At 50.0% G+C, this 70,597-nt stretch overlaps 1 protein-coding gene, 1 long non-coding RNA gene and 1 pseudogene across 2 annotated transcripts; all 3 read left to right on the top strand.

The window, feature by feature from the left end:
* Window positions 1-17,077: 17,077 nt before the first annotated feature.
* Window positions 17,078-43,886, top strand: RIPK4 (receptor interacting serine/threonine kinase 4). The gene is made up of 8 exons (XM_081574172.1): window positions 17,078-17,352; window positions 26,740-27,031; window positions 31,859-32,007; window positions 34,301-34,350; window positions 36,635-36,793; window positions 37,595-37,701; window positions 39,375-39,636; window positions 41,343-43,886. The coding sequence occupies exons 1-8, from the start codon at window positions 17,171-17,173 to the stop codon at window positions 42,500-42,502; spliced, it is 2,361 nt and encodes a 786-aa protein (XP_081430298.1). The 5' UTR covers window positions 17,078-17,170; the 3' UTR covers window positions 42,503-43,886.
* Window positions 43,887-49,262: 5,376 nt separating this feature from the next.
* LOC145539117 (uncharacterized) lies at window positions 49,263-55,351 on the top strand. Its single transcript, XR_014077583.1, has 3 exons — window positions 49,263-50,546; window positions 52,371-52,703; window positions 54,722-55,351. It is a non-coding gene; the product is annotated as an uncharacterized LOC145539117 (long non-coding RNA).
* A 12,390-nt stretch (window positions 55,352-67,741) lies between these two features.
* Window positions 67,742-67,932, top strand: LOC145534615 (translation machinery-associated protein 7 pseudogene; annotated as a pseudogene).
* The last annotated feature ends 2,665 nt before the right edge of the window (window positions 67,933-70,597 follow it).

The raw sequence follows: 70,597 nt of genomic DNA, 5'->3' as shown, positions 1-70,597 counted from the left end.
TAGAGCATATATTTATCAATATCACTATGGAGCCAGGTTAGAATGTGTAGTTAGAGTGCTTTGTTGTTGTTTAGTCATAAGTCACATCTGACTCTTTCCGACCCCATGGACAGTCGCCTACCAGGCTCCTCTGTCCATGGGATTTCCCAGGCAAGAATACTGGATGGGTTGCCATTCCCTTCTCCAGGGGATCTGCCTGACTCAGGAATTGAACCCTCATCTCCTGAATTGGCAGATGAGTTCTTCACCGCTGAGCCACCTGGGAAGCCTAGTTCAGTTCAGTCATTCAGTCGTGTCCTACTCTTTGTGACCCCATGGATTGCAGCATGCCAGGCTTCCCTGCCCATCACCAACTCCCAGAGCTTGCTCAAACTCATGTCCATTGAGTCAGTGATGCCATCCAACCATCTCATCCTCTGTTGTCCCCTTCTCCTTCTGTCTTCAATCTTTCCCAGCATCAGAGTCTTTTCCAATGAGTCAGTTCTCCACATCAGGTGGCCAAAGGATTGTGGCTTCAGCTTCAAAATCAGTCCATCCAATGAATATTCAGGACTGATTTCCTTCAGGATTGACTAGTTTGATCTCCTTGCAGACCAAGGGACTCTCAAGAGTCTTCTCCAACACCAAGTTCAAAAGCATCAATTCTTTGGTGCTCAGCTTTCTTTATGGTCCAACTCTTATATCTGTACATGATTACTGGAAAAACCACAGCTTTGACTAGATGGACCCTTTGCTGGCAAAGTAATGTCTCTGCTTTTTAATATACTGTCTAGGTTGGTCATAGCCTTTCTTCTAAGGAGCATGCGTCTTTTAAGTTCATGGCTGCACTCACAATCTGCAGTGATTTTGGAGCCCCCCAAAACAGTCTGTCACTGTTTCCATTGATTCCCCATCTATTTGCCATGGAGTGATGGGATTGGATGCTGTGATCTTTGTTTTTTGAATGTTGAGTTTTAAGGCAGTTTTTTCATTTTCATCAAGAGGCTCTTTAGTTCCTCTTCGCTTACTGCCATAAGGGTGGTATCATTTGCATATCTGAGGTTATTGATATTTCTCCCAGCAATCTTGATTCCAGCTTGGGCTTCATCCAGCCCGGCATTTTGCTGGATGTACTCTGCATAAGTTAAATAAGCAGGGTGACAATATACAGCCTTGATCTCCTTTCCCAATTTGGAACCAGTCCATCGTTCCATGTCTAGTTCTAACTGTTGCTTCTTGACCTGCATACAGATTTCTCAGGAGGCAGGTATGGTGGTCAGGTATTCCCACCTCTTTCAGAATTTTCCAGTTTGTTGTGATCCACACAGTCAAAGGATTTGGCTTCAATAAAGCAGAAGTAGATGTTTTTCTGGAACTTTCTTGCTTTTTCAATGATCCAGCAGATGTTGGCAATTTGATCTCTGGTTCCTCTGCCTTTTCTAAATCCAGTTTGAACATCTGGAAGTTCACGGTTCATGTACTGTTGAAGCCTGGCTAGGAGAATTTTGAGCATTACTTTGCTACTGTGTGAGATGAGTGCAATTGTGTGGTAGTTTGAACATTCTTTGACATTGCGTTTCTTTGGGATTGAAATGAAAACTGACATTTTCCAGTGCTGTGGCCACTGCTGAGTTTTCCAAATTTGCTGGCATATTGAATGTAGCACTTTCACAGCATTATCTTTTAGGATTTGAAATAGCTTGGCTGGAATTCCATCACCTCCATTAGCTTTATTCATGTTTTTTTATAATGCACAGATCATTTAATGGAGATTTCTAAATTTACATTAAAAAAGACATGGTGTTTTTTAATTATGTACTAGTCTATTCTGAAACGGATAAAAAAATCAAGTTTGGGAATTTGATTAATTAGAATCTACCCAAGCTGAGGAAGGAAAAATGGAGATGAATCCCTAGAGAATGTGACAAATTCATCTTAAAAAAAACAAACAAATGGAAGTTTCATATTCTGAATTTCCTTGTAATGAGTTTTTTTCTGGTGATTTTCATTTTTGGGCACCTGGCCATGATTTGATGCTGAGCATCTAGCATAGAAAAATGTATGGTTTCCATAGCAATTACAATTTCTTTCAATCCCTACCTCTGACCAAGACCATCTGCAATCTCTTAAAATGTGTGGAACTCTTCATTCTCTCTGTAGCTTTGAGTTGCCAGGGGAGAGCCCCTGGCAACTAACAGGACCTATCCTGTCCAGCCTTCCTTTATCAATGTGAAGAAGGGAACAGGAAGCCAGCATGGGGTGGTGGGGGAAAGGAGGGAGGTACAGAGCCCACTCCTGATTATTGTTGAAGAGACTGTCTTGGAAATGCTGGTCCACTGGGGCTGTAGGTTAAAGTATTTTAAACCACTGCTGTAAAACATGCCACAGTGCCCTACAAATAGTTGGGGTTTGTTGGATACAGAACATATATTTAGTCAAGACAGTTGACATTTTTTTAAACATCTTTGCTACCAAATTACCTTTAATAAGTAAGGCAAACATGGCGGGTGCTTGCAAAGCCTTTTGCTTTGTTTTGCAAATCAAAGAATTAAGGTGTTGACTCACATAAAGTGGATTGTTTTAACTTTCCTACTGATTTCTTTTTCATTAGCTACTCAAGCTAACTGTTGTGCGCTGTGGTTTGTGTCGATGTCTCATCTCTGAGACAAATGACTCTTGAATTCTGGTTTCTGTGATAATAAGACAGAATCAAGGAGAAGACAATTGGACAAAAGTAACTGAGAGCTTCCCAGGTGGCGCAGTGGTAAAGAACCTGCCTGCCAATACAGGTTAGACGAAAGAGATGCCAGTTCGATCCCTGGGTAGGGAAGATCCCCTGGAGGAAATCAGGGCAACCCACTCCGGTATTCTTGCCTGGAGAATCCCATGGACAGAAGAGCCTGGTGGGCTACAGTCCATGGAATCACACAGAGTTGGACACAACTGAAGCAACTTAGCACCCATGTACATACTCAGGGAACATGGGTAGCAAGCCAGGAAAACATACACATGGGAGGTGTTATCTGCTCAATTATAACACAAATTCTTCTTACCAGCTTGAAGAAAAGTAAATGGGATAGTTTCTTTTTTTCAATTCAGTAAGACTTTATTGAATGAAGGAAAGAATGATCTTCAGCACTTCAAGTTTCAGATATGATGGAAAGGTTTAAAAGTGTTTCTGATTTCTATTGTGCAATCTTAAAGTAGGAAAATGATCATATGAATCTGAATTAATAAAATATCAAGTTTTTGCTTAACATCTAACATCGATATGGAACAAAACCAACAGAAGAGAGAAAGGCAAAGGGTTATATAATTTAATATTTTCTCCATTAACATTCACAATGATGATTTATTTTAGATGCCATACTTTTTTTGATTTAATTTTTATTTTATATTGGAGTATAGTTGACTTACAACGTGGTGTTAGTTTCAGGTGTACCGCACAGTGATTCAGTTACACATAAGAAGTGGGCCTTCTTTCTGAGATTCATTTCCCTTATAGATTAGTAAAGAATATTGAGTTTAGTTTTCTGTGCTATACAGTAGGTCCTTGTTGATGATCTATCTTATATATTGTTGTTGTTGTCATTTACTTGCTAAGTTGTGTCTGACTCTTTTGGGACCCATGGACTGTAGCCCATGGGGTTCCTCTGTCCATGGGACTTCCCAGGCAAGAATACTGAAGTGGTTTGCTATTTCCTTCTCCAGGGGATCTTTTTGACCCAGGGATCAAACCCGCATCTCATGTGTGTCTCCTGCATTGGCAGGCAGATTCTTTACCACTGAGCCACCTCGGAAGTGCCTATCATATATTGTAGTATGTATATGTTAATGCCAGACACCTTAAAAAATGAGTATTTTTTAATGTAATACACTCAAAATTATCTCCAAGGAGAGCTTACAGACACCTTCGGCATGAAAGGCAGGGACCTGTCCTTGAACCCTAAACCTAGAGTGTACCAGGGTTCTCAGGGAATTGTAGCCAATCTTGCCGTCTCCTCTGGGCACCAGCCTGTCAGTATTTACCGAGTTAAGGTGCTCCTGGCTCCCATCCATGCACCCACCTCTTTGCCTTCTGCATGCTATTGACTTGTACATGGAGACTAGCTGGGTGCGGAAAAAACAATTTCCGCAGAAAGTGAAAGTACTTAAAAATGGATCCTAAAATGAAAAAATCTATTTGCAATGTGTAATTAATAACATAGTCACTTAATTTAAATGTTAATTTTAAATAATTAGTTAAGACTAACTTGGTTGTTGCTGTTGTTCAGTCACTAAGTTGTGTCCAACTCTTTGTGACCCCATGGACTGCAGCACGCCAGTCTTCCCTGTTCCTCACTATCTCCCAGAGTTCGCTCAGATTCATGTCCATTGAGTCCTGGAAGCTCTCTGTGTTCTTTCTCGGATAACCTTTCAATCCCTCTGTTTCTCTCTCCTGTTTTGGAATTCCTGTGAGTTAGACATTGGACCGCTTCTGCTGACCTACTCTGCTTTCTCCTTCAACCTCTTATCTCTGCCTTTTATTGAAATATCTAGAAGATTTCCTTGTCTTTTAAAAATGTTTTTAATTTCTAAGAGTTCTTTCTGGTTCCCTAGTCGTCTTTCTCCTTACCAGCCCCATCTTCTAACTTCATGAGTGCAAACATCTTGTTCCCCTAAGGTTACATGCAAGTCCCCTGTTTTAAGCCACCCTGCTCCCCGCCTCGGACTTCACACAGTTGTCTCGGAACCGTTTTTTCTGAGTTCCCTTTTTTAAATTGTTTATTGCTTTCACATTGGAGGCTTTTCTCAAATCTTTGCCAGTCTGGAAGGTTCTTTGGGTGTGAGCTGGGTCACTTCCCTTAGTCCCTTCCCAGGGGCCCCCAAGTGCTGTGTGTAGAATGTGGGGTCATCTGTGTCATGGGAGTGGGTGTGAGGGCATGTCTGGGTGACAGTGTCCTGGGGAGGGGGGTTCAGGTTCACACACACAAACACACATGTGCACATAGGGGAAAGACGAGTGCTCTAGACCTTAGGAAGGAATGCAGTTTAAGGATAAACTTTTATAAGAGTTAACTAATTTTGTCATATACTCTGTAGTCACACATTTGATGTTTTCTGTTTCCCACTAGACAGAACTTGTATCTCAGACACATTCTTAAATAATTAATATTGACTTTTCTCTTTGCAAATCAAAAAGGAGCATTTAAATCAGGCAGCATTTCTTTAATCTTTAAATCACAAATGAAATGACTTGTCGTAAAGCAGAGGTGAGTCTGAGAATCATTTAAGGCATTAATGACCTTCATCTGAGTTCACTCCAGCTTTACAACTGCACGTACCGCCCTAGGTAAGCATGTGGGAAAGTTACGTGACCCGCCTTCTCGGATCAGCAGCAGAATTTCACCCCAGTCCCCTCCCAGAAATTTGGATCCAAAAGGGAGTCAGTTACTGAAAGTATGAAAACCCTGATTTCTGCAGAATGATTATTTTACTGGTTGCATGTAACCTACTGTTTGATAGCTTTCAAATGCTATGTTATTCTAGAAAGTGAATGTTTTGCTGACTTTTACAGTTAATAGTGAAAAATTAAAAATTATGATAATCTCATCACTGATCATGGATAGAAGTAACCGATCAGGTGGAGAGGGTTTTGGCATTTTGAAACTGTAAGCAAACTCTGAATAATCTCTTTCACCTTTTATTCTCAGGATGGCCTGAAGTTTCACTGCAGTAACAGTGCCTCTCATTTTGGTAGTAATGGGAGTCTTATGTTTATATAAACATAGATAACACAAGGAGCAGAGAAGGAGGGCCCTTTTCTATTTGAAGGAACGATTCCCCCAATACACTACTTTATGATGGCTAACCAGCCTGATTTAGAGTGTGTTTCCATTATCCATTTTGATTAATTTTGCTGATGACTCTGTTAATATTCCTTTTAAGTTCAGAGCTCCTTAACTTCCACCCTCTCAAAACAAAAACCTCCACATCACAGGTATTGACAAATCTGAATATCTCATTTGCTTTATCCTTTGACACATACAAGTCTCAGAATAATAATACCAGAATAATATCAATAACAAGCTGATAAATACTTGACAGATTATGATAGATAGCTGAGAGCTGATAGGCAGTTGATAAATCTTGATGGGTAGATGATAAATAATTAAGGCATAGTTGATTGACTGGAGAAGGAAATGGCAACCCACTCTAATATTCTTGCCTGGGAAATCCCATGGACAGAGGAGCCTGCTGGGCTACAGTCCATGGGGTCGCAAAGAGTGGGACATGACTTAAAGACTAAACAACAACAACAACATAGCTGATTGAAATGCTTATGAGTATATGATATGATTCTATGATTTATGCTGAAGCTGAAATACTTTGGTCACTTGATGGGAAATGCTGACACACCGCAAAAAACCCTGATACTGGGGAAGACTGAGGGCAAGAGGAAAAGGGGACAACAGATGACAAGATGGTGGGATGACATCACCGACTCAGTGGACACGAATTGGAGCAAACTCAGGGAGATAGTGAAAGACAGAGAAGCCTGGCATGCTGCAGTTCATGGGGTCACAAAGAGTTGGACACAACTTAGCGACTGAACAAAAAATATGATCAATATATTGATTATGATGATAGATAGGTATTGTGATGATAGCTGACTGCCTTCCTGTTCCACACCTGTCCTAGAAAAACCATGATATACATCTTGGGCTTCATTAGTTCCTTCCCCTTGTTCTGTTTACAGATCTCTGTGATCATCCCAAGGCCACCTCTCAGAACTGACTTCCTACCTCTTCCCCACTGCCTGCTGCTCCTCCACAGGGATAAGTAAGCATTCAGTTCAGTTCAGTTGCTCAGTCGTGTCCGACTCTTTGCGGCCCCATGGACTGCAGCACGCCAGGCTCCCTGTCCATCACCAACTCCTGGAGTTTACTCAAACTCATGTCCATCGAGTCAGTGATGCCACCCAGCCATTTCATCCTCTGTCGCCCCCTTCTCCCACCTTCAATCTTTCCCAGCATCAGAGTCTTTTCCAATGAGTCAGTTATTTGCATCGGGTGACCAAAGTATTGGAGTTTCAGCTTCAGCACTAGTCCTTCCAATGAATATTCAGAACTGATTTCCTTTTGGATGGACTTGTTGGATCTCCTTGCAGTTCAGGGAGTCTCAAGAGTCTTCTCCAACACCACAGTTCAAAAGCATCAATTCTTTGGTGCTCAGCTTTCTTTATAGTCCAACTCTCACATCCATACATGACCACTGGAAAAACTGTAGCTTTCACTAGATAGACCTTTGTTGACAAAGTAATGTCTCTGCTTTTTAACATGCTCTCTAGTTTGGTCATAACTTTCCTTCCAAGGAGTAAGCGTCTTTTAATTTCATGGCTGCAGTCACCATCTGCAGTGAGCCCAAAAAGATAAAGTCTGTCACTGTTTCCACTGTTTCCCCATCTATTTGCCATAGTGATGGGACCAGATCTTAGTTTTCTGAATGTTGAGTTTTAAGCCAACTTTTTCACTCTCCTCTTTCACTTTCATCAAGAGGCTCCTTAGTTCTTCACTTTCTGCCATAAGGATGGTGTCATCTGCATACCTGAGGTTATTGATATTTCTCCCAGCAATCCTGACTCCAGCTTGTGCTTCCTCCAGCCCAGCATTTCTCATGATGTGCTATGCATATAAGTTAAATGAGCAGGGTGACAATAGACAGCCTTGAGGTACTCCTTTTCCTATTTGGAACCAGTCTGTTGTTCCATGTCCAGTTCTAACTGTTGCTTCCTGACCTGCATACAGGTTTCTCAGGAGGCACGTCAGGTGGTCTGATATTCCCATCTTTTTCAGAACTTTCCACAGTTTATTGTGATCCACACAGTCAAAGGCTTTGGCATAGTCAATAAAGCAGAAGTAGATGTTTTTCTGGAACTCTCTTGCTTTTTCGATGATCCATCGGATGTTGGCAATATGATCTCTGGTTCCTCTGCCTTTTCTAAAACCATCTTGAACATCTGGAAGTTCATGGTTCACATACTGTTGAAGCCTGGCTTGGAGAATTTTGAGCATTACTTTACTAGCATGTGAGATGAGTGCAATTGTGCAGTAGTTTGAGCCTTCTTTGGCATTGCTTTTCTTTGGGATTGGAATGAAAACTGAACTTTTCCAGTCCTGTGGCCACTGAAGAGTTTTCCAGATTTGCTGGCATATCGAGTGCAGCACTTTCACAGCATCATCTTTGAGGATTTGAAATAGCTCAACTGGAATTCCATCACCTCCACTAGCTTTGTTCGTAGTGATGCTTACTAAGGCCCATTGTACTTCACATTCCAGGATGTCTGGCTCTAGGTCAGTGATCACACCATTGTGATTATCTGGGTTGTGAAGATCTTTTTTGTACAGTTCTTCTGTGTATTCTTGCCACCTCTTCTTAATATCTTCTGCTTCTGTTAGGTCCATACCACTTCTGTCCTTTATTGAGTCCATCCTTGTATGAAATGTTCCCTTGGTATCCCTAATTTTCTTGATGAGATCTCTAGTCTTTCCCATTCTATTGCTTTCCTCTATTTCTTTGCACTGATCACTGAGGAAGGCTTTCTTATTTCTCCTTGCCATTCTTTGCAACTCTGTATTCAAACGGGTATATTTTCCCTTTTCTCCTTTGCTTTTGGATTCTCTTCTTTTCACAGCTATTTGTAAGGCCTCCTCAGACAGCCATTTTGCTTTTTTGCATTTCTTTTTCTTGAGGATCGTCTTGATCCCTATTTCCTGTACAATGTCATGAACCTCCATCCACAGTTCATCAGGCACTGTGTCTATCAGATCCAGTCCCTTAAATCTATTTCTTACTTCCACTGTATAATCATAAGGGATTTGATTTAGGTCATACCTGAATGGTCTAGTGGTTTTCTCTACTTTCTTCCATTTAAGTCTGAATTTGGCAATAAGGAGTTCACAATCTGAGCCACAGTCAGCTCCCGGTCTTGTTTTTGCTGACTGTATAGAGCTTCTTCATCTTTGGCTGCAAAGAATATAATCAATCTGATTTTGGTGTTGACCATCTGGCAATGTCCGCGTGTAGAGTCTTCTCTTGTGTTGCTGGAAGAGGATGTTTGCTATGACCAGTGCATGTTAGTCCCTCGGTTGTGTCTGACTCTTTGTGACCCCAAGGACTATGGCCTGCCAGGCTCCTCTGTCCATGTGATTTTCCAAGCAAGAGTACTAGAGTGGGTTGCCATTCCCTTCTCTAGGGATTCAGTCCCTCCCAACCCAGGGATTGAACCCAGGTCCCCTACATTGCAGGCAGATTCTTTACTGTCTGAGCCACCAGGGAAGCCCAAGAATACTGGAGTGGGTAGCCTCTCCCTTCTCCTGGGGATCTTCCTGACCCAGGGATTGAACCCAGGTCCCCTGCATTGCAGACAGATCCTTTACTGTTTGAGCCTCCAGGGAAGCCCCATACAAGGGGATGAGTGACAGTAATTCACCCAGTGCCCAACAGTGAGGACTTAGGTTGCTTCCAATGTTTTGCTTTTGCAAATTGTATCATATTTTAACAGAAACCTATTTTCAATGGGAAGGCACACCAGATGGAATTAACAGCAGTGGTTTTCAGTGCATCACTGAAAGCCCTTGAAAGCAGCCCAAACTGAAAGAAAAAAAGACAATCAGAGCCCACACTCTTGCTGACACCGTCCTGGGGACACGTCTATTGAATTAGTCCTGAGGGGTCGGAAGCCACAGTTCCACCTTCCTCCTACAGAGGGAGAAACTCTGTCACCTGCTGGAGGTGGCAAGGCAGGCCCGGACACCACGCGGCAGCCCGAAGGCCCGCTGCAGCCCAGGCTGAGAGATCCAGAGGGCCAAAGCCCGGCCGCGGCCACCCGTGCCCACAGCGGCGCGCGGCACACAGCCGCGCACCGCGAGGATGTCTCAAGTGGCCGCCGCTGCAGTTCCCGCGATCGGCCCACAGGTGGCAGACGTCCACTTTGCGGGACGCTTCCTGCAGAACTTGGCGAAGCCACCTGGGCGTGTGTGAGAAGCAGGACTCAAGAATTCCTTTCCACACAGACATCTTGGAGAGGAAAGCCTTGACTGGTGAGGTCTGATCTGGAGCAGCGATAGGAGAGACCCCGGTGCAACGCAAACGCAGGACCCGGGCCCTGAGGCGGAGGGAGTAGGCGTGTGTGTGTGTGTGTGTGTGTGTGTGTGTGTGTGTGTGTGTGTGTGTGTGTGTGTGTGTGTGTGTGTGTGTGTGTGTGTGTGTGTGTGTGTGTGTGTGGTGGGGGCAGGGGTGGGGGGTGGTGAGGCAGGAGGCGTCCTCCTGGCTAGGATTGTTTGTGTACAAGTTTGTTCCAATTCCTATCTTCAGTTCTTTTGGGGTATATACCTAGGAGTGAAGTTGCTAGATTATATGGTTTTCCCATAAATACTTTTTAAGTTGTTTGATGCTAACTTAATATACGAAACTTCTGGGCATTTCTTTGGGGCTCACTGAGATATTAAGAAGTTTGGGGGCCTCTGACTTAGGGAGCTGTATCATCCAGGCACTAGAGGCTTGGAGGCCAGGTAAGCAGGACTCACTCCTGAGTAATTGAACTCATTAAGGGCAAGTGTCAGCAGAGAGATGACAAAGTCTCCAGCATCCCCCATGGCTCTGAGGGTATGCCGTCCAGGTAGAGTGGGTCAGCACTTTCGTGGACAGGAAGGCCTCAGTGAGGTGGTAATACTGAACAGAAAGAGGTGAAGGCAGGTGAGGCCCACTGAGGATTAGGGCTGGAGCAGCCTAGAACCCAGAGCCCCACCTGCCAATGGGCCGAGGGGAAAAGGCCAGTGGCCATGACAGAGAGGGGGTGGTGGTCAGTGATGAACCCACACAAGTGAGTGGGGTGGCATTAGACATGGGCCTCTGCCAGGGAAGGGGGAGGGGCTTCCCTGTCCCCATGCGGCCCAGAGTGGAGGAGCCAGGTATTAATCAGCAGCCCCCCCAATAAACACAGTGATACACCCAGCCACATGCCCCATGAGCTTGTAACAGAAGCATGTGACCGAGTCTGGGACTTGGGGAAAACAGAGAGATGTGCTGAGTGGGAGTGAAGCAGGCATCAGCTGAACTTTCCAGACAGACAGGACAGCTTGTGCAAAGGCCCTGGGGAGACTGGGTCCGAGGACCTGGGAGAGGCAGGGTGGGGAAGGGGCCACCAAGGACAAGAGCAGGGGAGCTAGAGGATGAAGCTAGAAGGGCAGGCTCATTTCCATCCTCAATCAGTGAGATTGGGGTTGTGGGTTTTTTTTTTTTTAAAGATTTCTTTTGATGTGGACTATTTTAAAAGTCTTTGTTGAATTTGTTACAATATTGCTTCTGTTGCTTTTTATGTTTTGGAGTTTTGACTGCAAGGCATGTGGGACCTTAGTCCCCAACCAAGGGTCAAACCTGCACCCCCTGGGTTGGAAGGCTTGGTTTTAACCACTGGCTGCCAGGGAAGTCCTGGATTTGTGTTTTCAAAACATCAGCTACAGTGTGAAGATTGGGAAGGGGCTGTAATGACCCTGCTGGGAAATGACCAAATAGCTCAGGGGCTGGTATGGGAGGAGTTCTCTTGGGAGATTCTCAGGAGGGAAGAGCTACTGTCAGTGATCAGACTACGCTGATATTTCTTCGAGGGACAGGTTCAGATTGAAATCTACATGCTAATTGTCTAAACTGGTGAAGATGATAAATCAAGCTACCAAAATACTAAATAAAATGTATCCTGGAGATTCCCTGAATAGGTTAAGAATCTGCCTTGCAATGCGGGAGATGTGGGTTTGATCCCTGGTCCGGGAAGATCCCACGTGCCTCGGGACGACTAAGCGCATGTGCCACAACTACTGAGCCTGTGCTTTAGAGCCTGGGAGCCGCAACTACTGAGCCCATGTGCCACAACTACTGAAGCCCTTATGCCCTAGAGCTGTGCTCCACAATAAGAAAAGCCACCACAATAAGAAAAGCCACCGCAATAAGAAAAGCCACCGCAATAAGAAAAGCCACTGCAATAAGAAGCCTGTGCACCACAACTAGAGAGTAACCCTTACTTGTTGCAACTAGAGAAAAGCCTGCACAGCAGTGAAGACCTGGTACAGCCAAAAATAAAAAAAATAATTTTTTAAAAAATGTATTCTGTCCTTCTGCTTTGAAAAACCCACCTTCACAAGGCCCTGGAGAGGCCAAGTTCAGCTGGCAAATCTCAGCAGTGGGGTCATCCTCTGAAAGACAGACCCATGCAGGGGCTGATGGGTGGGCATGGGGACATTTGGGCTGGGAATTCTGGGAATTGATGTCAATGGGTGAGCCTCTCCTGGCCCTGGGCAGGCCCAAGGAGGGCAGACAGGAGCCCTTTGGAGCAGCTCTGTGGTCCATGTGTAGGGTGGGTCTGTTGGCGATGGACTGGATCTTGTAGGATGGAGGGTGCATGAGATTCTCACACACTTCTTTGTTCCTGGCCTTCAGAACACAAGGCATTTTATTCACAGAGATGGGTGGAAAAACCAGTCTGAGGGTGAAAATTATAGGCTCATCTCAAATGTGTTGAGGTGGCTTAAAGACATTTCAGTGTGGGTGCCATGCTGGATTTGGGGGTCTGAGCCTCAGAGGAGAGGTCTGGCCTGAAGTTATACATACAGGAGTCTTTGTTGAGTAGATGGAAACTGAGGCCTGGATGACTAGGGACAAAGAGAGGACTATCCAGTGAGGGAGAAGAGGGCCTGGATGGGGCTTGACAGAGCCCACCACTTAAATACCAGTGGGCTGAGCACTATCACAAGTGTAATTCAACAAGCAAGTGCTTAATGTTGCACTCCACCTGAGGGCCAACTAGGGTGTTGACCCTGACCTCACAGGAAGACCCGAGGGAGGACACATACGGGACCTCTAGGGTCAGAGGAGGTGGTCTCTGAAAAGAGAGTTTGGGTAAAAAGAACACAGTAGGTTGAGAAAAGCTAGAAATTGGGAGTCAGTTCCCCCTCCTTCCTTTCTACCCCAACCCCTGGGGCGGCTGTGGAAATCCTTGCCAGGAATCTGGCTCCTGGTGCCCTGTTCTTCCAAATCACTTTTTTCAGAATTCAGGAAGGCAGTATCGCCGGCAGCGAACAAGGTATTTGCAAATAGCTTTCAAATCATGCAGGGAATTCTCAAAAGTGGCCACGCAGGTTGCTGTAGGAGTTGCAGTTCCCTGTGAACAAGAACACCTTCCTAGGGAGGAGCCTGCAGGGCAGAGAAGGGGCAGGGCTGGGAGGAGCCTCCTGGAGGATGGAGGAGAGGGTGGGGAGGATGAAGGGGCAGGGCTGGGAGGAGCCCGGGGGGCAGGGGCAGGGAGGATGTGGGGAAGGGGAGAGGGAAGATGGGGCAGAGGAGGTGGGGGAAAAAGGAGGAGGGGAGGGGTAAGGGGAAGGCCTGGGAGGAGCCCCTGGAAGGGCGGGGAGGATGAGGACGTGGGGAGAGGGAGGGGGAGGGGCAGGGGAAGGGCAGGGATGGGGTGTGGAGGATGCCGCGGCGTGGCCGGGGCTCCACTTCCCTCCCCCTGTGGGCTGGTCCAGCGGGAGGATGTTAGCAGCTCTGGCTTCCTTCTGGGCCCGGGGACCACGGTGAGCCCCAGCTTGGCCCCAGGACCTAAGTAAGCCATTCGCCTGGGAAGGCTGTGTCAGGGGGCGCGCTGCTCCGGGGACCCTAAGGAGGACAAAGAGAGATGTAAGTTCTCGGAGCCGACACACAGCTGAGAAGTAACAAACAACCGACACAGTTTATTCATGCCATAATCTGCCATGCGCACTCCCTGGAGACCGTCGTCAACCTGAGGCAGGGACCCACAAACTCATCCACAGTAGCGGCGCTGGGACCCTGCCCTGGGAGAATCTTCGCAGCTGCTTGTCCTTTGCCTGCAGGGTCGGCCTGTCCCCACAATGGGACAGAGGCAGTTCCCAGCCCCAGGCTGGCCCGCAGGGTCAGCATGCCGTGCTAAATGGCCACGTGGAGAAGGGACATCTCCTAGCTGCCCGGCACAACCTGAGGGGCCACCTATTGAGAAGCACTGGCCGAGGACCCGAGGAGGAGGAAGCAGACTTAGGAATTCTTAGCGAGAAGGACCAGCAGCATCCCTGTGGGCTTCCTCCTCACTGCCCCTCCCCTGCTCACCCGTGCTCGGGCTCCCAGGCGGGTCAGCTGTCTATTATCTGAGCATCAAGCCCTCGGGGCTCTGCTCACAAAAAACTTCCTGCCTGGAGCCCCTGCTGTGTGCCTGGAGCAGTGCCCTCGTGGGGCGCCCACCCTCTGGGCTGACTGATTCCCTACCGCATCCGGCACCCAGGCACTGCGAAGACACGGTCACAGGGACCCTCACGATCACCACTTGCCAAGTGCAAGATGCAAGGCTTGCACTGTTATCCACCTAATATTTTTCTTTAAATCAATCCACTTCTACTTTTTCCTAAAATGTATTAAAAGTGAAAGTTGATGCTTTGATTAAAAGTTTCCAGTGATATAAAAAGTATTGATGCTGGCTGGAGTGAGTTCAATCATTTCCTTGAATATGAATGCTTATAAAATACAGATAAGGTTTCTCTGTTTACTAAGAAATTTTGCTACAGCTCATTAAGATGGAAAATTCACTCCAGTATGCATTTCTTATGTAATATTCTAATAAGGTTTATTGTATTTTAAAGCTAACATTAAAAGTTTTGCATTTCAATTGTGTATGCTTAACTCATACAGGGGCTTCCCTGTGGCTCGGATGGTAAAGAATCTGCCTGCAATGTGAGAGAGCAGGGTTCAATCCCTGGGTCAGGAAGATCCCCTGGAGGAGGACACGGCAACCCACTCCAATATTCTTACCTGGAGAATTCCACGGACAGAAGAGCCAGGCAGGCTACAGCCCATGGGGTCGCAAAGAGTCGGACAAGACTGAGAGACTAACACTTAATCACCTAACCCATACTGCCCTTCTCCCTACTGGTAATCACTAGTTGGTTCTTGCTCTCTCTGTATATATGAGTCTGTTTTTGATTGTAAGTTACTTCCATGTTTGGAAATATCAGCCTTACCTGCCGTTAACATAAATACCATAAATGACATAAATAACGTAAATACTGTTAACATAAATAATGATTGAAGTCGCTGAGTCCTCAGTCGTGTCTGACTCTTTGGGACCCTATCACTGTAGCCTACCATGCTCCTCCGTCCATGGGATTTTTCCAGGCACGAGTACTGGAGTGGGTTGCCATTTCCTTCTCCAAAATAATGATTACTCTCCTATATTCCCAAAAGGTGTAGAACCCACCTGTCTTCACGATTCATGTAGAGGAAACTGTTTTCCTTTTACAGATTAAAAACCTGACCCTCAGAGAGGGTTGAGTAGCAGACATGAGGACCCCAGCACAGCTGGAGGAGCAGCCGGGCCAGTCCAGCCAGCCCCGGCCCGAATCTTTGGCTCCACCTACTTGCAGCTGGGGGCTGGCTCTGGAGGGCCCTGTGGGCTCTGGATCCCCAGTTCAGGAAGCCAACACTGAGCCTGCAGCAGACACTCCATAAATATTTGTCAAGTGAAGCAAGCAGGTGATTAAAGAAATGAAATTGGTGTGTTTTATTACTAGACTGGTGTGGACTGTTAGTCACCAAGCCTGCTGAACTTCCTGTAAGTGAGACTCCGGAGTTGATAGGAAGTTGAGAGAAAGGTGGCAGAAGGAGCCCAAGAGACTCATTTTCTACCCAATTTTGTTTTTTTCCCCATTAAAATAATGACCATGTTTATATGTTTCAACTTGTCTTTATATATCTTAAATCCCAATTATTTTTAAAATGTTAGTTACATTTGCCATGAGCAAGCTTGAGATAACTACTTGCCACTCTAGTCTCAAGGAGGTCAATGTTGATTTCAAGATTATATGGAAAAGGATATGGCCTCCTGATTTTCCCAAGAGGCCCTGGAACAAGCACTGCTCTGTTTCAGTGTGTGAGTACTCGCCAAAGAGAAGATAAAATGGGGATCAGGTACTGGCTGTGAACTAAGATTATGTGCCTATGGGAAGGTAAGGTCTGTGAAAGCTAAGGCTTCCATACACTGCCCAAGATCAACCTCTCCTTTTTGGTGACTAACACAAAAATACAGTTGATGTCATTAAAATGCTCCCTCTCATCTCCCCCATCCTACCCCCATTATTCATCTGTTTGGCCAAAAATAAATCTCTCAGCGCACAGCCATACACTGGATGAGTGGTATTTTAGGCATGGAAGTTCGCAATCATGCTTCTTGACCTCTGACCCAGATATCTTTCCAAGAGCAGGGAGCATTCAGGAGGGGAGTTTTTTTTCTCTCCCAAAGGTGGAAAAGCATCTTTTCAAGTGGTCGCTTCTATATGTAAAAAGATGCTGCTCTCTAGGAAAAGATAGGAACCTCTGTTGTCTTAGGAATGCACTTTAGATTTTCTGCTGGGGTAATTGAAAACTAAACCAAAACAAGTTACTTTCAAAGTGGAAACTTCAGTGTGAAAAAGTGAGGCATGAATCTCCAGAGAATTATGCTGAGTGCAAAAGGCCAATTCCAAAAGCTCCCACGCTGTGATTCCTGTGTGGGAACATAAGGTAGTTTGAGATAACAGGATTTTAGAAACAGAAGAAAATTAGTGGTGGATGGGGCTTGGGAGTTCGGTTATAAAAGGGCCACAGGAGGGGTTCTTGCATGATGTAATGTCCCAAATATTGACTGTCCTGATGGTAATGTCCCAAATGTTGACTGTCCTGGTGGATACACGAATCTACACAAGTGGTAACACTGTATAGAACTTCTTATTAACAAAGAATATAGCAGAAATCTGAATAAGACGGGCAGATTGTATCAAAGTCAATATCTACTTTTTTCTATTTTTGCAAAATTTTGTAAAGTGATAGTACTTTGACAGAGTGAATTATTTTTTACAACTGTGTATGACTCTACAATGATCTAAACACACACATGCACACACGCAGGCCCGCAGCCGCGCGCGCTGCCAGCTCCTTCTGACGCTGGGCGCCCCCTACGACCTCACCTGTTAGGTGGGTCTTTCTGCCCAACCTGGTGCCCGGGGGGCGGGGCCGCCGGAGGGGCGGGGCTGGCGGCGGACGTGACGTCAGCGGGCGGGGCGCGCACCTGGGCACCTGGGCGGCCGCGGCGGCGCGGGGCGGCTGCTAGACGCGCGCGATGGAGGGCGAGAGCCGGGGCCCCTGGGCCCTGGGGCTGCTGCGCACCTTCGACGCGGACGAGTTCGCGGGCTGGGAGAAGGTCGGCTCGGGCGGCTTCGGGCAGGTGTACAAGGTGCGCCACGTCCACTGGAAGACGTGGCTCGCCATCAAGTGCTCGCCGAGCCTGCACGTCGACGACAGGTCAGCGGCCCGGGCGGGGGCAGCGGCGCGGGGCGGGCGGTGGGCAGCCTGGGTTCGGGCCGTTCCCGTTCTCTCCACCCGAGCGGTCCCCGGAGCAGCCTCGGCAGGAAAACCCAGCGCCGGGAGAGGCCGTGAGCCCTCTGCGGGGTCGGCGCCTCTGGCCGGGTGGGAGGGACGCGGGGGGCGGCTTGGCGAGCTCCGGGTCTATTTGCTCCCGCCGGGGTCCCGGAATGCGGTTCTTACGGGAGAACCTCGGGGAGCTGTGTTCGCCTAGGCGTTGTTAAGTGCCTTGTATTGTTACCCGGCCTGCGGTGAGCCCCGGATTTTCAGGGTCCCGGGCTTGCCTTGCGTCTTCGACCCTCGGTGGCGCGTCCGGTCCGCCCAGGGCCCACTCTGGCGCTGCGGTTTGCTCCCGGCTTAGAAAAATTGCCGTGTGGGGATCTGGGCTTTGTGAGTGAGTTAGACTCCGTTCGACTTACTTAGTAATTTACTTTGGAGCACAAATTGGTGTAAGACTGTAATTATTTCGGTCGGAAGCCCTGGACTTGTCTTGGCCAGGCTTCCTCGGCGCCCTAGCACTTGAGAGTCGGCGCTACCTGGCTTGGGCCTGGCGGTGGGGTCCGGCAGGCTGCCCGGGAGCCTTGTTACAACACTCGGCGCTTTCTGGTCGCACACTCTCTTTAGGCTGACTTCATTTCCAGGCTGAGCCTCTGGGGAGCGGCCTTGCACTTACCCCCTTTGTGGCCAGGCCACCGCGCCCTCCTAGACCCCGGTTTCCCCATCCAAAGCTGGGAGGACATCTGCTTGTCCCTCGGTAACAGGGGCGCTCAAATAAAGACAGTTGGAAAGGACCAGAGCTGCCCCAGTTAAATTCAGTCGGTGGATTATAGTCTGTGTGTAATTTTAGGGGAGAGGGAGGTGGGAGGAGAGTCTTGAGAAGCAGCTCTTTTTGGCTGAGGGTTGTTCACTGTTTATGGTTGCATTTTAATAATTTTTTTTTGCATTTTAATAATTTATAAGCTTTAATTGAGTGCATCTAAATTACTTACCCTTTGGTGAAGTTTGCATTCAACATGGAAGTTGTGTGGCATTTGTGTTTTGCATGGAGCCATGCCATGCAGTGCTTGTTGCTCAGTTGTGTCCGGCTCTTTGCAACGCCATGGACTATAGTCCACCAGGCTCCTCTGTCCATGGAACTTCCCAGGCAAGAATACTGGAATGGGGTATCATTTCCTACTCCAGGGGATCTTCCCCACTTAGGGCTCAAACCCAGTGTTTCTTGGGTCTCCTGCATTGACAGGCGGGTTCTTGGAGAGCTGTCTCTATAGTCAGCCCTGAACAGACACAGACTAGAAAGGTGACTCCTTTGCTCTCTCAGAGACCTGGTTTCTAATCCTCGGCTTATTGAGTGATGGGGCCTACAAACTCCAGCTCTGCTCCCTCTCCACCCCCCATCACCCCTCTCCCCAGTGGTGGCAATGCTCATTTACAGGGTGGCCATGTATGTTCCCTGGACTGAGGTATACAGAATCCCAGTGTGTGCTGCCACAGCCCGTGGTCCAGGATCGGAAGAAGCCCTGGGCATCCAGTGGCTTTGCGTTTTCATCCTGGCCTGAGAGATTATACAGCAGAGCTATTGGTGGTTTTTTGCTCTAATCCTCAAATTTCAGTAGAGTGGTGACAAATGTCATGCAAATAGCACCAGCTCAAAGGTGAGCTGCCTGAGAAGCTGCGCCTCGGATTCCGGGAGCTTCTCAGTCTGGGAGGGGCGCTGTGGTTATTTTGATGAAATCGGAACCACTTTGAATGCCAGCTAGTAGTTAGATCCTGAAAGGCAAGACTCTTGCTGCTGTGTAGATATTTTTACCCTCTCGGGGGCATTTATTTGTCTGCTGGAGTCTTCCGGCCGAGTTTTCTTCATCAGCAAAGGCTTTTAACATCACCTTATTGTGTTGGAAGAGCAGAGTAAACAAGCATGTCCCCAGGCTGACTCATCAGCCCTCCCTAGGATCTGTTATTTCCAGCGTCCAGGCCCTTGTTTCTTGGGTGGCCCAGTTGGAGGTCGGATTTCTCCACGTGAGGCAGGCCACTTAGGATCTTGCATGGCCTGGCTGAAAAGTGTTTTGTCCTGTAACTGGAAGGCTTTCCTGCCCTGCCTGAAATAGGCAGGTGGAGGCATGTGGTGGGCAGCTGGGTCGAGGTCAGCATTGCCCAGCAGAAGAAATTCACCTCTTGCGCTTTGCCAGGCTGGGTGGAGCAGGCTGGCTTCTGCGTTAGCAGTGGATTCCTCTGATTGAGAAGATGGTCAAACCCCTGCTCTTTGTAAAGAAAACTCTTCAGGGTTCATTATTGACACTTTGGTTTGAGATTCTCATTCGGAGTGCATGCCCCTCCCTCAGTGGTGCAGGGGGAGCAGGCTTGCATCCCTATCTTGGAATGGTGGAGTGTCCTGCCAGATTTCCACAGGTTGGCTCCAGGCTCTTTTGATGAGCTGCACACCATACTGACCCTTCTGTTGGCAAGATGTTTTCTAGAGTGGGGAGTTGATTTGACTGAGGTTTCTGGGTGCAGCCCCCAGCCCCATGCCCCTCCTGGCCAAGTCTTGTCTCACCTGTTTTTAGGGTGGTACTTCTCACCCCTGACACGAGGGCCTGACCTTTTCCTTCCGAGGGCCTCTTCCACTGGTTACATAGGGACCCACTGCAGGTACAGGTGCGGGCTCATTTTCATCAGCTGCTTCTCCCTCTAGGGAGGCTGGGGTCTCCTGGCCACAGTCTTCATGCCACGCCTTGGCCACAGTGGGGCCTGATCCCCAGCACCCATAGAGGGCTCCTCAGAGTAGCGGCTGCCCCAGACCATGTGAGCAGGTACTTCTCTGTGGAGAAAGTCAGGGGCCGCCTGGTCCCAGACACCCCTTGAAGTTCGCAGCAGGCAGAGGAACACCTGCCAGGTAGCTTCCAAGGGGTACCTGGGAGAACTGATGTCCCCTTCATCTGCATCCCCTCCTCTCATGGGGACATCTGGTAGTCTGGTAGCTCAAGGGAGACGTGTGTCCCCCCTGGCTGACCCTCGTTAGGGGATCTTGAGGTTTCTGGAAGAGCTTAGTTGGGAGGGGGTGGTATTCCCATTTAGGTAAGAACTAGCCCTGCAGGCCCATTCCTCTGGCCCCCACCCCCGGCTAAGAGGAAGCCCGGGATAGCTGAGCACCAGCAGCTGCTGGTTGATTGGCCAAGGCTCGTTGGGGCGAGCCTGAGCAAACCCCAGGTTTGTACATACAGAGCCAACAATCCAACAAGCCCGGTTCTTGTTAGTTTTAAAAATAGCAGTGTGGGAACCCCTTGCAGCCTGCCTGAGAACGTAACTGGGTTGGTGCACAGAGAGGAGGTCTGGCTGGGAGGCTCAGGAATGATTAAACGGTGCTCCTGCTGCCTCTTCCCAAAGGTGCTTCCCAGCTCTCTCCCTCTGAGGAGCTCTTTGTTACCAGATGCCCTTCCCTGCACCTCCACCCTTCTTCCTCTGCCTGCAGTTTCCTGCTGCTCCTTTATCAGAAGGCTGAGTCCCAGGACCCATTTTCTCCCCTCCTCCCCCCAAGGTACTTGCCTCCAGATATGGTTGGGTGTCTTTGGAATTTCTGCCTGAGACTGGAGGAAAACCCCACGGCTTCTCCAAAAAAGGTCCTCCGGAAATAATCAGTTTGGGACTTCCCTGGTGGTCCAGTGGCCAAGATTCCTTCCGATGCAGGGATGCAGGGAACTGAGATCCCATGAGCCTAAAGGCAGCTCAGCTCAGGCTGCAACAAAAGATCCCGCACGCCTCAACTAAGACCCGACACTGTCAAATAAATATCAAAATAAAGAAAAGAATAATCAGTCTGGTGAGATTTCTCATCTCTCCCCACCCCACACCTTCTCTGGGGTGGGGGAAATGGGTTTCAGCCAGAAGAAAGATTGTACTGGCCTAAATGCTGCTGAGTAAGTGTCTTTAACAAATTGGACCCCGGCTTGGTGTTCCTTCTTGGAGCAAGAAGGGTGGGGTGGGGGTGCTTTCCCCATTCCTGCTGGGAAACAGGAACCCTTCCCCAGATGGGAGAAAGGAGATGTGATTGAAATGAATACAGAGGAGAAACATGACACCAGCCCTACTGAATTATGCCTAATTGTAGACACGCTTTTAGCATGTCACTATTTTGGGGTTTAATAAAGACTGATGTGTGCACCAGTGGACTCTGGTGGCTGGAGCTTCACCCCTCGCTGGGTGGAATGGGATTTGATGGTGAGGAGTCTGGGCACCGGTAGGCCTCTGGCCCCGTCCTGCACCTGGGCCCTTGGACTCTTGGACCAGTTTGACAATCTCTCCTGGTCCTTAAGTAATAGCAGCCATCACAATATCCAATCTCCATCCTTTGTGTGTTGTCATCAGCATAAACTGGAAACACTGCTTTGAGGAAAAGTGCATTTAAATTGACGAAAAGGAGCACTTTCATGTCTTTTCCAGCAGCTCCCAGAGAAGGCCCAGCCCAACCCTGACTTATTGAACTGCTGATACTGCCAGGTCGGGGGTGGGGTGGGGTGGTGGTTCCTGGCAGGGTACCAGAGGCCTGTTGAAGAAAGGCCTAGAGGATAAATGGGATGAACACCTTTTGTGTCAACCTTCCTGAACCTGAACAATGAGGGTGGTTAGGGGCTCGGCCAGCCAGCCCCCAGGTCCGTGTGAGGGGCTCCTTCCAGGTTTCCTTGATCCCCCTGCCTCGTGGTCCTGGAACCCCCTTCCCCTCCCCAGTGGGTACAGCCAGGGTAGGGCCCTCGGCTTTAAGACATTTCTGATTGAGCTGTCACGGAGAAGGTGATGTGTCCCTGGAAACGCAGACTTCATTTTCAGGATAGCCCACCTTCCTCCTCCAGCTGTCCTGGGATGTGTGGTCAGTGGTTACCCTGACCTGTGTCAGTCACAAAGCCTGCCTGGTGTTGCTTCCCAGAAGGGTACAGGCTGTCTTGGAACATTCCAGCCATCCAGCCATAGTCAACTTTATGGAGCAGACAGCTGCAGGGCCTCCTCCCTCTCCGCACCCACTTAAAAAAAGTAAGGTTAATGGGGTCTCAGTTTGGTGGGAAAGGTCCAGGGGAGGGGAGAGAGCCGGGAACCTGCTGACCTCCGTGGTGCGGTGAGTGATCTGCTGCCAGCGGCTCCTCTGAGCCTAACTCAGCCGGCAGAAGTCACCTGGGTCTTACGTATTCAGCCCTTTGGGCAAATGGAAGCAAACGCTTTTGCTGAGAGGCACAGAGCTGCTTTTCATAAGATCTTCAGCCTCAGTGTAATTGACAACCTCCTTGTCAGGCTGGCAAGGGGGTGGGGGTGGGGCTGGCTCTTAGAATGTCCTCTGAGTGACTGGCCTGTAAACTCTGGAAGCCTGCGGGCCTGGGGGCACTCCCGGTGGAAGTGTATCTCTGTCCATCCTGTGGCCAAACATATGTCAGGGCCACGTGAGCGCTGCATGCTGGACTCGTGCTGGTGGGGAGCGGTTGCACACCAGTCTCTTTAAAAGAATGTAAAGGAAGGCAGTAGGAGCAGACAAGTCACAAAGCTGCTTCTTCAGTAGGGAACAGGAACGGACCCAGTGCTGATCCCCACCCCTGGGTAGGGAGTGTCAGAGGAGGGCGCTTGAACTGGTTAGTGTAGGTGAGGTATCCCCGGAGGAGGAAGAAGGAGATGGGCCAAGGGTGCCATTTCAGTCCTTAAGTGACTTGTGTTGTTGTTCAGTCACTAAGTCATGTCCAACTCTTTGTGACCCCATGGACTGCAGCACATCAGGCTTCCCTGTCCTTTACTACCTTTATTTTAAATGATGCTTGATCCAGCCCTTTTCTGGCATAGATGTCCCTCGAGATCGGGTACAGGGCTGTGGTCTGCCTGCAGGTCATCCTGGAGCCCAGTGAGCAGTGTGGCTGCAGGGAGGGGCTGGCTGGGGCCAGACATCTGAACCCAGGCTTCAGCCCAGCCTGGGGCCCCCATAGGGGCTCTTGTGGGCGTCCTGCTGTCCATTCATTGGCTCTCTAACCAGAGTGCTAAGGAACGACATCAAACTGAGGCCGGTTAGCTCAGTTTTGTTCTGTAGTCGTGGCTTTATTTACTCCTGATACCTGTCACACTTGTGTTTGAGGCCAGTGGGGTTCTCTTGCTCCTTGAACCTGTTTAGAACTAACCCAGCACCACCCCTCCCGCCTCCTACTGCTTCCCTGAATGGGAGCCGACTAGTGATTCCCAGTAGCATTCTAGGGCCCTCTTCACGTCCAGTCCGTCACCAAGTCCTAATGATTCTCATTCAGAAATGAGCCCCACGTCGACCAGCTTCCTCCCCCTCTACTTCTGGCAGCCAGGGCCCCGATGACCTCCCTGAGTGTGTCACCCATCCTGAATGTGTATAGCTCCTCTGTTCCCGTGGTTCCTAGCCTGGGGCTCCCTGCAGAAGTGGGGCTGTGACCTCCTCATAAGCCCTTACTGCTGCCTACCCTCTGCCCAGCCAAGTTAGGGACCCCCTTTATTAAACCTCCCCAGGTCCCTTCAAAGATCTTGGATTTTTGAACGACACCTCTTTTTGGGGGGTAATTTTCCATCTTCTCCCCTAGAAGGTCAATATCCTGAAGACAGGGGAGGGTCTCTTGTCATCAGTTCTCACATGTAGAGGATGCGCAGTAAATACGTGTCAATAAATGAATTTTAATTGGATACAGATTAAAATTAAAGCAAATACTGGGAGTACTAAAGTGGACGATTCCAGGCTGTAGTGGTTTATTTTAAATTTGGCTAAAAATGCATTAGCTCTCTTGAAGGGGTTGTCAAGCTTAAAAAACCCTTGGCTTTTGGGGCTGGATAAGTCTTGGCCTTGGGGGCTGTCCTGTGCACTGCAGGGTAGGGGGGTGGGCGGTGCTCCTGGCTTCTCCCCAGTGGATGCCAGCAGCCCCCAGCTGTGACAAGCCAGATGTTTCCAGGTAGTGCCCAGCATCCCCGGAGGCAGAGTTGCCCCTGGGTGAGAACCACTGGTCTACACCCAGAGATCCTCTCCTTGAGACGCCCACCTTGGTGAGTGTTCACAGGGCAGGGGGCTCTCCTCCCAAATGCAGGGGCTGGACAGGCAGGCAGAGGTGCTGAGATGCTGTCCAGCCGAGCCCACTGAGGGCAGAGTCAGAGCCGGTGTCAGCGTGTCACGGCTCCTCCTTGCTGGCGGCCCCACCCTGGGAAGTGCTTTTGTACCTGTGAGGGGAGCCTGGGAGTGAGCTGTGGTCCCAGAGAGGAGGCTGGTCAGTGAGAAACAGACTCGTTTTCTCCGTGGTTTCTGCTTCTCCAGCACGCTAAGAAGCGGGGCCAGGTGCAGGCCGGGCGGGCAGGTGCAACCAGGCTCTGGAAGAGGCCCTGCAGTGGGAATGAGCCATCCTGGGTCTGGGTGAGGTGGCCGGTGTAGGAGTCTGTCTTCTGGCGGGGGGGTCCCTGCGGCCTCTTGCACCGCTTCCTACTTCAGTTCCCAGCCCCCCGTGGGCTGTGTGCTTCTGAACTGTCCCTTAGGAGCTTCCGAGAAAACAGATTCCTAGCACCCATTCGGAGCCCGTTCTCCAGGAGCAGGGCTGGGAAATCTGCATTTCAGCCAGCTCCCGGGTTCTTTCTGTGGTGGCCAGATGCTGTCCTTTTGGGCCTCAGCCTTTTCTCCTGAATGGACCCTGAAACTTTGACCCATCACACTGACAGTGACCGAGGCCCTGGGTGCTAGGCTATAAGGCCGCGGGCTGCACCGGGAAGTGACGTAGAGCGGGGTTGGCAGACTTTCTGTGACAGGAGATGGCGAATCTTTCAGGCTCTGCAGCCCATGGGGTCTGGGCTGTGGCCATGCATCTCTGCCTTGAGTGTGGAGGCTGCCCTGCCCCCGGGACTCCCAGCTAGTCAGAGTTCCTTTACAAAATAGGAGCTGGCCGTGGACAGCAGTTTGGCAGTTTCTCAAAAGGTTAGACATAGAAATACCACGTGACCAGGCAACTCTCCTTCTCAGAGTGTATCCAAGAGATAGAAGCGGGGACTTGAACCACATGTGTGTATAAATGTACAGCATTAGTCCCAGTAACTGAAAGGTGCAGACCCCCCAAGTGCCCATCAGCAGATGAGCAGATAAACAGTGTGTCGGTTCCTACAATGGAATGTTACTCAGCTCTGATAAGAGTGACATTCTGGTGTGTGCTCCAACATGGGGTGGACCGGGAAAGCATGATGAGTGAAATAAGCCAGTTACTAAAGGACAGGTATTATATGATTCCACTTATGTAAAGTCCCTAGAGGTCCTGGAAAGTGGAAAAGAGGTTGGGGGCTGCAAGGAGGGTTCCTGTTGAGAATAAAACAGAGATATTTATTGGTTTTTGTTGGGATGATGACAGAGTTTGGCTGGAGGGAGTAGTGTTGATTGTACAACCTTGTGAATGGATATGATGCTTGTGAATTGCACACTTGTGAATGGTTACAGTGATAAATACTGTGTTACGTGTAGTTTACTGCAGTGGCTGTAAAGAGAAGGAGGCTTTTGGACAGTGGTCTCTATAGACCCTGCTTGAGACCAGTGCTCTGTGAATTTCAGTGTGGGGTTGCGGTCAGGAATGACGAGGCCAGCTGGAGTGATGGGCTCCGCAAAGAAGGGGGCTGAGCTCTTTGGGTGGATAGTTCATTACAGCTTTTAACCTGAACGTCCCTTCTGTTATCCCATGAGAAGGGTCTGTCAGTATCGGCCGCCTCCTCTGAAGCCCAGAGCCTGTACTGTCTCAGTGCTGCCTGAGCATTTTCAGATCATAATCATTCTCTGTTTTCATCTCTAATAACCCCAAACCCTGTAGATGTGTTTGAATAACCATGGAACTGAAGGCCTGGGAGGGCCCAGTAAGTCCCCTACATACAAACCTTTAAGTTGCCAACTTTCAAAAATGTGAATGTGCCCATGTGTGCCAGCTGTTGTGCTATATACTATAGCTTTCAAGGTCCTGTACTGTAAGGTTAAAAAATGTTTTCTTTCTTATTTGTGTTTGTTTTTTAATATATTATTTCTGAAAAGTATTATAAATCTATGACATTATAGTACTGTATAGCCGATTGTGTTAGTTAGGTACCTAGACCCTGTTGGACTTACGAACATGCTCTCAAAAGGAACTCTATCGTATGTAGGGGACTCACTGTATTTGACACTAAAGTGAGCCCTGTGTGTATGTGTGCACACACATTCATGCATTTGTACTTATGTGTACGTGCATTTTAGCAATTTTGTCAGCCATATAGAGCTGATTTTCTCCTGGCTGCGGTGCCCGTGTTTGTGGCCAGGTGACCGCTGCCCGCCATGTTCCTTATGTCTTTGAACTTGTCCAGGGAGCGCATGGAACTTCTGGAAGAAGCCAAGAAGATGGAGATGGCCAAGTTCCGTTACATCCTGCCCGTGTACGGCATCTGCCGGGAGCCCGTGGGCCTGGTCATGGAGTACATGGAGACCGGCTCCCTGGAGAAGCTGCTGGCCTCCGAGCCGCTGCCCTGGGACCTGCGCTTCCGCATCATCCATGAGACGGCCGTGGGCATGAACTTCCTGCACTGCATGGCCCCACCACTCCTGCACCTGGACCTCAAGCCCGCCAACATCCTGCTGGACGCCCACTACCATGTCAAGGTGGGCTGGGTGCTCTGGGGGTAGGGTGGGGGAGGTTGGACCTCAAGCCCACCAACATCCTGCTGGGTGCCCACTACACACCAAGGTGGGGGTGCCCGGGGAGGGCTGGGTGCTCTGTGGGTGGGGTGGGGAGGGTGGTGGAACCTCAGGGCCAGCGAGAAGGAAGAAGAGGAGGTGGTTCTCCTGCAGGAAATAACTCGAAGCAGAGGCTCTCTCAGCATCAGGACCCCCACTCTTGTCGTGTGTGGCTGGTCCAAACGCCACAGATGGCGTAGCTGGCAAATGGGCTCTTAGGAACACAGGTCATCCTGCCCCGCATTCTGGATCAGGACTCTAGGAGTCCGGGCTTATTGGCCGTCTGACAAAATCAGGTTAGAAAGTGGACCACGGATTGGCTGTCTCTGTGTGAGGCCCGGTGGGGCTGTGTTTCCCCTTGGTGGTTCCTGGAGTGATGGGAATCTCAGGGTGTCATGGAGAGAAGCCCTCGAGGGACACCTTCTGTTGTCTTCACTTAAGGCCTGTTAGTTCTGATTTTTTTGGGGGTAAGTTTATAAAGCAGAAAAGCGTGAGGTATAATGTAGCTAAAAACCAGGGGCTGCCTGCTGGAATTGGCCATTGTTAGCGTGGTCAGGTTTGCATTTCTTTGAAGCTCTCTGTCCATGGAGGGCACGAGGTGACCTGGGTCCTAGGGCTCACCCAGCCGCCATGGTCTCCCCATGCCTCCGGAAGGCAAGTTGGTGGAAAGATCCTCACACCATGGCCTGGGTCCCCTCTGGCTCCTCAGCATCCTCACTCACCCTTGGAAGGAAGGCTGGGCCCCCACACTCTGCGCCCACCCCCTGCATCCTGACTCTGCAGCAGGCACAGAGCTAGGGCCAAATCCAACTGTGGCCGGTGGGGAAATCAGTTTTCACATCAGACATTTAGTTATAATGTGTCCTTAAGGAGGTGTCGCTCAATGAGCAGATTTTAGCAGAAATTGGAAGTACGCTTTTGCTCAAGTGAAGCAGGGAATTGAGAAAACAAACATCAGGTGGGTGGTTCCTGGTCCACCCAGGTCTTGCACCCCCACAGTCCTGCTTCCTTTTGGTTGGGGTGCTGGCTTCACGTGTGGACCCTCTCCACCCCCATGAATGTTAGCATTGTGACTGGGAGCCTGGGGTCCGTGGGCACCCAATCAGTGTGAGACCTTTGATCTCAAACTTGAATATGCACAAGAACACGGAGGTGAGGACATGTCCCCGCTGTGTGCAGAGGACCCTACCTGCAGGAGCTGCCGCATCTCCCAGGGGAAGTACCAAGTGGATGGTGGCTCCTGCCAAGCTGAGGCTCGGAGGATTGAGTCAAGGGCCGGTGTTGTCCCACTGTACATGGTTGAGCAGAGGTTAGAACCAGGTTCTGGGTTCCTGGAGCCCTTGGTCCCTCACCCAACCCGCTGCCACACATGGGATGCTCACAGACATAATGGTTGGCACGCATTGTCACACGGGGGTGGAGTGGGTAGTGGTGGTAGGTGTCCAGGCAGCCCCTGGGATGCAGTGTGAGGAGACACTGTAACTCCAGCTCAGGGTGAGGGTGTCCCTGGATGGGGCTGGTCTCCAGAGAGGACCAGTCAGGAGTGGGGGCACACACAGAACAGCTCAGGGTGGGGTGTCAGTGGGTGGGACTGGTCTTCAGAGGGGACCAGTCAGGATTGGGGGACACACACGCAACAGCGTTTTGGTGGAGGAAGTCATGGAAAGTTCTAGGTTTTAGGGGCAGGGGAAATAGGAGGCATAGTCAGGTTAGAGTACAGGATATGGGAGGGATGCTGAGACATCGCTGGAGTAGAATGCGCCTTTCTTAGGGGGCCCCCAGTGGGCACACTCCGTCCTTCAGAGCTGTCTTTTCAGAATCATGGACCACAGCGGGCCCGGCGGGGCTTGTATTTCAGCCCATTCCCTTCCCACGGTGCGGGTTGCTCTGCTGACAGCCGCGTTTGGGGCGGGAGGCCACACCCTGTAGGACCACGGTGACCTTCCTCCCAGCACCCTCCTCAGCAGCACAGCCCTCCTGCACTCTGCCCCTGGCGGGAAGGTGGTGGCCCTATTGTTGGGGGTCCCCGCGCCTGGCCCTTGGGAGTTGGAATGGCCAGGACACGGTCCCTCTGTTCTGTCCATACTGGGTGTTGACCTTCATCGAGGGATGGTCCCGATGCTGGACGCACAGTAGGACCAAACACTCGCCCAGCAGGGTGGAGAGGGCCGCTCGCTGGCACCCGGGGCTGGTGTCCTGTGGTCTGTGTGTTTCTGTGTCGGCTCTGAGGCTCCTTGGTTTGAACACCTTATTCCTCCACTTTCTTCTTCCTCCACTTGGCAGCCCCTAGCTTGGCAGGTCTGGTGCTTTGTGACAGTTTTAGGAAGTGGGTGAACATTCTGTAAAGGATCATGTGGCTTGTCATTGGAGACCTCGGATGACTGAGAACAGGTGGGGAGGGGATGCTGCCACTTTGAGGACACGGCCGGGGCACTGCCTCACTTCCCTGGAGAGGTCAGGAACGGACTTCTCCCTGACCCCCTTCTCAAGCAGGGGGCAGTCACCACGCACAGCCCCAGACCAGCAGAAAATGTATTTATGGGCTGCGTTTCTTTCATCCTCAGGAATGGCTCAGCGGGAGCTTGGTCTGAGGTTCTAAATCAGCTGGATTTCTGGGCAGTTCGTAGTTGATGGTTATTGCAGTGATATAACTGGAATCTGCAATCTTGAAATAAGATGATAAGTTGTCACTCCACCCCCTTCCCTTGATCCCTCCAGACTACATTTATGTCCATAGATAGGAGGATTGGAACTGAAAATTTCACAGCAACCACTATGTTTTGGAATGAGTATTCAAGATGCTTAATATTAAATGAACACTTGATATTAATATAAAGTATACAAAGTGTCACTACTAAAATATTAATTTTAGTATAAGCATTAGTAAACCCATTTCAAGTTCATAATGAAATAACTCGATTTAAAACCTCAGGCTACACTTGCGGCCCAGGTTGCTCACCCTAGACTGTATTCAGAGAGACACCCAGGGTCCTGTCCTTGGTAGTCCACAATGGCCTTCTCCCCAAGGTGGCACTGCCCTGCCCCTGCCTTCGGTTAGTCTCTGCTAGTCTCATCCAGCTGGACCCGGCAGGGGAAGGGCTGTGTCTCGGGGCCTGTGTGAACACTGGCTCTGGGCAATACCGAGGTGGACACTAAGTGTGAATGCATTTGTGAGTTACAGACACTTTCTGTTCACCGGGATTGCCGTACTGTCCCTCTCTCTGGGAACCTGGGGACCGACGGGGTTGAGAAAGGTCAGGTGGAGAAGTCTGGTGGGCCGGAGGGACAGTGGGCATCAGAAGATTCTCATTCCTGAGTTTGATGTTGACGCCAGGCTTTCACATAGAATTATGCTTCTTTTCTTTTCACTATGTATATCATGAAGCAGCTGGCTATACCTGAAAACAGTAGAAATAAAAAGAAAGGGCAGCCAGCACGTTTCTGAGAGTCTGGTCCTGACACTTTCCATTCGTCCACCTGTTACCTTGTGTTGCTCTCTCCTTGGTCCCGAGCTACAGGGTTGGATGATGGGTCTGTTGTGGGGAGCTGGTGCTTTGCTCTCCAGAGTAGAAAGTGTCTTGGAGGCCAGAGAACGGACAGCTGCCAGGGGCCCAGAAATGGCCAGACTGGCCTCCCTCACATGGACCCATGCCTACCCCAGGGCTGCCTGGCCCCAGAAATACGGGGCCAGGTCCAGCCTTGCAGGCTTTCTTCCTGTCACCCTCCCCACCACCCCCCGCCCCCCGCAGATGTGAGGACCGGTCCCGAGTCATGAACTTCCCTTGCTCAGCAGTGATGACACCAGGCCCCTGGCTCACCTTGTAGGCAGGTGAGCCCAGAACTAAAGGCCTGACTCAGCCGCATTTCAGATCACTCCAGGGGTGTGTTTGAGGAGGAGCCCAGAATTAATTAGAAGGCTTAGAAAAATCCATGAGCCTCAGAGGAGAATTTATAAAGGGGCCATTTTCCACCTGCCGGCAAGTGTGGCTTAACTGCAAGGGGTGTTTAACACCACCAAGGGCTCTGATTGACAGCCAGGGTAGGGGGCCAGAGGGCGGTGGGTCACTGCAGTGACTTCCCTCTTGTTGCTTCCCCAGACCTTCAGGGTGGGCACCTTGGAGCCAAGGAGGCAAAGGAGGGGGTGTGCGGGCCGAGGGCCGAGCCCCTGTGCCCTTGGACTGGTGGGCTCTGCGGTGGATGAACCGTGTGCAGGATGCTGTCTCCAGAGCATTCCGCGTGGAGGACCGATTGGCCGTGTGTGTTCTGCTCGCTTTAAAGGGCTTCTGAAGACATATTTCCCTTTAAAGGACGTGCCGCCACTCGCCCGCTTCCCCAGCTGCGAGATTGCATAACTGCTTTGCCCCAACACCTGAAAACGGAGGGCCGCTTCCTCCCTTTGTGCGACAGGGCAGCCGCAACGCCCCACAGACAAGCTGTAATTCTTCAGTTCCCTCTCCCAGTGAATTCCTTCCTGATAGTGTAATCTTTTCCCAGCCCGTCAAGCTCTTAATGTCTTCAGGCTTGGTTCTTCCCTGGCCGGCTGGGCCTCCCCACCTGCTCAGGGAGCGCAGTTGACGTGAGAGCTGTGATCCTGACTGGTAAAGGGGCCCACACAGCCAGGCTGGGGGGCTGCACTCCCCACCGCTGCTGAGGGGACACGATGCTAAACGTCCTCAAGCAGCAGCCGGGCCGCCTCGCTCAGCACGCTGCCAGCCAAGGCTGACCAGCCCCCTCCTCGGTGCTCTGTTGCAGATTTCCGACTTCGGGCTGGCCAAGTGCAACGGGCTGTCCCACTCACACGACCTCAGCATGGACGGCCTGTTTGGCACCATCGCCTACCTCCCTCCGGAGCGCATCCGGGAGAAGAGCCGGCTCTTCGACACCAAGCATGACGTGTACAGGTGGGTGACAGGTGTACAGCCCCGGCCGGCTCTGCACTTCCATTCCTTGGGTTCAGATGGGGTTTCTCAAGGGCTCCCAGGTACCGTCAGATAAGAGGTGCAGTCCAGATGAGAGGGCTTTTAGTCGGTGGGCACAAGCCACCCCAGAACTTTCTTTTTCTTCTCTTTTTCTTTGCAGCATGTGGGGGTCTTAGTTCCCTGACCAGGGATTGAACCCATGCCCCCTGCATGGGGAGCTCAGAGTCTTAACCAGGGACCGTTAGGGAAGTCCCAACCCCAGAACTTTCTTACAAGAGGAACTTCCCTGCTGTGGGTGATGCCACTCAGGATGGAGGTCGTGAATGGCTGGTGTCAGTCAGAGCCAGTTACATAATGGATGGGCAGCTCCCGCCTGGTGAGAGCTTCAGTGTTTGTAGGAAAGGTAGGCTTTCTCACTTGTCTGTTGAGAGAACCTGCTTTCAGTGGTCTGTGCGGCTGTCTGCATGTGAATTCAGGCTCCCAAATCCAGTCCCTCTGGCTCAGAACTTACCCTTCCTAGCATCACTGACCTGTGACAGGAACATGGACACCTAGAGGCTGTTCACAAGCCAGCATCGGGGATTTCTGAGCCAGAGAACAATCAGGAATCACGTGGTAGCATCCTTTCCAAAATTGTCATGGTCTTAATCCCTGAGACTTCTCCAAGAAGAAAAGCAGGGGGGCGGGTGTGAGTGGCGCTTAAGCCCCGTCACCGTGGCTGTTGTCCACACGGAACGACTGTCACCCCAAGCCCTGCCTTTGTGTCACTGCTGCCGCCTGGAGTCCCGGCCAACTGGTTTGACCACAGCCGCCCTGTCTGTGCTCTGCTGGGCTTCTCCCTGTCCGTCTGCGGGCGAGCGCTACAGTGCGCACTGGGCCCAGCTCGTAGGGTTCGGGGAGAAGAAGATTCTCTCTTTATTCAGAGTTGAGAGTTTCAGTTTTTGAACTGGCAGATTTCAGTTAATTTTCACTGAGGACTTTTTGTGTCTCTATAAACAGGTACTGTTAACCCAATGCAGGCTGATAGCCCAAGTTTGGACTTCTCTCTTTTTTTTTAAATTTACCAAATTGAGCTCTTTGGGAGTATATCCAGAGCAATTATATAGATATGTGTGTTTGTGTGGGTATACACATGTATATATGTGTGTGTGTGTATGTATATATTATATATAGATAAATATGTGTACACATATAAAAATATGTGTGTTCAGTTCAGTCGCTCAGTCATGTCTGACTCTTTGCGACCCCATGAATCGCAGCACACCAGGCCTCTCTGTCCATCACCAACTCCCGGAGTTTACCCAAACCCATGTCCATCGAGTCAGTGATGCCATCCAACCATCTCATCCTCTGTCGTCCCCTTCTCCTCCTGCCCCCAATCCTTCCCAGCATTAGGGTCTTTTCCAATGAGTCAACTCTTCGCATGAGGTGGCCAAAGTATTGGAGTTTCAGCTTCAACATCAGTCCTTCCAATGAACACCCAGGACTGATCTCCTTTAGGATGGAGTGATTGGATCTCCTTGCAGTGCAAGGGACTCTCAAGAGTCTTCTCCAACACCACAGTTCAAAAGCATCAATTCTTCGGTGCTCAGCTTTCTTCACCGTCCAACTCTCACATCCGTATATAAAAATATGTGTGTACACACACACACATTTATGTATGTATATTTATATGGTTGGCCAAAATGTTCATTCATGTATTCCGTAAGATGTTACAGGAAAATCCCAGATGAACTTTTTGGCCAACCCAATTTATATATATATTACCACACAAGTATATATAGCTTCTAATCACCACAAAGGGCTGTGGAAAGTTCGGCTGGCTGCCTACTCATCTTTTCCGTGCACTTGGATGACATCAGTGGGCAGGTTACTCAAGACACCTAGAGCTGTAGTCAGCATCTTATGGATGTGTCTGCAAGAACACGGTGTGAAGGAAGCAGACGTGCTGTTTTCCTCAGAAGCTGATAGTCCAGGGACAGAGGGCTCCCTCTCAGGGACCCGTTCCTGCTGTTTGGACCGACAGTTCGGTTGATGGAGTTTTGTCTGTTTGACACCTGAGCTTCCAGCATGCCTTGTCTCACAATAAAAGTATTTGCCCATTTAAAAAATTCATGAAAAATACGTCCATGTCCTTTCTCTCTCTCTCCCTGTCTCTTGAAGACTCTGGTTGAGGGGGTGGTTTTCCTGAGCTTGTTGCAGTGTCCGGTGAGGGGGGCTCTGGCTTTGTTTGAGAATCTTACTTGCAGACACTGACATGCCCATCTCCTTGCAGCTTTGCCATCGTGATCTGGGGTGTGCTCACGCAGAAGAAGCCATTTGCAGGTGAGTGGACGTGTCGGGGGTGGTGCAGCTGTCTCTCCTGGCACCGTGAAGGGTGTGATTTGTGGTCTTTTCTGTGTAAGGAGGGCCTGCCAATCGCAGAGGGGGCTGCCCTGGGTCATGGAGCTGGTGGGCTGTCCAAGCAGGTGGGGTGGTGAGGCTGCTCTGTCCAGGTCAGCACGGAGACCCATGGCCCACCTCATTGAGGGCTTTCATATATGCCAAAAAGGTGATCTTGCCATGCAGTTCACATACAGGGAAAGGCACAGATTTGATGGGGTCTAGTCAGTGGATCTTGTTAGGTACCAGCTCATTCTTTTGTGTTGTGTGACATAATATACATAGCATATAATTCCCATTACAATTTTTAGAAATTAATTCTTATTAGCATTTAGTTGCTAAAATTCCCATTTTTAATCACTTAAGCTATACATTGTGATGTTAAGCTCACAGTGTTGTACAATCATCACCACCTTCTGGTTCTAGAACATTCCATCATTCCCAAAGGAAACCCCCTGGTGGTTAGGCAAGTCATTCCCAACCCCCCACCCCCAGCCCCTGATCACCACTTATCTGTTTTCTGTTTCTATGGGTTTGTCTGTTGTACTTATTGCCAGCTAGTTGTTTTTTTTTTTAATTTTTTAATTTTTGGTTGTAAAATACATGTCTAACAGAAATGACTACCAGAACTGTGTTGAAGTGTATGGTGCAGTCGTGTGAAGGGTGTTCTCCTTGTGGGGCAGCCAATCTCCAGAATCACCGTGTAGATGCTGCCGCAGAGGGGTGCCCCCAGGTCAGAGTCCCTGGGTTGGCCCGCCCGGCCTGAGAGCTGGGGTCTCCTCCTTCCTTCACCCCACCCACCAGGCACCCACCATGTGGATTTCTGGCCTTGAGATTTCAGTACCTTGACTTGGTTTACTGGAAAAGTCAAGTACTTTTTTTCTTTATTTTGGAAAGATTTCCTCTTCCTCTCCAAGCCTATCTGGGCTACTTCATCTTTTCTGGTTTGACCAAAAAGTTCTAAAAATGCAGATCAGAGTCAGTGTGCAGCCCTAGGTCTGCTGGTTGAGAAGCAGAGTAGGATCCTTGTGGGGTTTTGTCTGTAGTTGTTACCCTGTCTCCATGACGCTGCCTCCTCAGCGGGGATCCAGGGTCTGGGTTCTTTTCAGTGTGGCCGTGTGCCCGTCCAACCACAGCCGTCTCCTGGACACAGCCCCTGGGGTCAGACACACGATGGGAGGGAACGTGGGAGCTGAGGTGCCCATGCTTTATCGATTGGTCGATGGGCCATCCAGGGTGCACAGAGGCAGCTTATGAATCTGTTCTGTCTGTGTTTGGCAGCAGAAACCCTTCCAGGTGTTTAGGTGACTTATGTTTCATCCAGAGGACATGCTGGATTTTGGAAGTCTGAGTTATTGTGGAGATAACATGTAGATACCTGAGCTCACTATGGCATACGATTTAACAGGAAAGTAGAACAAAACATCAGAGCAGACTCCTGGCAGCCATCGGTGACTTTGGGCCAGTTTTCCACCCCTGGTTCTCAGCATCTCGGGAGTCCCCTGGCATGGGCGTGGTGGGAACCAGAAGCTTGCGCTCCTGTTTGGTGGCCGGTGTGGTTTTAGGCTGAGGAAATCTGGGCCCTGAGGGTTGCCTTGGGCCCCTCATTCTGTGACCAGGATGATGATGGTGAGGGGTCCGTGCCTGCTTCTGAAGGGGATTGGAAAGAAGGCCAGGTGGGGCCCCACATTACGAACTGTAGGAGAAGGGTCTCCATTTACATAGCCCATGTGTGAAGGGACTGAGAGCCACGTACCATCACTGGGGCTGGCTCATCACCAGGCACCCGCTTGCTTTGGGGTAGGAATTCAGAAAGACTTTTTCATTGTTGCAGGGAGCTATGGGCCACTTGGAGGCTGGGCACTGTGACTCCACGGTTCATCAGTTTTCCTCTGTTAGGGCCCCTTTGGAACCTGCCCCGTTAGATATTTTTCTCCTTTGAACTTGATTTTTCTTTGAGTTTGCTGCACATAAAGATCTCTGTGATACAAGAGAGTGATTCCCCTCGGTAGATCACAGGTGGTTTCCAAAATCTAAAGAATAGAGGACAGATGTGTCTGGCAAGGTTAAGGATTTCAGAAACCTCTGTGCTTTGAAGAGGAAATAATACCATGTCTCCTGGGCGGGCACCCAAACTTTCCCACGGTCGTCGTCGCTCCTCCCGAAGATAAGAAATCCGACCTCAGCCCCAGGGAGCTGCCCTGACTTGTGCGCCTTCCCTTTGCAGACGAGAAAAACATCCTGCACATCATGGTGAAAGTGGTGAAGGGCCACAGGCCGGAGCTGCCGCCTGTCTGCAGACCCCGGCCGCGCGCCTGCGGGAGCCTCCTTCGCCTCATGCAGCGGTGCTGGCACGGGGACCCCCAGGAGCGGCCTAGCTTCCAAGGTGAGTACCCACCCTGGGCTCTGGGAGCCCTGCTGCCTGACACTCATGCTGTCGTCCCAGGGGGTGGAGTTGATGGCCAGGAAGGGGACAGATGGCAACCAGGACGAGGAGGCTGTCCACAGACAGGAGTGCCAGAGTGAGCCCACCTCCTGCAGGCTCTGCCCGCCCAGGGCCCCCGCCCATGGCCCTCCAGCTCCCAGGGCCAGGGAGGGGTGGCTGGAACCGCTTGGTCATCTCCAGCTGTCTACCTCCGGCTGCAGCCTGCTGTCCCGTGGAGCCTGGTGTTCCGGGTTCAGATACAGTAGTGCATCGTTTGGGGACCACATGACCGCTGGCCTGTGGCCTTCTTTGCATTTCTCTTGGGGCCTCATCCCCAGGGAACAGCTATGTCCTTTGGTTAGGAGAGTGATCCTGATGCCATTGGAATTGATCATGACATTTAAAACATACGAGGAAAATGAGTGTGAACGAGGTGTGGGCTTTCTCGCCTGGTGCTGGCAGCCCAGGCCGTCAGGGTACAAGCTCTGGCTGGGCTGGCTGGCGGGGCTCCCTGGACGAAGGCTTCTTGGGGAAACAGGGACACGGTGGCTCCTTTTAGAATCTGGCCAGACCCCGCATGTGGTTGCTGATGGGGGTGCCAGGGGTCTGCTCTGAGCTCAGCCAGGGACCAGCAGCGTGGGCAGTGCTGACCTGTCAGACTGAACACTGCAGGCGCTGGTCCCCTCCAAGGTCACGTGCTTAAGTAGCTCATTTGCTAATTCATTGTCTGAGTGACACACCCATTTGTGTTTTCCTCCAAAGAAATCACTTCTGAAACCGAAGACCTGTGTGAAAAACCTGATGAGGAAGTGAAAGAGACGACGACTCAAGACCCAGATGTAAGAGACCCACCTGATGCCGAAGCCGAGGTAATGGGGACCCTCCCGGGGCCTGGTTTCTGCCACATCAGTTTCAGGGATTGAGTCTCTGCTTCCTGCAGGCGCCCTGCCAGCCTGGGCCACTCGCCTGGTTCTGTGCCTTGGGCCGGCTGCAGAGTTCTGTCTCAGGGCAGGGGTAGGTCCATGGTGTACTGGCCCCAGATTGGTTTCCTGCCTGACAGTATCCCGTCCCCACCTCCTGTCTGTGCTTAGGGAAGGGCAATGTGGGCCCATGGCTGACATTAAGTAGCCACCGTCTGGATACTTTGTGTGTGTGGTTTTCTGACTGCACTGCACAGCACGTAGGATCTTAGATCCTTGACCAGGGACAGAACCCGCACCCCCTATATTGAAAGGGCAGAGTCTTAACTATTGGACCGCCAGGGAAGTCTAGGCCAGATGCTCTTTGAACCAGGGGAGCTGCTTGAAGCCCCCGCTGGGCCACAATGGGGAGAGAGGTCTGGGCTCCGGGGGTCTGGGTGTCTTTCTGCACCTCGAGGTTGGGGATTGGCACCTTTCTAACTGCCCATAAATGTTTTTCCTCTACTAGTGCCACATAGGTTATGTAAGATGTGATAAGAAATTCAAACTATGCTAACTAAATAAATACCTTTAAGGCAGTAGGACTTGTAAAGTGGAGGCTGATAAACTGACTTTATAAGGTGTTATCTGGTGTTATCATCCCTGGCTGGGGTGTAAGGCCGGCAGATAAGTAACCGTTTATGGTATGTCTGCTATCTGAGCATGAGGGCCCTGTGTGTCAGGTCAGAGGGCAGAGCGATGGTGGAGGGGACCTGGCTCCGGATAAGGAAAAGAGCGGCCCAGCACGTGGGGGTGACTTGGCGCACCAGGCCGCTGGGTCAGAGGATTTGGGGAAGGATCATGAGTCCCTTGCAGGCTCCGATCCCTCACCAGGACCTGCCCTTCTCCCCGCTGTCAGGACAGAGCCTACGAAGGGCCAGTTAGCACGGGTTGAGCTGAAACACCCTGCCGTCCCCATGGCTGGGCCCCACACCTCACCTGTGTACCCACAGCCCCCAAGCCAGCTTTGCATGGCCCCAAGGAGTGTTCAGGGTATTAGGACCCTACCCGAACCCATCTCCTTCCTCCGGTTCCTATCAGCAGTGACCTGTCCTGGGTGGAGGTGGCTTCACCTCCTGCGGCTTATTCACCTTCTGTCTGGCTAGCAGTGCACTGGGGCTCAGCATGGTGACGGACATCTGTTCCTACCATCTTGTCTTACGATGTCCTCCTGCTGGAGTCTTTGGGCACTGTGGAGCCATGGCAAGTGCTGCATGCTAAGTTGCTTCAGTCGTGTCCAGCTCTTTGTGACCCCGTGGACTGTAGCCCACCAGGCTCCTCTGTCCATAGGATTCTCCAGGCAAGAATACTGGTGTGGGTTGCCATTTCCTTCTCCAGGGGATCTTCCTGACCCAGGGGTTGAACCCATGTCTCTTACGTCTTCTGCATTAGCAGGCAGGTTCTTTACCACAAAGAGTCGGACATGACTGAGTGACTAACACTTTCCCTTTCTTTAGCACCAGCACCATCTGGGAACAGGAGTTAAATTCTCTGTGTGGCTCACGGGGGACCCACGTGTTCCCCTGATCCTGCCCCATCGGGTCATGGACGGAGCCTCATTTCTTGTCTGCTTGTCTCCACAGGCCCCCGTGCCCACTCCACTGAAGCGTGCATCTGCTCCCACCTTTGACAACGATTACAGCCTCTCCGAGCTACTGTCCCAGCTGGACTCCGGCATCTCCCAGACCCTTGAGGGCCCAGAAGAGCTCAGCCGCAGCTCCTCCGAGTCCAAACTTCCATCTGCAAGCAGCGGCAAGAGGCTCTCTGGGGTGTCCTCTGTGGATTCCGCTTTCTCCTCCCGAGGGTCACTGTCCTTATCTTTCGAGCGGGAGCCTTCAACGAGTGGTGAGCAGGGGCCCCCGCACCTGGGAAATAATGGGTTTAATTTGGGGGGAGCAGGCAGTGTGTGAGCAGCTGAAAAGGATCAGGTGTCTTGTTTCTTGACCCGGCTGTAGTTCTTCTGTGTTTTCTGCAGCTCTTTGCTTATTGGATTTGGGTGTCAGTGCACATTGGAGGTGCACATGGGCTGAGCGGGTGTCACTTAGGTGTAAGGGGAATGGGTCATGCCCCTGGCTGTGTGGAGGGTCTCACCTGTGCCGACACCGCGTGCAGGGACTGACCTCAGGTGTGCAGGTTGAAGAAGCTGGATTGTATCAGGTAGCCCAGTGAATGGATGGACTCCCTCTTCCTGGAGACCTCTCTCTCTTTTGTAATGTCAGTCCTTTCTCAGGCAAGGCTGGGTACACAGCCCATTCTTATTTGTGGGCTCCTGTTTCCTGGACCTGTGTGTGTTGATGGGTGTGCTGTCATTGGAGGTCGTAACTGCCTGGTCCTGACTATACACCTTGGGTTTTCTTTCTGGAGGGCACTTTTCCATGCCCCTGCCTTGTCCCACTTGCTGGCCCTCGGGCATGGGGGCCCTCCTGTGAGGGCCTTACTGCGTCTCCTGTGAGGACAGTGTGTGAGGTTTCCTTTCCATGAGGAAGAGACAGATGTTCATGCTTAGCGCTGCAGCACAGGGGTGGCCGGAGGGTCGTGGGGACACTGCAGACCTCAGGAGGAAGGGGCGCTTGCTCTTCCTGGGGAATCAGGAATTCTTCCTGGAATGAGGACCTTGCCTAGATGCCGTGGACCTCCTGGGATTTTTAGAGTGGCGTATTTGGGATTAAAGAGAGCATTTGGGGTAAGGAGACACCTTGCAAAGATGCAGAGGTAGGGAAGGCCTGGCTGCATCGGAGGTGAGCAGTCAGCGATGAGGTTGGAAAGAAAGAAGCACCTGTTTCCCGTGGAGAAACTCGTGAGAACTCTCTCTTCTCAGGGTCTGATACCCTCAGGTGACGTGTTCATGCTTAGATCCGTCACTGGTCTGTCTCAGGAGCCTGTGCTGAAACACCAAGTCCTGACTGCGTTCACTGTTTTCCTAGCACACCTGGCACCCCTCCTCCTGCGCACAGCCCCTTCAGCGTGTTGCCCATGAAGGCATCTTGTTTCATGCATATCAGAACCCCAGACAACATAGTGGGGTTTTTCTGTAAATCAAATACTTACATGTTTACATCATGAGTAACAGTCCTTCTAAAGTGGGAGTCTCAGTCCTTGGAAGATTTTTCTAGGAAGCGTCCTAGGTGGTGGTACTGGGACAAGAGATGCCATTTGGAGGTTGGGCTGCAGGCAGCTGCTTGGCCCTGGAGGGGTGCCCTGGGGTGGGAGCTGCCAGCTCTCTGGTGGGTTGGGGGCTCCTGCCTGCTTTCTGTTCACCGCCTCCTCTCCCTTGTTAGCAGTCACTGCCGTTGCTGAGTACCAGCAAGGGCCTGAATTTTATATCCTTTATTTAATCACAACTTTATCAGATAGTTAGAATGATTTTCCTTTTGCAATTTGACAAAAGAGCACTTTGGGGATATTCATTGACTTGCCTGAGGTCTCCCCATGAGATCTTAAACCACATGGGCAAACACTTAAGCGATTTCAGGTAAACAGTAGCTACATTCAAACACCGGCCAGACCTCGGGAGTCGCCCCGTCTGACCCCTGCATCTGCTCTCCCCGCAGACCTTGGCACCACCGACATCCAGAAGAAGAAGCTGGTGGACGCCATCGTGAGTGGGGACACCAGCAGGCTGATGAAGATCCTGCAGCCCCAGGACGTGGACCTGGTCTTGGACGGGGGTGCCAGCCTGCTGCACCTGGCCGTGGAGGCCGGGCAGGAGGACTGCGTCAAGTGGCTGCTGCTCAACAATGCCAACCCCAACCTCACCAACAGGAGGGGCTCCACCCCACTGCACGTGGCTGTGGAGAAGCGGGTGCGGGGCGTCGTGGAGCTCCTGCTGGCTCGGAAGATCAGTGTCAACGCCGCAGACGAGGACCAATGGACGGCCCTGCACTTCGCGGCCCAGAACGGGGATGAGGGCAGCACGCGGCTGCTGCTGGAGAAGAACGCCTCCGTGAGCGAGGCAGACTGCGAGGGCCGGACGCCCATGCACGTGGCCTGCCAACACGGCCAGGAGGGTGTCGTGCGGATCCTGCTGCGCCGTGGCGTGGATGCAGGCGTGCCGGGGAAGGATGCCTGGGTGCCGCTGCACTACGCTGCCTGGCAGGGCCACCTGCCCATCGTCAAGCTGCTGGCCAAGCAGCCGGGGGTGAGTGTGGACGCCCAGACGCTGGACGGGAGGACACCCCTGCACCTGGCTGCCCAGCGCGGGCACTACCGCGTAGCCCGCGTCCTCATTGACCTACATTCCGACGTCAACGTGTGCAACCTGCTGGCGCAGACGCCACTGCATGTGGCTGCGGAGACGGGCCACACGAGCACAGCCAGGCTGCTTCTGCACCGGGGTGCCCGCAGAGAGGCGGTGACCGCAGAGGGCTGCACCGCCCTGCACCTGGCCGCTCGCAACGGGCACCTGGCAACCGTCAAGCTGCTGGTGGAGGAGCGGGCCAACATGCTGGCCCGGGGCCCCCGCAACCAGACGGCGCTACACCTGGCCGCTGCCGGCGGACATTCAGAGGTGGTGGAGGAGCTGGTCAGCGCCGACGTGCTCGACCTGTCCGATGAGCAGGGCCTCAGTGCACTTCACCTGGCCGCCCAGGGCCGACATGCCAAGACGGTGGAGACTCTGCTCAGACACGGAGCCCATGTCAACCTACAGAGCCTCAAGTTCCAGGGCGGCCCCAGTCCTGCCGCCACGCTCCTCCGCCGGAGCAAGACCTAGCCTGCTAACCCTGGAGACGGGGCCCAGCAGGATTCCTGTCCCAGCATCACGCTCTGCTCTCCCATCTGTGGCCTGCGGGACACTGACCAAGCTTAGGCATTACCTGCCCTCCCGATGAGGTTGATCAGAGTATGCTTGGCCGCTGCCAGTGAGCACCCCGTGTCGGAGGAATGGTGGGCCGGAGGCAATTGGTTGTGTCCCTCACTGCTGATGTTGGTCCCTCGGTGACAGAGCCATGAGCTCCCCTGTCCTGAGCGGCTGCCTGGAGTGCACGGGAACACAGGTGTGGGAGGAGCTGAGTCTTTTGTCTCCATTTGCAGCAGTGAAGAAGCTTACTCCAGAAAGTTTGAGTGCGATTCTTGTTTTATAGAATATCATTAATGGATGAAGAGTGTCAGCCGTCTCTTGAGATATGTTAAAAGCACGCACTTCAGGGACTTCCCTGGTGGTCCAGTGGCTAAGATGCCATGCTCACGATGCAAGGGGCCTGTGTTTGAGCCCTGGTCAAGGAACTGGGTCCCACACGCCACAACTGAAGATCCTGCGTGCATGACAGAGACATGGTGCAGCCAAATAGATAATGAAAATCTGAGTAAAAAGTGCATAATCTAGTTTGTGGGCAACGAGCATAAACTGATAAGTTGGTTTTTTTTAAAACAAAAGCAGTAGTCATCTTACCGGCCCTTTTACACCCAAGTTTGTCCATCACTCAGTCCTTGTGGGTGGCCACGCATGGATGCCAACTGTGCTACCTGCCTTTGTTCGTTTCATGTTGCATAAAATATTTGAACTCTAAAGTTAGCTGTCCAAAAGTCAAGAAAAATGAACTGACAGCCTCAGTTCTGGACTCAGAACAGTGTTACCGAGTTCAGTGACCCACCTTTCACATCATTTTCTCTCCAGTTCTTGTATTTGGAGAGATGGTGGTTTGTGGTGTGTGATGCTGTGTTGGGGTCTCCCAGGGGACTCCTAACTTGCTTTACAAACAGCTACACTGTGCAGGGGCCTCAGCTTTTGGGGTGTGACCCCCGGGACAACTCCAGGAGACAGCCTTGGATAGAAAAGCACTATTCTTTCATGGTCAAGTGTGTCCCACACCTCCCGCTGATGCTGCTGTGAGAGTCAGTTTGCTGAAGGACCCCAGCCTGTATGTACACATGCCCCTTGGCCTGGTGTATGAAGCAGAGATTGATATTAATGTACCATGTATGTTAATGTGAATCTGTGGGCAGGTTACTTCTTTTCTATAACAGGAAATATCCCGACTGCTTAGAACTGGCTATGTTTTAATATGCCTTGTGCTTTACTATGTTGTATTACTGTTGGATGTAGAATGCGTGGAAGAAAGTCTGCTTAATGTCAATAAAGCTGAGTTCTCTTCCTACTTCTCTGAAGCCCATGAGACTACATCTTTTTATAAATGAGCTCAAATAATCGGATTTCTGCAGACCAGGGGTTGAGGCAGTCACACGTGGTGTGGAGACGCCCTTTGGAAGGGCAGCCTGGAGTTGAGGTCAGAAGCAGGGGTGACCCAGCAGCAAACATTCCCTTGTTACCAACCAGCATAGCCAGGGCAGGGACCACCCAGCATACAGTCTCCGCTTGCTGTGCATGCTGCGTCTCAACCCCAGCCTTGGAGACATGGTCCCGTGGGCTCAGGTGCCTCACGACTTTGTTGTCACCCTGTCACCCCTGTGTCTGATGACTTTGTTGTCACTGTGTCCCCCCTAGAGACACACCTGCTGCCTCACTCCAAGCAGAGAGGTCAGACCCATGACCATGACCCGTGTATCCCTTTGATTTCTGTGGTTTCCAGACTCCACGTCCAGCAATTGTGAGGACATTCTGAGCCGGGTGCAAATTTCTTCTGAATCCTCCTTGGGCTAAGGGCACCGCCCGTCAGCTCCTGGTGCTCTCCCCACTGCACATGGGCCTGGGTACCATGGGCACCTGCTTTTCCACTTGAGCACTTCACACCCAAGTGCTGACTCACCCAGAGTTGCCGTCTTCAGGTCACTGCGCCTGGTTCCGGTTCTTCGGGACCTTAGCTGGAGGCATTTCACTGCCCAGCATCAACTACTTGGATGTGTCAGGCAGTTTGATTCAGGCCTCCTGTTGATGCGGCAGCAGAGTGGAAACCAGCGTTGGAGAAGCTGACATTCAGCAGGGTCCTTTCCCTGAGCTTTCACTTGGGTGGCCAGCTTATGGAAAACTTTGATCTTAACCCTGGGCAAGGGTCCCTCCCCTCTCAGCCACCCCCCCAGCCCCTCCCACTTTCCTCATTCTTTTCCCCCACCCTCCTCTCTCCCTCCCATCCTCATCCCCCTCTTTTCCTCTCTTCTCTTGCCTTCCTTTACAATTATCGTATGAGGTCAGGGGGTCAGGATCTGCCATACCAGCACTGGCACGACCTTCCTAGATGCTGGAGCTCCAGGCTTCCTGTTGTGTCCACGCACTGACGTTGTGATCAGGGACATGTGGCTCTGGTGGGGACTGTTGAGTCAGGAGAGGCACTGCATGGGCAGTGTACCATGCAGTGGTGTTAGCCATCACTCTGGGCCCAATTGGCAAAGAAAAACATGCTGCACCATGATCCACTGTGAACAATGGCTGGATCCAATGTTGGTTTCATTAAGGTGCAAGTAGGCTCCATGCACAAAAACACAAATGGCTCTGGCATCTCCAAGCTTAACCTCAGCCCAGGGATCCCAGTAGAAAGAGAGTGTTCTCATCGCTGCCCCTTCCCAAACCCCAAATTCAATGTCATTCATAGAAACTTGGGCTTCCCTGGTGGCTCAGATGGTAAAGGATCTGCCTGCAAAGTAGGAGATGTGAGTTTGATCCCTGGGTCAGGAAGATCCCCTGGAGAAGGAAATGGCAACCCACTCCAGAATTCATGCCTAGGAAATCCCATGGCAGAGGAGCCTGGTGGGCTACGGTCCATGGAGTTGTAAAGAGTCGGACACGACTGAGGGACTGACACACACATACATAGAAACTTACTTTTTTTTCCTCCCCACATTTTAACTGCTCTTGTTAGAGTGGATGGCATCTTACAGTTGAAGTTGGCAACATTTTTTTCTCTTTTGGAGGTGCTCTAGATAAGGGTACATTTTATCATTCATGGCATCGCAGAATTGATGTAGTAGGTAGCCATTCCCCTTAGGAATGGCCTGGCTGTGCCCATTCCTAAGACCAGCTGTGGCGGCCAGGGGAAGAAAAGGCTCTGGACCCCTGGCTGGGTCATGTGGTCGATCTCACCCTGAACTTGGGGGTGGTAGTTTGCTAAAGGAAAACCAGGACACTCCTGCTGGAAAGGTGGATTAGAGGCTGGGTAGAGATGATTGCTTCTGGGCAGGAAAGCTATTACAAAGCTAGACAGTGTGTTAAAAAGCAAAGACATCACTTTGCTAACAAAGGTCTGTATAGTCGAGGCTATGGTCTTTCCAGTAGTCATGTGTGGATGTAAGTTGGACGATAAAGCTGAGCACCAAAAGATTGATGCTTTTGAACTGCGGTGCTGGAGAAGACTCTTGAGAGTCCCTTGGAAAACAAGGAGATCAAACTAGTCAATCTTAAAGGAAATCAGTCTGAATATTCTTTGGAAGGACTGAAGCTGAAGCTCCAATAATTTGGCCACCTGATGTGAAGAACTGATTCAGTGGAAAAGACCCTGATGGAGACTGAAGGCAGGAGGAGAAGAGGACGACAGTGGATGAGATGGCTGGATGGCATCACCGATTAAATGGAAATGAACTTGGGCAAACTCCGGGAGATAGGGACAGAGAGGTCTGGCGTGCTGCAGTCCATAGGGTCGCAAAGAGTCTTGACACAACTTGGCGACTGAACAACAACTAACAGACACAGGTTTCATCACACAAGGACCCCCACAGAGAGCCCTCAGAAGAGCTAGAGCCACCTGGGGACCTGAGATGCCTGTGGAATGTGTGTCTGAGCATCTTAGGAATTGGACAGAAGTCTCCCTGATCCAGGCCCTCCTTGAAACCCTGGGAGAATAGCAGGGATGTTCTGGAAGGACCACTGGCCTGGTCTTTGGACAGGTACCCAGTGGCTTCCAAGCCACAGCCAGTGGGTCAGAGAGAGTATCTTGGGGTTACCCGTTCGATGAATCAAAGGTTCCTGCCTGGGAACCCCTGTTCCCAGGTTCTGCAAACTCCCACCATATCTGGAGGGAAGAAGAGTCATCCCTAGTTACTGAGCCCCTGCCCTCCCTAAGCCAAGCTGGACCTAAGAGGGTGCCCACCTGATTGAAGGGGATGAAGCGACCGAGTAACAGAAAGGTGGCTCAGGTGGCCGCCTCTGCAGGCTGCAGGAGGGAAGAACAGTCCAGAACCTCCCAGGTGGCTGTGGGCCATGATGATGAAGGGGTTACACAATGAGTAAGTGTCCTCCATGACTATTGGAAAGTGCTAATATCTGTAATAAAAATGTTTGCACTAAAAGAAGTAACATATGTGTGTGTGCGTGTGCATGCTCAGTTGTGTCTGACTCTGTGACCCCATGGACTGTAGACTCCTCTGTCTATGGGATTATCCTGGCAAGAATATTGGATTGAGTTTCCATTTTCTTCAAGGGATCTTCCTGACTTAGGGATCGAACCTGTGTCTCTTATGTCTCCTGCATTGGCAGGTGTACTTTTTACCAGCTGACCCACATTTTTCAAAAACGCATTTAGCTGCTGGATGAGGATGAGAAAACATACAGTTAGGAGACAAGCCTGCCTAGGGCAGGAGGCATCCCTGCTGGTCATTTCATACCTACAAGTACTTGTAGGGAAAAAAATAACTGTATAGTTGTATGTGGGTGGTTCCCAGGTGGTTCAGTGGTAAAGAATCTGCCTGCCGATGCAGGAGACCGAAGAGATGTAGGTTCAATCCCTGGGTCGGGAAGATCCCATGGAAAAGGAAATGGCAACCCACTCCAGTATTCTTGCCAGGATAATCCCATGGACAGAGGAGCCTGGTGGGCTATAGTCCATGGGGTTGCAAAAGAGTGCAACACAACTTAGTGACTAAATAGCAATAGTTGCATGTAGCTCCAGAAGGATGCTCCCAGAGTCTGTGGGCTGCTGCCCCAGAGCGTGAGGGTCCAGGGTGCTGGGGGAGGACACTCAATTTTTAAGACTTGTGTCTGAGTTAGATGCTGCTGTCACTTGGCACACAGCCTGAAGGTTTCATCAAGCCTCGGTGCCTCTGTGGCAACCGAAGGGAATGAGGTCTCCTTCCTTCCTTCCTCCCTCCTGAGTCACTGCCTGGGGCGGCCAGGCCACTGGAAGGATGAGCCCCAGTTGAAGTGGCACCTGATAGGGACAGTGAGTGTGGCTGATGGGGAGGTGGCCTCTGCTTGAGAGAAAACTGGCTCTTGGGCAGGCCACTTTCTCCTCCATGGGCTGTGGCCATGGGACCTCCTTTTTCTGTGGTCTTTCCTGGGCAGCCGTGTGTGCATGCATGTTAGGTCGCTTCAGTTGTGTCTGACTCTGTGACCCCATGGACTATAGCCCTCCAGGCTCCTTTGTCCATGGGATTCTCCAGACAAGAATACTGGAGTGGGTTGCCATGCCCTCCTCTGGGGGGATCTTCCCGACCCAGGGATTGAACCTGTGTCTCTTGCATCTCCTACATTGGCAGGTGGGTTCCTTACCACTCGAGCCGCCTGAAAGAGCCCTGCTAATTAACCAGCTAGCTCCCCAGCAGGCAAGGCATCTCCCTGCCTGTCTACCTCTCCCTGTGCTTCTGAGAACAAAGCCAACTGGATGTGTTGAATCTGACATTAAAAATGTCAATCTTCATGGGTGAAGGTACCAGACTCTGAAAGGCAGAGATAGACATGTAGACTACTCAGCGCTCTTGCCAGGAGGCCTTAGACCCAGACCTCTTCTTGCCCTGCTCTCGCTCAATCAAAGATAGGACATGGGACACGTTTGAACCAGTTGTGCCTGGACCTTGTGACTCTCTATACTCACAAATAGGAACTGCGCCTCCCCTGACCCCTCCCCCCAGGCCTCTCTCCCTTCTCTCAGCACTCAGCACCTCTAGGCAGGAAAAGCTCTCTGTCCCTGACAGTTAAAGGTCCCCACCCTCCATCATCCTGCAGAGACACCTGCCCCTGCACACAGGGCTTCCAGGCTTCGGTTACTAACTCACGTTGGGAAGATAAACAGTGAGCCTCTCACAAGAAAGACACTACCCCTCACCAAAAAAAGAAAGAAAAAGACGTCACCCCCAACTAGCCCAACAAGCAGAGAAAACAAAGTATGGAGCAGGGGAAAACTTTAAAATCTACAATTACCTTGGAGAGAAAGCAGAAGACTTCAAACAAATGGCAACCGGAACCGGAGTGTGTGCGCAAACATTTCAAGAACAGAAATTGAAATTTTTTTAAATGTGATGGGAGAGATAAAACTCTTAAAAGAAGGAAAGAATGTCAGAATCATTCCAGGAGGCCCAACATCCCAATGAGAGAATGTCCAGAAACAGAGAAGGAAGCAAAGACATCCAAAGTAAGGACAGGCGCCTCAGCTACAGAAGGCCCATCACACGGTGCAGGGCAGGGTCTGGGTGGACAGCTAGTCAGATGGCGCCCTGGAAAGTCAGGATGGGGATGGGGAGGTGGTGCTAGAAACTTCCAGAGGGTTGCCAGGGCATTGGGGCGGGGGTTCTATGTCACGTGGCATTGGACTGCTAGACAACAAAGGGCAGCCTAGAAGACAAGAGAACAATGCTCTCAACATTCTAAGGAAAGCGTTTTTCTTTCTTTCTTTTTTTGACTGTGCCCAGCAGCATTTGATCTTAGTTCTCCGACCAGGGATCAAACCCGTGCCTCCTGCAGTGGAAGCGCAGAATCTTAACCACTGGATTGTCAGAGAAGTCCCCAGGAAAGTAGTTTTTCAGTCTAGCACTCCTGTGAATTTTCTCCTTTAATTATCAACTTTGTTTGTCTTTCCATCTTTTTCTCTCCCTTCGCTATGGTCTGCATCATTGGCCCCTAAATAGGAGCTGTGCCTTCTAGTTGCAGAGTGGAGCTGACTTTGTGAGAATGGGGCTGTGTCTAACCTGTCATTAACTTATCCACTGACATTTTTATTCCATTCATTATATTTTTTATTTCTAAAAGTTCTACTTCATTCCTTCTGAATATGCCTTTTTTTTTTTCCAGCAGTACCCAGGTTCAATTCCTTGTTTTTACATCTATAGTCATTTTAAACATGTTTGTTTAAAGCTATTATCTGATAGTCCTGTTACCTGAGGTTCTTAGGAATCTCATTTCCCTGTTTATGGGGTCTGCTGGTGGATTGTTTTCTCATGTCTTACAGTTTTGGATTGTGAGCTCATTTTCAGAAGGTCTCTGCCTGTGGGAATATTTTGTGCTTAAGCTGAGGATGTGTCTTTCCTGAGAGATTTTGTGTTTGCAAGATTCTCATTTGTATTGGCAGTCAGTGATTGTTTTCATGCTAATCTCAGGGCTTTGTGAGTCCCAGACTATGCAGGTAGTGCACATTTGAATCTCACATCTGAAAAGGATAGGCTCACCATTACAAGTTCTCTAGATTGGTTTTGTTTTTGCTTTTTTGCTTGGTTTTTTAAACCACCCATGGCACAGGCTGACTTCCCTCATGGCTCAGCCGGTAAGGAGTCTGCCTGCAATGGAGGAGATGTGGGTTTGATATCTGGGTTGGGAAGATCCCTGGAGAAGAAAATGGCAACCCACTCCAGTATTCTTGCCTGGAAAATCCCATGGACAGAGGAGCCTGGCAGGCTACAGTTCATGGGGTTGCAAAGAGTCAGACACAACTGAGTGACTTCTTCTCTCTTCTCTGGCACAGGCTAAGATAGGTGTGTTTCCAGGTCTTCTCTTTTTGTTGGTGGGTAGATATATTCCTTTGGAGGGAGCCATCAAGTGTCTCACTTACAACAGCTGCCTGGCATGGGCCCCAGCCTCATCTTGTGTCCTGGGATGTTTGACCCAACTCCCCAGGTATGGAGACTGGTGTCATCTCACTGTCTGAAGCAGCTACATTTACCAGGTTGGTCTTCATTTCTCTCTTCTCCTTTGGTGCCTAGAAATTTTGCTCCCTTTTTTTCTGGTACATTTAGATAGTCACATATAGGGATTCTCACATTTTGGGCAACATTTCTAGCTGTGTATTAGGCAAGTCTTCATGTCTGGTCCACACAGGAAAGGGGCAGGTCCAAGCCTATTGACCTAGGCATAGTGATGTACAAACAGTGAATTTTAATATCATTGTGGCTGGTGACATAACCACCCTGGGTGACCGTGGATGTGGGTAGGGTTGTTATGAAAGGGCTAAATCTTCATCTTTTGTAGTCAGAAATGAAGACTTAAAATCAAACAGAAAACACAAATGAACAGCAGTGATCACTTAGGACAGGATGAACACTAAAGATTTGAACTTCAAGTTTAAAAAATATATATTTATTTATTTGGCTGCCTCTGTCTTAGTTTCAGCATGTAGGATCTTTGTTGCAGTACATGGATTCTCTAGTTGTGGTGTTCGGGCTCCAGAGCATGTGGGCTCAGTAGTTTCAACGCACAGTCTTAGCTGTTCTGTAGGACCTTAGTTCCCCAATCAGGGATTGAGCACATGTCCCCTGCACTGCAAGGTGGATTCTTAACCACTAGACTACTAGGAAGTCATGAACTTCAGGACTTGAATGTGGCTGCCCCACTGTGTGAGAGCTGGAATTTCAGCAGTGGGCGACCAGTGAGGCAGGGGACAGCTGCGTTCTGCTCCCTTGTCTGGAGCTCTTTACTTTATGCACTGTGTATTTTTACTGATCTGATTAAAAAACACACAAGGAATACTTTGGCCACCTGATGTGAAGAGCCAATTCATTGCAAAAGACTGTGATGCTGGGAAAGGTTGGAGGCAGGAGAAGAGGGCAACAGAGGGGTAAGATGGTTGGATGGGATCACTGACTCAATGAACAAGAGTTTGAGAAACTGCAGGAGATGGTGAAGGAGAGGGAAGCCTGGTGTGCTGTAGTCCATAGGATCACAAAGAGTCGGACAAAACTTAGTGACTGAACAGCAACAACAACATGAACATGGCTACACATGTTGATTTGCTGATGAGAGGGCCCCAAGCGGCTTGGGAATGAACAAGGCAGGGTATCTTGGCAGAGACCCATCTCTCTGAAAGATCCCAAGTGCAGGATTCTGGGGGCTCTGCTTTCACTTTTTAAGGCAGCTGCCTGGAGTTTCAACATCCATCCAACAAGCATTCTTCAGCCCTTCCCAAGTGCCAGCGCCTGAGCTAGGAGCTGAGAACCTCTGGGCTTTTTCATGAGGGAGAATGGAAAAGGCACACCAGTGATGTCCACGAAATCAACCCTGAAGACTTCTCTATTGACTTAAAATCTGACCCACTGACTTTGTAATTAATCCACATAGATTTTCCTGTCCACACAAACCCACCTTCAGAGGCTAATGGTGGCTTATCGGGATGGTGGCATCGTCAGGGAACTTTCCTTCTTATTCTTTTAGCCCCGAGTGGGAATAATGATGTTCACCTGCCACTGACTAACTGGGTGAGGCTTCACTCATGAGCCTACTCCTCCTGCTCCCCTCCCTCCCTCCACCCAGACTCGGGCTTTACCTCTCTCCGTGGGACGCTGAACCTTGATTTCTGTCTGTGGCTAACCAGGTTTCCTCTAGCTGCCCCGGCATGTGGACCAACCTGGTTATTTCATGTGGCTCAGGTGGGTGGTGGCAGGCTATATGGGCCCCACCTCCAACAACATTCCCTGTGGCCTGGCCTGGTGGGTGTTGTCCACCTGCTAAGGCAAGTGGACACACCTTCTGTTCCCTTTCTTCACCATAAGAGCAGCCTCAACATGGAGGGAGAATAGCATGCAGTCTGGAGACCTAGGTACAAGGCCGGCCCTCTGCTCCCGACTATGGGCTGGTGAAGCTATGATGCCTGAAACCTGAATATCCACAGTCCCGTGAACTGTGAACTATTGGTGGTCTACACCCCAAGAGTTGCAAACAGAGACTCAGAGAAGTGCAAGCACACTTGTGCTCAGAGCAGCTCATTCACAACCAGGAAGGGGGAAAGACTGCAGGGTCTATCAGTGGATACCTGAATCAAACCAAGGTAGCATCTCTACACAGAAGCGTATTATCCAGGAAGGAAGGAAGGATGGATGCCTGCTACCATGTGAGTGAACCTCTAAGTCTCTAAGTCCAGAAAAAGACAACAGACACGAAGGTCATATACTGTAGATTCCATGGATAGGAAATGTCCTGAATGTGGTGGCAAGGCCTGGAAGGAGGGCTGGGGAGAAACTGCTGAGAGGTCCAGTGTTTTCCTTTGGCGGGAAGGAAACACGGGGTTGAAACAATGTTGTGAATGTGTTAGATGTTTCCTCAGCTGCCTCTAACATGACTAATCTTATGTTGTGTGCATTCATCCCAATACATTAAAAAAAAGGTCCCTCAACAGAAGCAAGTCCAGCAGGTGCCAGGCCCTGAGCTAATGCCAGCGAGGGGCCACTCATTTGCGTTTTCCTCTTCTAGTCCCGCTAAGGACCTGGGCGGTGCCTGGCACGTCCTTATTTTACACTGATTTCTGTCTTATTTTACGATTTACTGCATCTCTTTTATAGATGTAATGAAGCTGTGCAGCATGGACATGTCAGCCTAAGGCATCCGTTCAGTCCATCTTTTGTTCCTTCACTTCCTCCATCATTTGCACAGACCAAGCTCCCACCGAGCAGTGTGGGTCACCTCCTGCTTGCCTGGTCACAAAGGGCACCAAGCCCTCTAGCATCTCTGACACTTGCTCACCTTCTAGAGGACAGTGGGAGATAGGAGCCGGCCCAGAGGAGAAGGGGAGGGAGGAGGCCTGGAAGTTCCTTGCCTGGGGAGTCAGCCCTCAGGTGGCTAGGTGATGGTGTTGGGAGGTTAGGGAGACCAGGAAACCTCATGCACGTGAGAACAATGGACCGAGGTGTGTCACGGGCTGGTGTGCTGGGGGTGATCTGGATGCTGGTCAGAAATGGGTGCTGTGGAGACACAGCTGTGGAGACATGCTGCCCCTTTTTGGAGTCGGCTAGGCAGTGGCTCAGAACACTGTGGCCTCAGCTTGGGAATGAGCCATCCTGGGCTCTTCCCAACAAGTAGGATGAGCTCCTAGGACCAGGCCTCATGGGCTGGAGAGTTGGGCTTGGAGCCAGGGAGGCTGTCTGGGGGCCCCCACCCCCAGCCTGCCCTCCACCATTCCCATCCTGGCTGGCAGGGCTCCGTCCCCAGGGAAACCTCCACAGTGGGACCCGTGCATGACCATCTGCTCACAGGACACATCTTCCTGAGGCAGAGGCATCTCAGGCTGTGGGCCCCCAGAGCCGCACTTTGGAGCAACTCTGAAATAGCAAAACAGATACTCCCAAGGAGTCAGAGGAGGCCTAGCTGTTTTGGAGCCCTGTGTGGGTGCCAGGCTGGGTGGGGTTTCCTGATGATTATTGCTGGTGGCAGTAATGATCTCCACACCCTGGCTGGCCCATGAAGGAGGAACTGGGGGAGCTCTGTGGGCTCTGCCAGTTGTTTGGCCCAAATCTGGCCCCTCCAGAAGGCTTCTCCCAGCCCTGTTTGAGCCTGGGGAGCTGTGTGTCTGATGCTTGTCAGCTTTTCCTGGTCTTGGGGGAGGGAGCAGGCCTGATGCACCCTGCATTCATCACATCTGTCCAGAGAAACAGAACAGTGGATGTGGAAATATGTAAATTGAGAGATTTATCATGAGAAATTTGCTCATGAGATTATGGAGGCTGGGAAGTCCCAATCTTATGGGGTAGACCAGATGGCTGGAGACCCAGCTGAAGTCCAAAGGTCATCTGCTGCAGCAACCTTCTTCTTGAGGGGAAGGCAACTTTTGTGCTATTGGGTTCTTTGACTGATGGGGTGAGGCCCACCCACACCACAAAGGGCAATCTGCTTTACTCCAAGTCCACCAATTTAGATGCTGATCTCATCCAAAAGCATTCTCACAGTATCATCTAGAAAAATGTTTGGCCATATGTCTGGGCACCATGGTCCAGCCAAGCTGATGCATAGAATGAAACATCACATTCTCCTCACCCTTACCAGCAGCCCTGGGTGCTGGAGCTCCCTCAACATCACTAGGTTCCCACGGAATCCTGTTCAGTTGGGTGAATGTCACTGTCCCCACCTTGCATCCAGGTAAACTCATAGACTGAAGGTATTGCCTTCCCCAGGGATGCAAGGTGGCCTGGCAGTCCCACCAGGGGCCTGGACCACGCATCCTCTCTGGAGATGAAGCATCAGGAGGGAAGAGGTTAATGCAGACAGCCACAGCACCGCTGAGGAGGCCAAGTCACAGGAAACTGCTTCTGCAGATCTGGCCACATTCTTCCTTCATTCATCAAAGGCAGCAACAGCCTGCTGGGACCTGCCACAGGAAATCATCACCTCAGCCTACCTGAACACACCTTCCTGGGGTGGCCTCCCCATCGTCCTCACTCACAACCCAGTTTTCCCTTGACCTTCAGCCCCGGGAATGACTCCCTGTGGTCCCAAGTCCCCTTGGAGGGGGTCTTCCAGGATGACCTGAGTCAGAGCATCACAGCCAGGGACCAACTTCCCTGACCATGTTGGTTAAAACCAAGGCCAGTGTCATCACTCGTGGGGGACAAGTAGGATCCTGATTAAGTGGGGATGGGAGTGTGTATGCTGGACTGCAACCTTAGAGATGAAAAGATAGAGGCCCCAGAGAAGTGAAGCTATTGCCCAAGATCACTTTTTAATATCCGAAATATTGCATGAGATATACTTACAATAAAAAGTTAGCCATAATATAGTTTATTTTTTATTAAAATGTACAATTCTCAATATTACTAATGTTTTGTTTGAAATTTTAAAAATGATTCATAACTTTTAGCACAAGTATACCCCAAATATTGCATGGGACTGACAAAAAATGATGAATAGCTCACAAATGTTTATAATTTATACTTGAACTTTATTACTTATGACTGTGTGTATGTGTGAAAGTTGCTTAGTCGTGTCCAACTCTTGGTGACCCCATGGACTATACAGTCCATGGAATTCTCCAGGCCAGAATACTGGAGTGGGTAGCCTTTCCCTTCTCTAGGGGATCTTCCCAACCCAGGGATCGAACCCAGGTCTCCCACATTGCAGGCAGATTCTTTACCAGTTGAGCCACCAGGGAAGCCCAAGAATACTGGAGTGGGTAGCCTTTCCCTTCTCCAGTGGATCTGCCCGACTCAGGAATTGAACTGGGGTCTCTTGCATTGCAGGTGGGTTCTTTACCAACTGAGCTATCAGGGACTACTCGTACTAAAAAATTGTTGCTGATCTGAATTTTGCATTTAACTGGGTGCCCTGCATTTTATCTGGCAACCTTACTTACATAACATCCTCTTAGTAATTCTTGGTTCTTTGAGGAGTATAAAATTTTGTTTCTACAATATTATAAAATAATTAGCCTCCAATTAAAATAAATAAATTAAAAAAATTTTGTTTCTATCTTTTCAATTTTGAAATTTTTCTTATTTTTTGTTTTATTGACGTATAGTTGATTTACAATGTGTTAGTTTCAGATGTATAGCACAGCGATTCAGTTTTATATATACAACTTTTTCTTGTATATAAATATATTTCTTTTTCAGATTCTTTTCCATTATAGGTTATTATAAGATAATAAATATAGTTCCCTGTGCTGTACAGTTGCTGTTTATCTATTTCGTGTATTGTACTTTATATATTAGCATATATATATATATATTTCTGCTAATTCCAAACTCTTAATTTATCCCCCCCTCAAAAGTTTGTTTTTAAATAGTTCAATATTTGAATTTCTCTCAAGTAAGTTTATTGTATAAGTTTTACTGCAACCCACAGATGTCATTATTGTTGTTCAGTTGTGTCTGACTCTTTGGGACACCATGGACTGCAGCATGCCAGGCTTCCCTGTCCTTCACTGTCTCCTGGAGTTGGCTCAGACTCATGTCCATTGAGTTGATGATGCCATCCAACCATCTCATCTTCTGTTGCCCCCTTCTCCTCCTGCCCTCGATCTTTCCCAGCATCAAGGCCATGACCATTAGCAAAGAGCTTACATTTCTTGCATTACAAAGACAATGTGCTTTGCCATTTGCAAAGCTAGCCAGGAGATGAAGGGAACAGGACTCTCTCCAATCTGCTAAGTTGCTTGTTCTTGTCTCTGGCCACCACTTTGGGACCAAGGACTTTGGGGGAGGTATGGGGGTTCCTGGTCCCATCTGCAGGTACCCCCAGTGGGGGCAGTGCTCAGTGGTGAGGCACCTGGCATGGAGCCAGAATCCAGAAAGCACCCAGGAGGGAGCTGGGAGAGTGTGAGCTGCCAGGGGTGCTGGCTGGAGTCCCTGAGGTCCCAGGTGCAAAGTGTGGAGGACTCTATTAGGTGGCTATGAGTGCTCACCAGGGCACCTGACAGGAACTTTGGCCTTTTCCATACTCTGGGCATGAATTAGCTCATGAGGTTAACTCAGGACACCAGTCAGGAATGTCCCTCCGAGAGGCTCCAGGCCTCCTTCCATCTCACTTTCTGTCTTCTCTCCCTTCAGCAGCCAGTGGCCTCTAAAGGAACTTGACTCTCCTTCCCAGGCCTGATGCCTCCAGGCCTTTCAGTGGTCCTTTTGCCCCCATGAAGGCCACTCCCTCTAGCCTGTGTCCAGCCCCACTTCCAGTTACCATCCTGGGCCTCTGTCCTGGCCCCTGAGGGGCTGGCAGCCCCTCTTACACATCCGTGCCCCTCCTCCTGGAGCTTCCTGGCTGGCCTGCTGCCCACCTTCCTCCTCCTCCACACAGTCCTGGCCACATTCTCCAGGAAGGCCTCCCCACGTCCAGGTGTGACTGGGGCCGATAGGACAATGCCCTGCCTCACCTGTGGGACTCTGCCGAGTGTCTGCATTGAAGGAAACAGTGAGAGCATCTCCCCAACACCTCTTCCCCAACCACCAGGACAGGCAACAATAACACCCATAACAGATGACACGCCCTCCTCCCCCCCCTGCACCGCCTCACTGAGAGAAGACAGTGCCAGGCAGGTGGGTGCAGGAAGCGGTGGAGGGTTGGAGGTGGCGAGGAGGAAAAGGAGGGGCAAGAAGAACATGTGTTACACGACTCCACTCATATGAAATGTCCAGAACAGGCACAGTCATAGAAAAACAGTAAGTGTTTTGGTTTCCAGGGCTTGGGGGCTGAGGGAAAATGCAGGGTGTTAGTGAAAGGGTAGAGTGTTTCTTCTGGAGGTGATGAAGGTTCTAAAATTGACCATGAAGATGGTTGGGAGATGGTTGTACAACTCTGTGAATGTACTAAAAGCCATTGCATTGAACACCTTAAATGAGTGAATTATGTGGTATATGAGTTGTTGTTCAGTTCCTAAGTCATGTCCAACTCTTTGTGACCCTATGGACTGCAGCACACCAGGCTTCCCTGTCCTTCACTGTCTCCTGGAGTTTGCTCAAATTCATGTTCATTGAGTCCGTGATACCATCCAACCGTCTCATCCTCTGTCGTCCCCTTCTCCTCCTGCCCTCAATCTTTCCCAGCATCAGGGTCTTTTCCAATGAGTCAGTTCTTCACATCAGGTGGCCAAAGTATTGGAGCTTCAGCTTCAGCATCAGTCCTTCCAATGAATATTCAGGGTTGATTTCCTTTAGGACTGACTGGTTTGATCAGAGGCTGTATTGGGAGAGAAAAGTCTGGATTCAAAGGTGGCAGGAGGAAGGTGTGAAGCTCAGGGAGGAGGCGGTGTCTGGGGATGGAGGTCACTGAGAGGGCCGCTGGACTGGTTCCCTGTGGCTGCTGTTACACGTGGCTTAAAGACAGCTTGCATTTATCAGCTCTCAGTGCCGGAGGTCAGAGGTCTGATATGGGCCTGGCTGGGATAAAGTCAAGTGGCAGCAGGGAGGTTCCTTCTATAAATCCTGGAGGAGAATCCTTTCCCAGCTTCTGGAAGCTGCTCACCTTCCTGGCTCTCTGGCCCCTTCCTCCAGCCTCAAAGCCAGCCATCACATCCCTCCCTCTCTGCTTCCCTGAAGGTCTCCTTCTCTGACTCTCCTCCCCTGGGATGACATTGGGCCCACGTGGATAATCCAGAATGATCTCCCAGCTCACGATCCTTACCTGAACCACAATTACAAGGTCCCTGCTGACAGAATGTGGTCCACTGGAGAAGGGCATGGCAAACCACTTCAGTATTCTTGCCTTGAGAACCCCATGAACAGTATGAAAAGGCAAAAAGATAGGACACTGAAAGATGAACTCCCCAGGTCAGTAGGTGCCCAATATGCTAATGGAGAGCAGTGGAGAAATAACTCCAGAAAGCATGATGGGATGGAGCCAAAGCAAAAACGATATCTAGCTGTGGAGATGACTGGTGATAGACGCAAAGTCCGATGCTGTAAAGAGCAATATTGCATAGGAACCTGGAATGTTAGGTCCATGAATCAAGGCAAATTGGAAGTGGTCAAACAGGAGATGGCAAGAGTGAACGTCGACATTCTAGGAATCAGAGAACTAAGATGGACTGGAATGGGTGAATTTAACTCAGATGACCATTATATCTACTACTGTGGGCAAGAATCCCTTAGAAGAAATGGAGTAGCCATCATGGTCAACAAGAGTCCGAAAGGCAGTACTTGGATGCAATCTTAAAAACGATAGAATGATCTCTGTTCGTTTCCAAGGCAAACCATTCAATATCACAGTAATCCAAGTCTATGCCCCAACCAGTAACGCCGAAGAAGCTGAAGTTGAACGGTTCTGTGAAGACCTACAAGACCTTCTAGAACTAACACCCAAAAAAGATGTCCTTTTCATTATAGGGGAGTGGAATGCAAAAGTAGGAAGTCAAGAAACACCTGGCGTAACAGGCAAATTTGGCCTTGGAGTACAGAATGAAGCAGGGCAAACGCTAATAGAGTTTTGCCAAGAGAACACACTGGTAATAGCAAACACCCTCTTCCAACAACGCAAGAGAAGACTCTACACGTGGACACCACCAGATGGTCAACACCAAAATCAGATTGATTATATTCTTTGCAGCCAAAGATGGAGAAGCTCTATACAGTCAGCAAAAACAAGACTGGGAGCAGACTGTGGCTCAGATCATGAACTGCTTATTGCCAAATTCAGACTTAAATTGAAGAAAGTAGGGAAAACCACTAGACCATTCAGGTATGACCTAGATCAAATCCCTTATGAGTATACAGTAGAAGTGATAAATAGATTTAAGGGACTAGATCTGATAGACAGAGTGCCTGATGAACTATGGACAGAGGTTCATGACATTGTACAGCAGATAGGGATCAAGACAATCCCCATGGAAAAGAAATGCAAAAAAGCAAAATGGCTGTCTGAGGAGCCCTTACAGATAGCTGGGAAGAGAAGAGAAGCAAAAAGCAAAGGAGAAAAGGAAAGATATTCCCATCTGAATGCAGAGTTCCAAAGAATAGCAAGGAGAGATAAGAAAGCCTTCCTCAGTGATCAGTGCAAAGAAATAGAGGAAAACAACAGATTGGGAAAGACTAGCGATCTCTTCAAGAAAATTAGAGATACCAAAGGAACATTTCATGCAAAGATAGGCTCGATAAAGGACAGAAATGGTATGGACCTAACAGAAGCAGAAGATATTAAGAAGAGGTGGCAAGAATACACAGAAGAACTGTACGAAAAAGATCTTCATGCCCCAGATAATCATGATGGTGTGATCACTGACCTAGAGCCAGACATCCTGGAATGTGAAGTCAAGTGGGCCTTAGAAAGCATCACTACAAACAAAGCTAGTGGAGGTGATGGAATTCCAGTTGAGCTATTTCAAATCCTCAAAGGTGATGCTGTGAAAGTGCTGCACTCGATATGCCAGCAAATTTGGAAAACTCAGCAGTGGCCACAGGACTGGAAAAGGTCAGTTTTCATTCCGATCCCAAAGAAAGGCAATGCCAAAGAATGCTCAAACTACTGCACAATTGCACTCATCTCACACGCTAGTAAAGTAATGCTCAAAATTCTCCAAGCCAGGCTTCAGCAATACGTGAACCATGAACTTCCAGATGTTCAAGCTGGTTTTAGAAAAGGCAGAGGAACCAGAAACCAAATTGCCAATATCCACTGGATCATCGAAAAAGCAAGAGAGTTCCAGAAAAACATCTATTTCTGCTTTATTGACTATGCCAAAGCCTTTGACTGTGTGGATCACAATCAACTGTGGAAAATTCTAAAAGAGATGGGAATACCAGACCATCTGACCTGTCTCTTGAGAAACCTGTATGCAGGTCAGGAAGCAACAGTTAGAACTGGACGTGGAACAACAGATTCGTTCCAAATAGGAAAAGGAGTACGTCAAGGCTGTATATTGTCACCCTGCTTATTTAACTTATATGCAGAGTACATCATGAGAAACGCTGGGCTGGAAGAAACACAAGCTGGAATCAAGATTGCCAGGAGAAATATCAATAACCTCAGATATGCGGATGACACCACCCTTATGGCAGAAAGTGAAGAAGAACTAAAGAGCCCCTTGATGAAAGTGAAAGAGGAGAGTGAAAAAGTTGGCTTAAAGCTCAACGTTCAGAAAACTAAGATCATGGCATCTGGTCCCATGACTTCATGGGAAATAGATGGGGAAACAGTGGAAACAGTGTCAGGCTTAATTTTTTTGGGCTCCAAAATCACTGCTGATGGTGATTGCAGCCATGAAATTAAAAGACCCTTACTCCTTGGAAGGAAGGTTATGGCCAACCTAGCTAGCATATTTAAAAGCAGAGACATTATTTTGCCCACAAAAGTCCATCTAGTCAAGGCTATGGTTTTTCCAGTGGTCATGTATGGATGTGAGAGTTGGACGGTGAAGAAAGCTGAGCGCCGAAGAATTGATGCTTTTGAACTGTGGTGTTGGAGAAGACTCTTGAGAGTCCCTTGCACTGCATGGAGATCCAGTCAATCCATCCTAAAAGAGATCAATCCTGGGTGTTCATTGGAAGGACTGATGTTGAAGCTGAAACTCCAATGCTTTGGCCACCTCATGTGAAGAGTTGACTCATTGGAAAAGACCCTACTGCTGGGAAGGATTGGGGGCAGGAGGAGAAGGGGACGACAGAGGATGAGATGGTTGGATGGCATCACTGACTCGATGGACATGGGTTTGGGTAGACTCCGGGAGTTGGTGATGGACAGAGAGGCCTGGCGTGCTACGATTCATGGGGTTGCAAAGAGTCGGACACGACTGAGTGACTGAACTGAACTGAACTGAACTGCTGCCAGAAGAAATGACACAGGTCCTAGGGCCAGGATCATCATCCCTGTGTGGGAGGAGGTGGACGGGGTGGTTTATTCTGTCACCATAGGCATTCCCACCTGAGAGCAGAGAAGTATACTCCATAAATATGTGTTGAATGAAAGAATAGGGGTTAGACAAAACCAAATCTAGGCTTGATTGTTGGTCCTGGAAGTGTTATAAGAGCCTTTCCTGCTTCGAGAGCAGTGGGGTGGATGATGAATTCAGTGGGCATCTCCTAAGTGTCCGTGCCCACCTGTCTGCCTGCAGTGAGACTTGGAGGTCGGCAGGCAGGATGGAGAGTTCTAGAAATAGAAGCTTTACACCTCCAGCAGTGCTGCCCAGGTCCAGTCCTGTGGAGGGTGAGATTAAGGGCAGCTTCCCCTTGGCCCCCCCTTGCTGTTCCAGGGGTGCAAAGCCAGTGTCCACCTCTGCCATGGGGGCTGCCCAGCCCCTGCTAGGCACAAATAGGAGTCAGAAGGAAGGGACCTGTGACAACTCAGAAAGTAGTTCCAGGCAAGCCCTTGTCCCCAACCTTAGGGAAATAATTAGACTATCGTGTGCGAAATAACAATTAGGCCATTAAAGAGAAGGGCCAGGAGAATCTGCCTTCCCACGCCCTACTCCTAGACTGACTTTCAACCCCACTGTGCAGTCTGTCTCCATTGCAGGTGTCCCGGTCCCCATGGCAACCGGGAATCATTTCACACACAGAAGGTTATGGTCGTGTGGGAATGGGGAGCTGGGGAGATGTCAAGGGGCAAAGTTTTCATTTATAGTACCTGAGTATAAAGGTGTCAGAACAGGTCTCAGCCAAATTCTATTCAGATGACTAAGCTGGCCTCCTGACCATTTATTTGTCTGTCAACAGAACATCTATAGTCATAGGGTGCTTTTGGTCATAAATAATAGAATCTCTAACTCTCAGAAGCTAAAGCAAAACTTTCTTAAATTTTTTTTTTTTTGCATTTTAAAAATTGAAGTATAGTTGATAGCAATGCCTTCAATCATTTCACGAACTATGGAGGGAGGGCACTGAGTTGGTGAGATTTTCTTGGCTTTCCCTACAGTGACAAGATGGCTGCAGGGGTTCCAGGAATCACATACTCCTAGGGCAACACCCAGTGCATGGAGGGGCAGGTGGCAAAGGGCTTCTATTCTCACAGCTCTTGTATCACCTTGTCCAGAAGCCCTTGGTGACTTCACCTTCCTGATCACTGACAAAACAAGAGTCACACAGCCACTGTCAGACACTCAAGCACTTTAAAGAAAAGGAAACGGGGGCAGGGAGCTTCCTAGTGTCTGATCTCTGCAGTGGATGGCCTGTGTCCCCTACCACACTCATGTGTACACATACACACTCACATTTGGTCCAAGCAGTTCTGAAGGGGTGAGGTTAACCCCTTCTCAGGAGTGGACACCCCAGCAAGAACTGAATCAGTCAGGGCTTCCCCTTCTCCAGGCCGTGGGGAATGAGTGAGGGGTAGGCTCTGAGATCCTGCCCCACACTTTACTTTTCTTTTAAAAATATTTGTTTATTTATTTGGCTGTGCCAGGTCTTAGTTCCGGCATGTGGCATCTTTGATCTTCGTTGAGGCATGTGAGATATTTAGTTGTGGCATGTGGGATCTAGTTCCCTGACCAAGGATCAAACCCAGGCCCCCTGCACTGGGAGCGTGGAGTCTTGGCCACTGGACCACCTGGCACAATCTGGAAGGAGGTGCCCACTGCATTTAGCCACTGGCCAGGACCTAACTGGAGCTTCAGGATACCCACTCTTTTTTTCTTTTTAATTTTGAAGTCTTTTATTGAATTATATCAAAAGTATAGGGGGTTATTTTTGTTGTTGTTGTTTGTAATTTTAAGGTTAATATGGAAATAAGTGAAAAATGAACTCTATGATGTCTGGATCAACTACCTGAATTTGTGAAGTGAATAACAAACATGCAATTTTCATTTTATTGGCTGACTTTGGCCAACAAGTGAAAAACACATCATTCCTTTAGATGACTGCTGTGGGATATGTGTACTGTATGTCAGGTAATAAAGAATGTATCAGATTACAGAGTGACAGAGAGATTTATAGCAGAAGCACTGATTACAATGATGGATGTCTCAAATGGCAGAAGGAGCATTTTGCCAGGAGATGCAGAGGGATGGACTTTGCATGAAGACAGCCCCCTAGGATGCCTACCCCCACCCCCAACCCCGAGGCTTGGGTGTGGGACCTCTCAGCTCTTGATTTCCTGCAGCCAATCTGCAGAGGCACCCAGAGAGGACAAGTTCTCACTTTGCTTATAGCCTTGCGACTCTTTTCTAAGTGGATGGAAGCACGCCCTTTCCTTAAAACAAAAACAAAAACAAAAAAAAATGAGGCTGTAATCTACACCTGGTCTTGTGATCTTTGTTTTTCTTTTGGGAAGAAGTGGAAGCTTTGTCAGGGAATATGCTTCCGTAGCCGATGTTAGTGGCATTCCTACTGCACATGTGCGCCTCCGTGGGTGAGGTTCAGCCTCTCCACCAGAGCATCCTGAGTCTTCCTCGTTTCCAGGTGGGTAGCAGCCTTTGCACCTGCAGGACAGCCCCCTGCACAGTCTTCTCATCCAAAGTGGCCAATTCGTGAACTGCCTTTGAACCACTCTTTCCAATCACTGCTCTCATCACAGCCCCATTTCTCCAGGCACTCAGACCCTCATCAGCCCCGCAAGACTCCCTCTTGAGGATTAATTATTCACATGGCCCGGGACCCACAGCTGCCAAAGTCCACTCCGTCCCCTCCCCCATGCTGGCAGAATCTGCCCTTTGGACTCAGGTGCCAATGAGGAGAGAGTAATTGTTACTGGAGTCATTAAAATATTTTCTGTGAAGTAGATGTGAGTTGAAAAAATTAGAAAATATAGAAAAGTATAAACAATGAAATAAAACCATCTGTAAGCCCACTAACCAGAGACAAGGGTTATTAACAATTTAGTGTATTTCTGTCCAGGTTATTTTCCCTGAGTATAACTCAGCATCCCACCAGGTATATAGAAACGGCTCTAAATGTTTAAAACATGGTATTTAATGTGAGGAATTGACTGCATGAGGATAGAACAGCTGACAGCCCATGAGAGCCAGTGCGTAAGCTCCAGAACACCCAGTTAAATGTGAATTCCAGATAAATACAAATAATTTGTTGGTATAAGTATATCGTATGCAATATCTGTTTATCTGACATCCGAGTGCAAGTTCAACTGGGCATCCTGGTTTTGTTTTTTTCCCTGCGTAGGTTTGAATGAGAACCAAAGCAGGCAGTTTTGAGGATATGTGGCTCTTCCTCGTCCCTCTTCATGCATACGCACACATGCACACACGTGCACACACTCACACACCATGGCAGGGCCCCCTGAAAGTCTTCCCGCAGGGCACTCCCTCTACTGGTATCCAGGCAGGGTGTCAACAAAGCACATAAAACCAAGTCAACCTGGGCCTGGCTAACGAGGGCGTGGACAGTCTGGCATTCTGACCCTCACGCCTGCTGTGTGGATTTTGCTGAGATGCCAACCCCCCTGAGCCCTGGGGTCCTCCTCTAAAAATGGGACCCACACATGCCCTCCCCTGCAGGGATCCTGGACGGTCAACAAAATATCACAGAAGGAGCCCCAGCCTCATAGCAGGTGAGGAATAAATGGATGTTTTCATCACCTTACACCCAGTTTGCACTCATTTGGGAGGGCCGGTCAGGAAGCCCCCCCCCACCAGCTGGGGGTCAGCTGGTGACTGTAGGGCACAGATCTGGGGCCTTCCATGGCTTCAGGGAGGAGTGTTTCCTGCCTCCATGAGTCAGTGGAGGCAAGGTGGCCTCCCCCGTCCCTGCCCTGCCTCCAACTGCTCTCCACGGCCTCCCCTGCTGGCTGAGGCCCAGTTCCCAGGACCCAGACTCAACTGCAAGGGCCTGCCCACTCGCTTATTACCATCTCTGCCCCTGCAGGGAAGGAATGTCGTGGGGGACTGGTATACCCAACGTCTCCTGTGCCCTCTCCCCCGGGTCCCAGCCGCCACTGTGGGAGCAGGTCTGGGGGAACCCTGTTCACTTCCTGCCCCTGGCTTCTCCTTGTGGAGCCCACCTGGCACGCAGGTGGTGCCAGGAGATGCAGGAGTGACCACTCGACTATGGGAGCTGGGGGTGGATGGGCAAGGCTGCTCCCTGTCTGGCCTCACCTGACAATGCTGATGCCCTGGGGGCCCAAGTCCTTGTGACCCACCTCCCCTGTGTCTCACAGTGTATTTCCTCCTCCAGTTCCACCCTCTTCCTCCCCTTGCTGGGGCGCTCTGGGGCCCTCTCCTAGCAACGCCTACCCATGGGCCCTCTTTTAGGCCCTGCACGGGGGAGCCAGGTGCTGACGACTGCTCCTGGCCAGCCTGGGGGGCGCCTTCCCAGAGGACACAGGAGGAAGCCAGAGAGAAACCTGGAAGAGGAGATGGACTGCGAGGTTGGATCAGCCATGATCCTGCTGAGCCCGATTTTGGGAACAGATGGTGTTGCCTTGACACTCAGATGTCGCCATTTCTGACCAGAGTCTAGCAGGCTGAGACCCCTGCCTTCCCCAGGCTGCTCCTGAACAAAGGCACTCAAAGCGTCATGTGATTCTCGAGTCGTGTCAGCACAGGGAGGACTGACAGGCCCCGATGAACAGCCTTGTATGTCTTTTCTCTGGTACCAGGTTTTAAGGTTGAGGATTCCTAGCCTCAGAGAGGCTGATACTTCCGAAGCCTGAGACCTGGCTGGCAGCCTCATGGGTTGTGAAACGTGGACGGTGCTGCTGAAAGGACCTGCTGCATCATAGACGGTAACAGTGCGCTCCGTCCACAGAGTCAGGAACAGGCCACGTTTAACCTTGAACCAATGCTTCTCTCCTCCTGGGAAAGTCACTAGGGTCTACCTGCCAGGGGGTGGGTCTACCCAGCCCTGCGCCTGGGAAGCCAGATGCTCTTCCAGGGCCCATGACCTACTGCTTTACCTGAAACTTGACCCAGACTGGATGGACTTTAGACCCCAAACACTTTCAAGACAAATCACAAAAAGCCATCAGCCAAAAAAGGTCCATATAGTCAAAGCTATGGTTTTCCCAGTAGTCATGTACGGAAGTGAGAGTTGGACTGTAAAGAAGGCTGAACGACAAAGAATTGATGCTTTTAAACTGTGGTGTTGGAGAAGACTCTAGAGAGTCCTGTGGACAGCAAGGACATCAAACCAGTCAATCCTAAAGGAAATCAACCCTGAATAGTCATTGGAAGGACTGATGCTGAAGCTGAAGCTCCAATACTTTGGCCACCTGATGGGAAGAGCCGACTCATTGGAAAACACCCTGATGCTGGGAAAGATTGAAGGCAAAAAGAGAAGGCTGAGGATAAGATGGTTAGACAGTAACACTGACTCAATGGACCTGAGTTTGAGCAAACTCTGGGAGATGGTGAAGGACAGAGAAGCCTGGCATGCACAATCCAGAGGGTCACAAAGAGCTGGACATGACTTAGCAACTGAACAACAACAAAAAAACAACTTCTTCAGGTAATGTTCTCACCACTTCATCTTTGGCACTGTCAGAGTTTGTGCTCTGGCTTTGCATTTTAATGCTTTTGTTCTGCCTGCCCTGCATGTTTTATGGGTGCAAACCACAAAAGTGAAGCGGGCGTGCCTGGAGCAGGTTAGGCTTCTCCCCACATCTTCCCACATGTCTCTCCTTCCTCTCCCACCTCTGCTTCTCCAGGAGAAACTCAGCAGTGCTATGTATTGATTTATGTGATCCCCCAAAGAGGTGTTGGGGTTCTTATCCCCTATATCTCAGTACGTGACCTTATTGGGATTCAGGGTCTTTATAGAGGTAACCAAAAGAAAATGAGGCATGGCAGGTGCCATGTCGGGCCTTGAAGGAGGCAAGAAGAAGCCCCTGAAGCAGCCCAAGAAGAAAGCCAAGAAGATGGACGAGATAAGGAGTTCAAGCAGATACAGAAGGAGGAACAGAAGAAACTCCAGGAGCTAAAAGCGAAGGCTGTGGGGAAAGGCCCCTTGACCACAGGTGGAATTAAGAAATCTGGCAGAAAGTAAGCTGTTCCTTGTGCCTAAGGCAATGACCATCCTTCATTCCATTCTTGTTTAAACACCTGGATGTCCTGCCATAACATCTGTTGTCACTTAGAGCTGATAATAGAATGAAGTGTTGTCTTGGAACCTATTGTCCATTGAATAATAAACTTGTATGAAAAAAAAATCATATACTGGCTCATCTTGTCTTTAGTACTTCTCAACCATTCCTACCTTAGCTGTGAGATGCACAAAAACCCAGCCCAGAATATTCCTGCCAGAGTGTGTTCTTTAGTCTTTGTTCTATCCTGAATTCTATACCACCTGGAATTAACCAATTTATTTGCAAGAAGGGGCTTCCCAGGTGGCACAGTGGTAAAGAATCTGCCTGCCAATGCAGGAGATGCAAGACATAGGGGTTCGATCCCTGGTTGGGAGGATCCCCTGGAGGAGGAAATGGCAACCCGCTCCAGTATTCTAGTCTGGGAAATTCCATGGACAGGAGAGCCCGGTGGGCTACAGTCCATGGGGTTGCAAAGAGTCAGACCCAACTGAGCAACTGAGCACAGCAATACAGCAGCCTTTCAAAAAAATGAAAGAAAATGAGGCATTGTGTAGATCCTAACCTGATATGACTGGCGTCCTTAAAAAGGGAAAAGTTAGACAGAGCCAGACAGGTATAGAGGGAGACAGTGAGAAGACACAGGAGAAGGCGTCCATGTGACTGGCTGATGCATCTGCCAGTCAAGGATGGCAAGGATGCTGGCAGAGGCCAGGAGGGACCCTCCCCTGGAGACTTCAGAGAGAGCGTGGCTCTTTTCATACCTTGATTTTGGAGTTCTAGTCTCTAGAGCTAAGAGTAAATTTCTGTTGTTCAAGTCCCAGTTCATGGTACTTGATTTTTCCACTAGTCAAGTACGGATATCAGAGTTGGACCAAAAAGAAGGCTGAGCGCTGAAAAATTGATGCTTTTGAACTGTGGTGTTGGATAAAACTCTTGAGAGTCCCTTGGATGGCAAGGAGATCAAACCAGTCAATTCTAAATGAAGCCTTGAATATATGTATCGGAAGGACTGTGCTGAATATTTCAGCCACCTAATGCAAAGTGTTGATTCATTGGAAAAGACTCTGATGCTGGGAAAGATTGAAGGCAGGAGGAGAAGGAGGCAAAGGAGGATGAGATTGTTAGCTAACATCAGTGACTCAATGGACATAAGTCTGAGCAAATGGTGGGAGATAATGAAGGACAGGGGAGCCTGGCATGCTGCAGTCCATGGGGTCTGAAAGTGAGTCATGACTAAGCAACTAAACAACAACAACAACAATATTAAGGCAGTACTAGGAAATTAGACTGTAGCCTACCAGGCTTCTCCATCCATGGGATTCTCCAAGCAAGAATACTGGAGTGGGTTGCCATTTCCTTCTCCAGGGGATCTTCCCGGCCCAGGGATTGAACCCAGGTCTCCTGCATTGCAGGCAGACACTTAACCTCTGAGCCATCAGGGAAGACCCTAGGAAACAATAAGGGGAGTTAATTCATCAAACAAGCGGGAAGAAAGCTTTTTAAACAGTACCTTGATCAAGGGGTAATATTATAGCTGATTTTATGTTCTCGTTTATGAAATAGTTGCACATCAACCAGGACTTTTGAGAAACTGAATATACTTGCCTTTTTTTTGTTATCTTTTTATTGTTTAAGCTTTGTGATGGGTGCTTGCCTCTGTGTGTGGGCTCTTTTCCAGTTGTGGCATGCAGGCTTAGTCACTCCGGGACATGTGGGATCTTAGCTTCCCAACTAGGCATCAAACCAGCATCCCCTGAATTGGAAGGTGGGTTCTTAAATTGTGGACCTCCAAGTCCCGAGAAACAGTATATTTTCAAAACTCACAAGGTTTGCTTGCCAGAACTTGTCTCACAAAAGAAACTATCCTTTTGTAGACCAATTTTGTAGACTTCTTTTATCTACATCGTCACTCACTTGGTCTTCTCAGAAATAAGAAACGTATGATTTAAATGTCACAGAATATGAAAAAAAGTGTGAGGCTAGCTCCTCTCCCAGGCTGGCACCATGGTCCTGCCTGACCTACCTTTGGAAAGCGTTTGGAGCCGCAGTGTGAGATTCAGGGGCTTCGGTCCTGTTCAAAAAGCTCCCCTTTGCTGCGGGCAGGCTGCACAGGGAAGACTAAGAAAGTCATCATGATTTCCCTTGTCAATCTGCGCTGATGCCTGGTGTAGAAAATATGATGGTGTTTATTGATTCTGGCTGCAGACTGGGACTATTTTTAGCAGCTGGACTGGCCTGTAGTAGGCCCAGGGGCATCCTCTGCGTGGGGTAGGGGCAGGGCAGGGCCCTCCTGGCAGCCGCCCAATGGAGCCAGAGGAGGAACAGTGCCCACGTGCTCTGGCATCTTCCTTGGCAGCCCGTGTTCTGCGTGAGCGTCCCCCACGTGGGCTGAGTGAGTCACCTTCCTAACTGTGCTTGGCAGACACTTGGAAGGCTGTTGCATTGGGAAGTGAGCAGGAGGACTTGGACCCTGCCACTCTCTGATCCTGCACGATCAGAGGATCTGATCCTCTGATCCTCTGATCCTGGCTGATACTGAGCTCTGACCCCCTGGCACCCTGTTGGCCAGGGGCGAGGGTCATGCCGATTTCTGTCTTCCTCTGCAGGCTCCCGTTGCACGAGGAG

This window comes from Giraffa tippelskirchi, chromosome 2, assembly GCF_054371585.1.
Source record: "Giraffa tippelskirchi isolate mGirTip1 chromosome 2, T2T-mGirTip1v1.2.pri, whole genome shotgun sequence".
In the NCBI taxonomy this organism is placed as follows: Eukaryota; Metazoa; Chordata; class Mammalia; order Artiodactyla; family Giraffidae; genus Giraffa; species Giraffa tippelskirchi.
The sequence above is the reverse complement of the archived record's forward strand: the minus strand, read 5'-3'. Positions and strand labels throughout refer to the sequence as shown.

What these genes read in the sequence shown, in the direction of transcription:
- RIPK4 (XM_081574172.1), top strand. Translation starts at nt 17,171, where the DNA reads ATGGAGGGCGAGAGCCGGGGCCCCTGGGCCCTGGGGCTGCTGCGCACC. An exon ending in ACCAAGCATGACGTGTACAG is followed by an intron (nt 32,008 to 34,300) that starts GTGGGTGACAGG and finishes ATCTCCTTGCAG; the next exon opens with CTTTGCCATCGTGATCTGGG. An exon ending in GCAGAAGAAGCCATTTGCAG is followed by an intron (nt 34,351 to 36,634) that starts GTGAGTGGACGT and finishes TTCCCTTTGCAG; the next exon opens with ACGAGAAAAACATCCTGCAC.